Source organism: Corticium candelabrum, chromosome 10, assembly GCF_963422355.1.
Source record: "Corticium candelabrum chromosome 10, ooCorCand1.1, whole genome shotgun sequence".
Lineage (NCBI taxonomy): Eukaryota > Metazoa > Porifera > Homoscleromorpha > Homosclerophorida > Plakinidae > Corticium > Corticium candelabrum.
The window spans coordinates 6581350-6653438 of NC_085094.1; the positions used below are offsets into that span (position 1 = coordinate 6581350).

Here is a 72089-nt window from a genome sequence, read left to right on the forward strand (position 1 = left end):
TATTCCTGAGCTGCAAAATTAAAGGCCTCCTGCAGAATCAACATATAAGATCAAGCCATCTGCACCATTCTGTCAACAAACAATTACAGTAAAAGTCAAAATAAATTGCGTATGGTTATATTATATAACGTGCAAACTATAACAGTTTACAAAATTTAATTTGATCAGCAGTATATATTGATATACAAAACAGATACACATTCCTTAAATTTGTTTCCATGTTTGTAGATATTAAGAACTCCACCCCAATACTCACTGTCTCACAACAAACACCATAAACTCACAATAAACACCACATAACTAATAATCTAGATTAACTAAAAAAGAGTTTCAGTTGATCAGCTGTGTAGATCATATAATACAATATGACCATCTACAAACTAATAATTCTAGTATGTCAAAGTTGAGTTTGCCTAACATTTGCTGCATAAACTAAGTATTGATCTTCGTCTTCATTTCAACCATTTGATCTTTACCAAATATTGATTATGTTCTAGTTATGTTGCTCGTACTTCAAGTAGGTAAAGTATGCACACACAATTAACACACACAATTAACACACACACACACACACACACACACACACACACACACACACACACACACACACACACACACACACACACACACACAGCTAATTACATATACAACTGTCATTCATGTCACCAATTATATAACAACCAATGGCATGATATGTATTTCAAATATAATGTCAGTTCGTAAAAGGCATATATATCCAACATCTGATTTGTCATGATTATTGAAACGTCTATACATTATTTTACGTACGTGTTTATGCCAACTAAGTAATGCTTAAAATATATCAATGCTGTCATTTCAACTAGATAATGTTTATGTGTTAGTAAATTTGTGGTAGTAGTAGTTTGTATTATATAATTGTATTATTAATTGCATATTATATGATTGCACACAGAAAATAGATTTGCAATAAATAGTACACAATTTGATGTATGCAGTGTATGTAACAGCGTAAATATTGCCGTACAATTCAATCGAGGCAACGTGCATAGCTATATGCACCCAAAAAAGACTTTAGAAATAATAAAAAATGTTTAATCGCAATTCATAGTAATTTAGAAATCACTTTACCTGCCGTCCAATCTATTTGAAGTCGATTTGCACAGAGAAAACAACGTTCAGCAGACGATGTTCAAAACTGGGGCTCCCTTTGAATAAACGGTGCAGGTTACTGTTCGAGAGATGCGCAAAAACGCAGCACTTCGTTTATGTCAAAATCACGGTTGTAACATGTCCATTGACAACCAAGAATCAAAGGCCGCGCCGCTAGCCTCGTACTACCAGCGCACTGTTCGCTCCAGCGGCTAAGTCGAAAGGGTGTCCAAAAAAAAAATTCGCCCGCCCCGGTCATTCCCCGATCAGTGACATACGAGAAACGGCAGGGACTGGGAGAGACTGGCTCGAGACCATGCACGTCTAGGTATAGCGCCAACGTAAATTTTGTTGTAAACGCGAGGTGTTTTGACATTTAGTTGCATTATTGGCCACAATCTTCAAGCCATTTCTAGGAGCTCGAACCTGTGCACATTCTCTTATTAGTCCCATAGGAATGGCGCGCAGCAACCTGGAAAGCCTGTTACACGTACAACCGCATTGTGTGTGATTGGCTCAAAACCAATGTCATTTCCAGTCGCTAGTACAAATAAACATCTCAACACAGTACAGTACACATAGGAAGGGTCTTGCCAAGGCTCTCCCCAACAATCATGGTCACTGTGTACCCATTTTGATTTCAGAACCAGTGTCTGACAAATTAGTAGCCCGGGCGCCCGGGACAACCATTTTTTACGGACAACTGAATAATTGGTGTGTAGTTGCCCAGGGACAACCAAGGTAGTGCAGTGGATCTGCTTCATGTAGTGATGCAAAAGGGCACGTCAGTCATTATCATCTACTGTAACCGCTACATCTAAAGCAGTAATAATGAAGAAGCACTAAATGTGCAAACCCTCGGCCAGTAGGCACCTTGAAGGTAATTAGTCGCGCTATGACAAAATCATATGACAGAAACCCATGATGTGGGTAACAAAATTAGATGTGGGAACGTTACAAATGCAGCTAGATTAGGCGTTGTTTCTAAATGCATGTTACAAATGTAGTTGTTTCCAAGTGATGGAACAAGCCAAATGTTACAAGTCGGAGAGCCTCGACGCTAGGCCGGCTGGCAATGTTCGCCTTATGTGATGAAGCATCGGGCGTGATCATTGTTCTGTTTGTTGTATTGGTGGAAAACCTAGGTTATAAATGTAGACCAAACAAGCAGCTCACCACCGATTTTCCAGCTCACAAGAATGTAAAAGTCTCGTTCTTTGTGAAACTTCTCTAGGCGTCTTGTTGTTTGTGCCACTTCTCTAGCTAGACGTCGCCTACTGTGCACAGTACCGTATTTAAACGGCTATCTGTCTAACCGCGATTTTGGTTGTTGTAATGAGGTGACCCCAGAGCCAAAACAAAACATCCAATGTGGGAAAACATGCATGTGCACATGTAGATTAGCTAGGCGTCTGTTCGCTCTGACTTTGGATACCGTAAAACTAAAATTAATAGAGACGCACTAGCGTACTTACAGGTCAGCCGAGCCGCTTCGTCCGACAAACAGATTTGTGTCATGGGCAATGCACGTTCCCCTTAGCTGCCAGACTGCAGAACCACTATGCAGAAACACTGTGGAACAAGCACAATGTTACAAGTCAGGTACAGCAACACACCTCGCTCCTGGTTGTTGTTGGGGAAATATACACGTACAAATGTATGTGCTAAACGCTTAAAGCAAAGGACTAAACATCATGTACAGGACGGACGTCTGATGGCCGAATTCTCGTTAGCAGCTACCAAAGAAAGAGAGGTGGAGCCTCATGATGACATCACGTTCATCTATTGGTCAGTAATGACACCACTTCTCGTCTATTGGTCGGAATAGCTTCATTTACATCTCTGCTAACCAACTATATATTCGGTCGCCGGGTCGTCGAACGACTACTATAGTTGAGGCCCGGAAATTCGGGCCTCATTTCCGGGCCTCGGGTAACGAGTGGCAAGAAGACGACAGATGGCAAATGCCAAACAAGACGTATCAAGCTACTTAATGGTGTCACTCTATAGGTGTGATTGAGTGTGCTACTTGGGTACAAGTATGAGATGACAAAATACGGGTGTGAACTGCTGTTGTGAGTAATACATAGTTGCACGTGCTGAGTATGTTAATTCGACAATCTTAGTAGAAGTAACTGTAGTTCTTGAGGCGTCATTGTGCTCCTTTCTTCTACAACTCTTACATGGCATGTACTTTAGCAAATCATTAGCAGGTCGAAACATCTGTCCAGGTGGTGGCAAATGCCACTCCTCAACACATTCTTGCTTCGCGTATGCACGCGTGTGACCACAATCAGAAGAAGGTCTTTATCACAACTGCTGCTCTGTAAGACTTTCGTTCTAGCTTATAGTAGTCATTCCAGTGTTGTAGACATCTCAGTCGTGCATGCTTCGTGTTTGTTTCTAATGGCGTCACAATTTGAAGTCGGAAAGATAGCTGAAATTGACGCACGATCATTTGCAGTCGACCCTGTGGCGTTGCAGTTATTTCCGTCTGATGCTCCTACACACCATTTACCAGTTTGTGTTCGTGGAGGCGGAAATTGTTTCTTTCGAGCTGCGAGTCTTCTCTTGACAGGTAATGAGGAATCCTGTCATCAATTGTTACGTCTGGAGACTGCAAGGAGCTGACGAGTCACAACAAATACTATTCTGATCTGTGTGTTGAGCAAGCGTAAACCTATGCCCAACAAAAACATTCGTTGTCCTCAACAGCCCTGCTTAGCCAGATTTTACATGACAATTCTTATAAAGTATTTAGTGGCTGTACTCGGCAAGGATTCACTACACTAGAAGCTTTTGCTCAATCATTGAAGATAACTGCTAGAAATTGCGAGAAAATTGGTTCCTATGTCAGTCTGCCAGAAGCGGTGTCCCTGACTTCTGTGATGGGAGTGAACTTAAGCATGATTTACCCTGATACTGCAAGTACCTCAGGATTTCGCCACTTTCTTCAAGATCTATTTTCACACAAGGTTAGGTTGTGCAGCAAACACTGTGCATATCATGTGGTCATGTGCGTCTGCTGCATTGCTTCATCAGCCACTGCTACGTACAAACCACTTTGTTCCTATTTTGCCGTCTCGTAAGCAATCAAGTCCTGGCAAAGAAAAGTCCAGTAGCAGCAGTGAGTCTGATTCGTGTAGCGAGAATGACGCTGCAGTGACTACAGAAGCTAACCATAATAGGCTAGGTACTGTCGATTTGAACACACAAAATCCCTGCAGAAAGTCAGCTCTACACAAAAGAAGACGAAACAACAAAGCACGTTTGCTTTTGTTGCAAAGAAGGATCTGACAGCAACTGCAGCTAGTGAGTATTCGACCAAAACTTCCAGAGTGACTATTTCTACTCCTGCAAGCAAGAAGGCTAGCTAGGATGCAGTCTATGATGCTGAAACACGAAGAAGACAATTTTTCCCAAGTTGGAAAGATCGATTTCCTTGGCTGCAGTTGTGTGCAGAAGAAATAGGAAGTGATGAAAACGTGCGTTTGGATTTCATGAGATGCAAATTGTGTTGTAAGCACTCCTTATATGCAGATAACCAAAGTCCTTTTGTTTTTGGGACCACAAAAGTTTAGAATAGACCCTATTAAAAAGGATAGAGATTCGAAACAGCACTTGGCATGCGTCCACGCTGAACACATGAGCTGTCAGCCATCAGTAGATGCTGAAACTACAGCAAATCGGTCAGGTTTTCTTCGCCTCCATGAGGGGAACAACAACGATACAGATGTTTGTTTCGAACAGCTTAGCTGTTGCCAAAAGATTCAAACCCTTTGTCTACTATGAATACATATGCAAGCTCCAAATTTTGAATGGCGTTGATTTGGGTCAGAAGTATTTGCACGAAAAGGTTGCAGCAAAGTTTGTCAAGTATGTGGCTGATAAGACAAGACTGACAACAGCGCGTGCTCTGGTTGAACATCGGTACGTCTCGGTAATATGTGATGGATCAACAGATTTAACTGTGATAGAGCAAGAGATGGTTATGGTACGATACGTTGAACTTTCTAGTTGTCAACCTGTAACGAAGTTGGCTGCCTTGGTAGACCTGAAGCACGCTAACGCAGATAGAATGTATTCAGCTTTGCAAACAGGCCTGAAGCATGTTGTGAATGATGATCTCCCCAATGCTCTAAATATTGTTTGCGGCAATTTTGATGGTGCTGCTGTCATGATGGGGGCTCGCAATGGTGTCAAGGCTAAGCTCATTTGTGACCATTCCTGTGCTACAATAGTACATTGTATTGCACAAAAACTGGAATTGGCTGTTCTCGAAGCGGTTAAGAAAACGTGTTATCTTGATGAGTTTGAAAGAACCTCAAAGGAAATTACTAAGCTTTACCATTATTCCACTAAACGACGACGCGAACTGCAACAAGTTGCGGATACAATCTTTGAAGATGATCTCAAGTCATTCTCAGACATCAAACAGATCAGATGGATTGTCAGCAGAGAGCGAGCTCTAAAAGCTATTTTGCACAATTTGCCATTATTAGCCTGCCACTTAGAGCACATGGCCGTCGGTGATGGCAATAGCGATGAAGAGAAGTCCAGGGCACGAGGCTTGCTGAATAATGTTTTAAGCTGTTGGTTTGTTTTTTTGGCTTTATATTATGCTAAAGTTTTTGAGTGTTTTGACCAAGGTTTCACGAAAATTTTAGCAAGACAAGTTAACAGTACTCAAAATTCCAGATATCATCACTGGTTGCATTGACGGTCTTTCTGATCTTATTGAACAAGGCGGAGACTATCGAAAATCATTCAATCTAAAATTCAATGCCTACAAAAACAAATTTGGCAAAATTCAGTTACGAGGTAGAAGGGTGACGAGAGAAAGTGCGAAAACAGACGGCATAGACTGGAACGTGGATGCAACAAATCTAGTTGAAAGTTCGATAGCGTATCTGAAAGAGAGATTTGCCTGCTTTGATGAAGAACCATTGAAGCATTTCAAGATATTTAATTTTAAGTCATGGCCATAAAACGAGAGCGAGTTAAAGAGGTTTGGTCATAAGTCTATCAAATCCCTACTGGAAGCGTTCTATCCAGCTCTGGAGAAGGCTAGCTGCAATATTAATGAGGTGCCCAGTCAATGGGGCAAACTCAAACGTTGTCTGCTGCCACTTCGCACTTCTCCTTTACTTCCAGTCTATACTGATCTATTGAAGGCAGAGTACAAGAACACAAATCTAAGCAGTATTTTGCATCTTGTTGACATCATGTTCACCATCAGTCCCAGCACCGCTGAATGTGAGCGTCAATTCTCAGGTATGAAATTGATCAAGTCAAATCGACGTTGTAGATTGCAGCAGGCAACATTGGACAACATAATGAGAGTTCACTGTGACGGTCCTGAACCGGAACAGTTTGCCCCTGATACCGTCATCAGTGCATGGCTTATGCGGACACCCAGGAGCCGCCATATTCATGGGCATCACACTTCTAATTAGCTAAAAGCGCAAATTCAGCGAACTTGACCAGTCTGATGAGTCGAATGATTCAATTTGAATAAGACATATGTTTGTCGTGTTTATGTAGTAATTACTTCACTGTCAAGAGTTGACGTTTTTTCTTAATTAATTAACTGTGTGCTGCTGTTAGTGATTGATACTAAAGTTACTTTACACAATCTGATATAATAATTTGAACTCTACATTACACAACAGTAAATTTTAGAAATGGCTACAGATACTACAAAATGAAAATAATGTTGTAATTTAATTAACAATGCACATCTAATAGTGCCCGGTCACGATTCACCGCGCACGTGCAGACACACCCACGCAAACTTGAAATCGTGCCTTTATGCACACACTTATCCATTTACCAGTTTGAGATAACGTGCTGTTTACGACAAAGCGATTTCTCAATCTTTTCCTTGTTGCACGTGACCCAAAAATGAGTGGAGCACAGAGCCCTCACTGAGGCGATGGCATCCGGACAGACATCTACCATGTATGAAGTTGTACACTAGCTTAGCAGTGCACCAGCGCATACATCTGACTTGCAGTTGTTGAATTTCCGTAGAAGAAACACCGCTACTGGTGCATCGTTTGTCGCTGTGGGTATAGGCTATTCCTCAATTCTAGCCAGCTCTTGTAGCTACCATGTAAAGATAGATGCACGATCTGCGTTGCCGGCGCGGCACAGGAAGCGTCCGGCACCTCTCCATGACTTATTTCACGCTCAGATGCGATCACGTGATGCTCTGTGCTCCACCCATTTCCGGGTCACATGCAACTAGAGACCTCCTTGTCGTTCAACAGCAAGCTATCGTAAGATGGTAAATATTAAATGTGTGGATAAAGAATCTAACACACTTGTCGTTAGCTTTTCCGATATGTCAAGTACGAGAAGCAAAATGCCGGCGGTGGCGGACAAGAACGCGATTCGCATTTTTCTTTAGACTAGGAATAAAGACTTTATGTCATAAAACGTGATGCACCCTAAGATGTTTCCTTGTTCTGCTTCGTTAGGACACAACTTGAAATAGTGGCACGCTTTGCGCGGTGAATCGTGAGCGGCACCTCTAGAATGCTGCTAAAACAGAGTAAATAAAAGGGAGCACTAACAGTGCTGAACCCTAGGCGACGAGAAATTGACTCTTTTCCAGTTTTGGGTACTTTGGTTGTACAATGTGCTTCCAAAACGCACTGCAAAGCAGGAAACTTACATAGGCGTGCGTTCCTAGAAGACCCAACGATTTTAGGCACAGGTGTAAGTACTCCAATCACAACAACTAGGGATCACAGTCAAACAGTTGCTGCACATGTACTTTGTACTTGCAAGCATGCACAAATTAAGTTAGCACCACATGCACAAGCATCTCAAAACTTGTTTATACAGATGAATGAGTTACACTAAACTTGTTTATACAGGTGGCTGAGAAAGGACAGGCAGTCTTATCATCAAACGGTAAATCACTTGGGCGCTTTGTCACAGGCTACTCTTCGTTCACTAGATGTAACCTTGAAGGTACACACATGCACATAAATGTACAAGCACCTACATTCACATGCGCGCACATGCATGTGCACACCCACACCCACCAACCCCCCACACTAACCCCCACACACACCAACCCCCCCACACACCCCCCCCCCCACACACCAACCCCCCCACACACACACCAACCCCCACACACAATGGATAAGAAGCTGACATTATACACGGTCACTACGCAGAAGCTATATATGGCCATGCTAAGCAATCTCCTACGGCCTAGACAGGAACTCGCAGGAGCACCGACTATGACGCCAACTGCAGGCACACACGCACATGCACACACGAACAATCTAGACAGTCTGAGTGGTGCTATGAAGTTTGTGATCAAGTGAAATAATGATCACTTTGTACAATTTTAGATAGGCTTTTTTCAAGTAGTGCATTTAAAAGAAAAGTGGCATAAGAGTTCGTAATACTTCGCAACATGTTGTAACAATTTCTCCAGAGGGACCATAACTGCTTTAAAACGTGTCATGCTTCCAATGCCATCAAGTCCAATCACAGAGCACATGCAGTATTCACATTTGGTCTCACAAGGCTACCGCAATGGACAAACAAGCAATAACAAACTGCCAACATTCATGAGAGGTCTTTCACCAGAACAGTCTAATCCATGTTTGCAATCACAGGATCTTGTTAAACACAAACAACTGAAACCTACACATCTGCAATGGCCAATGTAAAGGCAATCATTTTTTCCAACTGACTAAAATTATATAAAATTAATTAACACAGGGTGATATCCACGTTCCATGCCTTGAATTTCACCATTTGACAATGACTGACAATTTGAGCAAATTTATAAGATTTGTAATCACGTGAAATAATAATCACTTTGTACAATTTTAGATAGATTTTTTCAAGTAGTGCATTTGAAAGCATCGTAATACTTCGCAATAAGTCAACAATTTCTCCAGAGGGACCATAACGTAAAGTAAAAACACATCTTCAGTTACTAATGAGCAAACTCTGGCATGCCAACCTTCTTGTGCTCTTGTAATGATCATTAGCCTGTAAATCACACAACGAGTGCCATATTGCAAAGATTTGGTGCAAGCACTTATAGACCTAGTTCGTAAGACACCTGCTGTGTAAATATGTACCTGGTGCCCATGAGTGCAACTGTAAAATGCAGAAACTGTGTTGTCAATAAAGCAGTAGGTCTATGGTTCATAGCAAAGAGAAAACATTCCAATGCCTAACAAAGTCAAAAACTGCGTTGAAGTTGGACCATGCAGTTATTTCCTTGCAGATCAAACCACAGTAGCAATGCCTACACAGCAGTCGATAGATGGCTCTCGTTTACATAACGCTCAGCCTCTTATCTCTATTTCGACTAGCTAAAAGCATAAACATAGCAGAAGCTCAAATGAGTTTCTAAAAGTTTGGTCCAGACTAGAATAATTATTATAAGGGTGTCAGAGAGAATTGCAAACACAATGGGGATGGACAAAAATAGACAGACAGACAAACAAACAAACAAACAAACAGACAGACATAATAATCATGTAGCAGACAGACAAACATCTCATCATTACAATACTATTGCACATTTGAAAACCACAAAACAAAACTCAAAGCATCCAGTTATTACCACATGTATGCATGTCTTACCCACAATAACATTCAATGTAAATGACTTTGACACTATGGAGCCATTAGTTGCAGTATATTGACATGTATACACTCCACTGTCAGAGGCACTAACTGACTTGATGTAGAGCCGCTGCACACCATTCTCATACATCTGATATACACCAGTAATCTGTACACTTGAAGATGGTACATCATTGGTTGTGTTGTGTTTCCATTACAAGAGAGCATTAAAGTTGGTATCATCAGGACTGACACCACAATCAATAGGATTAGAGTAATCTTGATCAACTGCAACACTTGTTCCTTCAATATTCATATTATTGTCTAGAATAGCAATCCCCAACTCTACAACAACAAAACATTTTACTCTTCATTCAACACCTACCTACACCACAACATCATCTAACCATAGCTGAAAGCCACCTCACATACTTCGATTAGGTTATTTTGTCACCATTCTCTGTAAATTAATGTATCTTCCCCAAACTGGTGGGCTGCAGCTAACATCTCGCCATATTGCTTTCAAATGGTTAGAGCTGTCATGTGGAGCCTTTCCACAATTTTTGTTGTCATTTCCATCGTTTGTTAAACTGTTACCGACATGGACATTCACATTTGCACCTTTATCAGCAAAAAAAGCTCTAACACGTGACACGAGATATTCCTTTTGCAAGTCAACTCGAAGCCAAGGATTCAAGGCAAATTTTGTAGCAGCACAATCAGCGTGAACAAGTGCCTGTCCAGTAACATCTTTTGAATTGCCATCTATAGCCTTTGTAGCAGCAAACGTAGAACTGTACACTGAACTCATGGTCACTGTTGCTCCAAAAGAGGCAGATAGATTGGTTGACATACCTATATCACATAAACATTGCACATACAGCAACAAGTGTGACTGCCGCCATAACTGTAATCATACAAGATGAGACTATGCAGATCTCAGTCGATAGTCCTGTACACATCTCACCACTCATAACCTGCCGAGTTCTGGTGCCATTTTCACACTCAACACTACATGAACTCCAACTACCCCAACTGCAATCCACTGGAAACACAACACAAGACAGTCAATAGAACAATAGAACATTACTCATTCAACAAACTTAGCAGTTAATTAATTCTATTAATTATAATATTAAACTAAAGATTACAGGCATTGTTGCCAGTTTATTAATAATAGCTCTACTTCACAGATAGCTCAACATGCACTCAACACTCAACTAACACATAATCTCAAAGGCTGTGCTAAGCATGCTGCATACAACTATGTAGACTATACAATGACTCAGTGCTCAAAACAACTGTCAGCCATGTGGAGTGACTCTATTAATAGCGTAGTGACACGCATGCGTAACTATTGTATCTTCGTAGTATGTCTTCGTAGTGTGTTGAGTTCTAGTGTGTTGAGTAGAGTAAATACAAACCGTATAACCCCACATGGTGACAGGAGTGGGACTCATACGACTCGAACCACCAGGTCCTTTCAACTTTCGGCAGCCAGACGACTGGCCGAGGTGGAAGAGAAGATTCACACAGTTTCGAATCGCTTCAGGCCTGGCAGACGCGGACGAAGTACGTCAAGTGTCCACGTTACTCTACTGCATGGGAGAGGACGCAGAGGGAGTCCTAACTTCCACCAACATCACGGAAGACAACAAAAAGAAGTACGATGAGGTGATTGCTAAATTCGAAGAATTTTTCCGCATACGTCGCAACGCGATCTACGAGACAGCGCGCTTCAATCGACGAAATCAGTTAGAGGGAGAGTCTATCGAGCAGTATATCACCGCTTTGTACGAACTGGTCGAGACATGCGAATAAGGAGGTTTGCAACAGGAAATGCTGAGGGACAGAATTGTCGTCGGAATACGAGACCAGGCGCTATCAGAACGTCTACAGTGTGATGCTGAGCTTACGTTGGAGAAGGTCAAACGATCTACAAGACAGAGAGAAGCCGTGAAAGAACAGCATAAACATCTGCAAGGTGACGGCAGCAAGGACCATCCAATCGTCATAGAGCAAGTGCGAAACGGCGCTAAAAGCGGCACAGCAGGCGGTAAAAGCGGCACCACAGGTGGCAAATCGCAAGCAAGCAGACACCAGTTTGGCGGCGGACGGTCAAAGTCGGCAACCCCACCCGCGAGACACCAATGTAAGCGCTGCGGAAGATATCATGCTAAAGAAGCCTACTGTCCAGCAAGACAAGCCAGGTGTTCAAAGTGTAACCGAAAGGGTCACTTTGGAGCTCAATGTTTCTCGAAGACAATCGAAAATGTGGACAGTGAGAGTCGAGACTGGGCCTATGTATTTCCAGTGAACGTATTCAAAAGGATCACATGGTCTTCCAAAATTTCAGTAGGAGGCAAAGAGCTAACATTCAAGTTAGATACGGGGGCGGAGGTGACAGTGATCACAGAAGAGGCACATAGAATGTTAGAAATGCCAAAGTTGCAGAAACCGTCCAAAGCCTTGTATGGACCAACATCTACAGCTCTTCGGACATTGGGACAATTCACAAGTACACTATCAGTGAATAACAAGACATCAGAGGAGACTATCTTCGTTGTCCAGGGATTGAAAACCAATTTACTAGGGTTACTGGCTATCACATCGTTACAACTTGTCCACAGGATCCAAGCGACCAGTGTAGGAACCACCATACCAGACCGATTTCCCAAAGTTTTCAGGGACTGGGTAATCTTGGTGATCCATACAAAATCAAGATTAGAGAGGGAGCCAAGCCCTATGCGCTGTACACACCCCAGAATGTTCCAATTTCTCTCAGACAAGTCAAAGAAGAACTTTGACTCCAGACATCGAGCTAAAGACCTGCCCCAATTACAAAAGGACACGGAAGTCTGGATAACGTCAGGTAAAGAGCCAGCTCAAGGGACAATCGTCGGTCCAGGCCACACTCCACGATCCTATGTCATCAAAACAGACAAAGGGGAGGTGAGGAGAAATAGAGGACATTTGAAAGCCATCCCAAAGTTTGGCACTTCACTTGAAATCGAAACTCCCCAGAATACGGAAACTGGTCAAACAACACCAACCAGGCCACAAACGAGAAGCCAGACTGGTTGTCAAATAAAGAGGCCGATGAAACTCGACCTGTAAGGGGAGATGTGGAGTGACTCTATTAATAGCGTAGTGACACGCATGCGTAACTATTGTATCTTCGTAGTATGTCTTCGTAGTGTGTTGAGTTCTACTGTGTTGAGTAGAGTAAATACAAACCGTATAACCCCACAAGCCATCGAATATTTCTGTATACTTTTGACCTTTCTCTTTCCAAAGCTGCTTCTGAGGAAACAATTTGCCTGGACCTTTCACCATACTCGCTCAATTATGATCCCAGAACTCCAGTAAGCCTCAGCCCTGACTATGGCCGAGACTCTTAAGATTGTCACACTTTTTAGTCCTTTGATTAGTGCTAATTGGCATTTTCCACTGTCACTGATGGCTAGATTTGGTAATATTCAACTTGCACACATGCCTGTTGACCATGTTAATTAAAGGTTTTAGAGACTGGTATAGAAGATTAAAAGTTTTAGATACTGAAGACTAGGTTTCTATATTTTACTAGTGGTGATGGTTTGAAGCTCTAGTTTAGTACTTAGGCCCCTTCATTCCCACATATCTGTCATCTACAGCTTATTAATAAACGGTTAGTCCCAGTCCCCATTATTAGATGAGGAGCAGAATGATGACATCAAAAATCATACCAGACCATCTCCCACCAAACAGATAGCTAGAGGGGAGTAGTCTGGCTAGCAAAACTAGTAGTTGTTATTAGTGCGTACTGTATTAGTATGTACTGTAACTCTTGTCAAGTCTCGTGACTTTTACAAAGTCATGTTTCTTATGGCTCATAGTTAAAAGTTTAGAATGATGTAACTATACTACCCAATGATCAATAAATGTCAATAACTGTACTACCCAATCACCCAGATAATCAACAATTGTCACCATCACTTTCAACATACTTCCAAACTGCACACCTTAACACTGCCAAAAATTCGTTGGCATCATCAGCCACTAGCATAAGAGTAAACCTCGGTACTTAATTGTAGCTCACTGCAACAGGGATGGCTGCATGTGGCCCCTAACCTGTTGGGCGTGGTTGCTATTAAAATCTTTAGCTGAGTAATAATGCATGCAGAGGACTTTAGTCTCACACTGTTTTTTGACTGTGCTGTCTGGAGACATGGGTATAGGGTTCTGGCATGTGCCCACTCCCGCGTGAGTGAGTAGTTGAAGACTGCCAGTTGATTAAACTTCAATTAATTAAAGTTTATTAAAGCGACACTGTCAAGATTTTATCCTCGGATACCTAGCGTCTAAACGCCCCCGCAAACTTGAATTTAGGTAGAAATTTTTCAAGTTCTCCAAAACGAGGAATCGTTGGCAAGTGCGATTTTACCTGTAGTTATATTGCGTTATCTGCCACGTTTTGACAATAGATCGACTTTGTCGAGCTTTGAGTGCCTGACAGCCGCTACCGTCGTACTTGACTAGGTCATTGCGCATGGATTTGATACGTCGTATAAGTTTTGTAAATATAGAGCAAGTATAGCGTTTGTTTTCGACTTCGAACGGTTACTTTCTACGGCGAAAACGGGCCCTTTGCAAGCCGCACGTGATGGACAAGATTCCCGGAAGTTGTCACCGATATGACTTCGGTATCTCAGAAGAGAAGCCATGGAGGTGCACGTCAAGGGGCAGGACGTCACCGCAAGTGCACAGCAAGTGTTATGAAGACTATTAAACTGTCGCAAGACATCTATAGTAGGCTCCTAGCTATAGACATCCTAGCGAAAAGTCCCATTGTCTGCGTACCGGAATAACCACTGCTCCTCGTCAGCAGACGTGTCTGATGCACTAATACGCGTTCTATCGTCACGAAACGCCATTACGCTGTACTAGGAGTCCCGATGTAGGTTTGCGCGCGAAGTGTGACACGCCTAGAGCGCACAAGCATGCGCACTTGTGCGCTCAAATCTTGACAGTGTCGCTTTAGATTTTATAATGTTTTTGAGCAGTAAGAAGGCGTAGCTCCAGACTCGATAGCCACGCCCCTTTCAGGAGAGAGGCTTGGCTAACGAAACTCCTGCCCTTGCTGCAGAGAGACAACTATTTCATGAACAAGGGTACCGCTGCTGTATGAGCACTTCGGATTACGACAATTAGGTGTGTCAAAATGCTAGTTGATGTTAGACTAACTGTAACGAGGTCTGCAGCAGCTGCACGTAAACGCTGGTGAGTAGCTAGGAATGGTTTTCTCTCACCTTAGACAGTATGGTCCATATATTAGTTACAAAAGATTACCTGCGCAAACGCCGTGCAAACACAAAAGGAGAAGACATGTCGCTGACAGTCGCAAGGCTTCCTTCATTATGCGTGACGAACGCTAGCCTCGCCCCAGACGCAGTGTGGATTGCAGCCCCGGATGCGATGCCATCACCGCCATCACCACTACTGCAACCCCGGATGCGCTGCCATCACTGCCATCACCACTAGTGCAGCGCATCTGGGGCTGCAATCGGCACTAGTGCACTACGTCTGAGGCGAGGCTAGACGAACGTCCACAGGACGCGGTAGGTTTTTTATACGGGATAAGGATAGCTAGCAAGCTTTTGAAGCCCGTATAACATAATACCAGGTAAATGTCGACCTAGCGTGAGATAGCTAATTGTCTTTTTCTAGCTAGCGACGGTACTGTCTCGTACTTTCAAAGAATTGTATCGTCTTGGCTTCGGCCAAGAGTTGCATGCTTTCCGTATTCTAACGCGCGCGATATGTTAGCTGTACAGTGCGCATGCACCTACTATTGGCTGGTAGGACTGAGTAGCAAAAATTATACGTAGCAGTAGTGGTTCCTATACATAGATAGATAGGTATTTAGCATTGTACAATGACTGTAACACGTAATACGTACAACCAATTGTCGAGACCGACCTACAGATTCTACTCCTAACGAATCAGGTTTTTTCGAGGTCACTAAATCCTTTTTTATTTTCTATTGCATCAAGTTCTTTTGAGGTGTACCTTCCCTAGATTATGTAATTTTTGAAATAATCTTTATTTGCGCATTGTCTTGTCTTAGTTGTTATCAACGATTCACTGTACCTGATTGGCTTTGGTGTAGGCATTTCACGTTGATGGACAAACCCAGACTCTACAACAGACGTACTTGAATCTCCCGTCGCCTTCCGCTTACTAGCCGAGTACGCCATAAGGTATTAGATCAAAAGCGCACGCGCAAAAATCTCCCGTATATCTAAATAAATAAGCGGAAAAAGTATTTCCTTTACAAATCAGTAGTTTACGAGAACAAAACTCTTAAAGAATATTATTCAATTTAGTTAGACTCCGCGCTTTCGTCATTCCCGGATGTTCAATTCTCGGCTACAATTTTGTGCTCGTACTCATAGCCAGCAGACTGCACTGCTTCTTTCTGCAACTCTGAATTTCGTGCTGCAACAGAACTTATCCGGTGACGATAGGTAAGGATGAAGGGTCAGACTCGGAGAGATCTCTAGGTGTGCATGAGAATTCAAGGGATCCCTAGACATCAGTCATCCGAAATGGAAGGGGAAGGTGATTCAGGCACATCTGTCGTGACCCACGATCAATCCACAGTGTAGCACAGAACAATAACATACACGTCTATCACTTTCGCATACACAACGAAATCCATTTGAGTGTCCAACAAATCCCTAGTACGACTTGTGGTTGTCCCTGGGCTACCAAGTGCAACTGGTTGGTTGTCCGCTTCCAATTATTGATGTCCATACACTTTGTCCTATTTTGGGCTGCGGCACAAGTTAGTGGCAAACACGTGTGAGCTTTAAAGTCTTTATATAACTTACGAATTTTGAAACGTTTACCATACATGTATCCATTATATAATTAATCTCATACCAAACACAATAAATGATTCCGGTAAAACAATTACCAAACACTAGTACTAATGCCCTCAAAGTACCTTACTCGCTCGTCGGTACAAAAAACAAAATCGGTCGCAACGTCTACCAAGTTTGTGTCCTCCAGTAACTCTTTGTGCACATGTACGAGTGAATCATCTAGCATAACATCTAGCCTCTTCTCCGTCATAGTGGCTCGTAGGTAGGTTAGTAGCCTCCTAAGAGTTGAGAAGGCTCTCTCTGAAGTTTCAGATGTTACGGGTATTTGTAAGGTAAAGGCGAAACAGCTTGTGAATTTCGGTTACCAACTTCCCCATGAGAATAACACGCCCTCGAAATGCCCGTATCCGCGTGGTGGGCGTTGCATACCTGGCAGCCAATGTGTGCGCGCGTGGCCTAGCTGGTGATTGGATTGGCAAACATATTGCAGAAGTATATGGTTCCATTAAGGAGATCCAATTATTGCAGGATCTCAGACCCCCATTCAAATATTGGGAGGCCTGTCGCCCTAGCCTCGTCCTCAGACTCACGTGAGCTTGGCAATGTCCGGTTCCCGTATGACATTTTCAGCATCACGGGAGGCTAAGAGTGTCATACGGGAACCGGACGCTGCCAGGCTCACGTGAGTCTGGGAACGCGGCTATGTCTCCCCTCGAAACCCCTATCTCCGCCGCCACTGCATTTATACTCCGCTTTCAACAAGTTGGCATACACGAGCAGTAGAAGTGAAGTTCTAAGATGTACCAGATAGCGTCTAAATTTGCCCCATTGGCTGTGTATCCCTTCTACACTACAGCCAGCCTTCCTTAGAGCTGACCGGAAAGCTTTAACTAGAGCACTGATAGCATGGTGACCAAATGTCTTCAGCTCACCCTCATTGTATGGCCACGTTTTCAAGTGAATACCAAGAAATGGGTCAGTGGTGCTTCTCTAAAGCAGGCACACTGTTCTCTAGTATATGTTAGTGGACCTTCAACTAGTTCTGTGGCATCACTGTCCCAGTCTATGCTACTCGTGTTTGTGCTGTGGCCTCTTGTCATTCGTTGGCCCCGGAGTTGTATTTTATCAAATTGGTTTCCGTGTGCATCAAATTTCTCATTGAACGATTTTTGGTATTCTCCACCCTGTTCAATTAGATCAGAAAGTTTATCAATGCAATCGTCGGTGACAGTTGGAATTTCCAGTATCGTTAATTTCTCTCGCTTTGATACATTTTGTGATGACGCTGAGAAGGTCCAGGAGCCAAAAACAAAAGGAAAACTCGCTACTTTATCCAGGAGGCTTCTTGCTCTGGACTTCTCTTCATTGCTGCTGCCGGAACCAACAGCCATGTACTCCAGGTGCGTAACCAAAGATGAAAAATTATGCAGAATTGTCTTAAGAGCTCGCCTATGGCGTGCGATCTCTGCCAAACTCCCACAACGCAAACAGACGTCGGTAGCATGCATAACGCAAACAGACGTCGATAGCACTACGTAAACAGACGTCGGTTAGCGTTACTATGTTGTGTTTACTAGAATGTAATGTTGCATGGATATTAAATTTTGTGTTCAGGAGGTAAGAAATAAGCAAGTGTTGCAAATACACACACTATACAGTGTACCTAGTAGAAGGTACACTGCATGTGCTCAGGAAAACGTATATATTGCTTACAACAGCCTAGCTGATACAAAAAGAGGTGCGCTGCCTATAGCTCGCTCGTGACTTACACCACCTGAGTATACTACGTACCCCTAGAGAGAAGAGTTGCTTGTACATGCAAGTTATTGGTGGTAAAGAAGATTAATTAACTCTGCAAGATACAGCGTAAGATTACGAAGTCGTAGGGTAGGGCAAATCATTTGCTAGTCAAAGATCTCTTATTTGAGATAAGGCAATATCCTTCATTGTCAAATAGATATCGATGCCAAATGAATCACTGTCTGCTAGAGGGTCAATACGTACATCCTGCTGCTCTTGACCATCAACAGGTGATGCTATGTTTGCCATGTCGACATGGTTGTGGTCATCCAATCAATCAGAGAGTGCGGGCCTTCTCAATCTATTAGAGATGCGAAGAATCTAAAATGGCCGCCCATACAAAGTATCCAAACCCGTCCTATCCAGATGTCATTTATAGCTCAGTAAGAAATCTCAGAACCAGCCACCTAACGCTAGATTGTAAACGGTCCGGATGGTAGCCAGACTACTAAAGCTGACACTTAGGTAGACTCAGAAGTTACGTCGTATATGAAACGAGTCACATTTCACTTTTGTCAGCCAGGCTATGTAGCGCCTCACTCACATACCCATCCCTACATACCCATCATTTTTCTCAAATTGTTTCTAGACTTGTTCTCTAAAGTGACTACGCGTCACTATCAATACGCATTGACAGCTCAAAAAAATTAACTTCTGCAGCTTCTACTTGCAACCTCTGTTTGCTTTGTGCACGGAACTTAATTAATTCTGTTAGCGTTGCGAAACCGACGTCTGTTTGCGCTGTGTTACTGAGGTCTGTTTGCGTTGTGCATGCAACCGACGTCTGTTTGCGTTGCGCTACTGACGTCTGTTTGCGTTGTGGTACCTCGGTCTGTTTGCGTTGTGGTAGCTTTGGCAGAGATCGCACGCCCTACTCGCTCCTTGCTAACAATCCATCGGATTTGCTTGATGTCAGAGAATGATTTGAGATCTTCAAAGAGTGTATTTGCAACTCGTTGCAGCTCTCGTCGCCGTTTAGGAGAATAGTGATAAAGCTTAATATCATCTTTCGCAGTTGCCTCAAACTCATGGAGATACGGCAATTCTCTAGCAGCGTCAAGAACAGCTATAGCTCAAGTTTGTGTGCAACACAGTGCACTGTTGTTGCACAGGGATGGTCTCTGGTCAGCTTTGCCTTAAAACACCATTGCGAGCCCCCATCATGACTGCGGCACTATAGAAATCACCACAAACAATAGCTAGAGCACAGGAAAATTCATCACTAACTGTATTGATAACATGTTGTAGGCCTATCTGGAAAGCTGAATACACTCCGTCGGCATTTGCGTGTTCAAGGTCTACCAATGCAGTCAACTTCGTTACAGGCTGACAGCTGGGAAAGTAAAGGTAGCGCACCATGACGACCTCTTGCTCTACGACCGTCAAATCAGTCGATCCATCACTTGTTACTGACACGTAGCGACTTTGAGTTAGTGCATCAGCCTTATCTCATCAGCAGCATACTTGATAAAGTTGGCGGCAGCTTTTTCATGCAAGTAATTTTTGACCAAATCAACACCGTTAAGAAGTTGTAGCTTTCATATATATTCGTAATCTCGAAAAGGTTTACATCCTTTTGGCAACAGCATATGCTGTGCGGAACAATGACTTATAGCGTTGTCGTTCTTCTTCATGAAGACGAAAAAGACTTGACCCAATTGCTGTAGTTTCAGCCTCTACTGGTACTGCTTGAAGGCTCATCTTCTCAGCGTGGACACAAGTTACATGTTTTGAAACGCTGTGCTTCATAATGGGGTTATTCTAAAGTTTGTTGAACCAACGAAAAAGTGACGTTGTGTTGTCTGCATACAATGAATGCTTAAAGCACAATGTACATCTCATAAAATCAGGGCTTACGTTGCCATCACTTCCTACTGCTTCTATACACAGCTCGAGCCATGGAAATCGGTCCTTCCAGCTTGGGACAAATTGTCTTCGTCGCTTTCAGCGTCATAGGCTGCATCACTTGTTTTCCTATTTACAGGGAGGCCTTGCTTTTAGCAGGACAGTTGCTAGTTCTAGGCTCAGCCAGAAATTTTGTTTTGCTAACAAGAGCAAACAGACTTTGTTGTTTTCCTTCAAGCTTGTTTGGCACTGCATCTTTATCCATGACCTTCATTGCCTTTGGTGGTGGTGGTGTTGGTTGGTCTGACTTGTCTTGACTTCTTGTTGCAAAAAGCACTAGACATTTACTATCAGTACTACTAAAATCAGACTCACTACTGTCGTTGCTACATAGGCATTTTGACTGATTGCTAGCTGGCATTACAGAAACAAAGCGATTCGTGCGTATAAATGGTTGATGTAGCAGTGCGGCAGAGGCACACGACCACATGATGTGTACAGTTTTTGTGGCAACTCCTAGCCTTGGTGAAAACACGTCCTGTAGAAATTAAGTGGAGATATCCTTCTACTCATACCAAGAGCGTGCTGATATAGACAAAGTACCATTGTATCATAATGTCTGAGTGGTTTTCCCCGGGCAACCGATTTGTCGGACATTGATTACTTAGAATCAGACATGATGATTTGACCCACATCTCACAACTGCAACAATTTTGGGATGTAGTATCTAGAAAGCTGCCCAGATTCATATCATCAATCCATGTACGCACGTTGTCTCATGTTCTAGATGTAAGGTTGCTGTTCAACAGCCTACAATCCAAAAACACTAGAAAACAGTCCACAAAATAGTGGTAAGTCAGCGTTCTAGCTACTACTAACAGTCTTGGCTACCACGCATGATTCTTAACTTCAAAAACCTAACTTACAAAGCAATGCCTACTAATTAGCACAAACGTCTGCACAAAATGCAGCATGACTAAACTACGATTAGCCAAAAAGTTCTAGAGCTAACCATTGCCTACAAAAACTGAAGAGTTACTTGAAGTTGGCATACGTGTCAAAGTTGTCAAGGTAGACCAGCAAGGCGTCATACATAAATCGATACTGTGTCTATAGAGGCAAACGTTTGTAAATTCGTGATATATGAAATGGTAGACTCAAACATGCTGGTTGTCTCACCAAAGTCTGAACAATATTTGGATGTTGGATTCGCATCGATCTAACTTTCAGAAACACATCCACCACGCCCTCTACCTTCAAGAGCTCGACAAGCGACAGAATGCCACAGAACGTTCCACTGCGATCAACACCATTGCTATATAAAAGTCATGTTAGTTACTACATACTATTAGTCGTACTGTATTTGGTACTCACTTGCAGTGAACGATTATAGTTTTGTTGCCATTCCCTTGCTGCCATTTTTGCAATTGATCCTGCATGTCAAACAGTTGCTCTAATGTTTTGGGATTACTGTTCTCCGGCCATGCTGTGTAGTGGAACTGGGTTATGACCTTTGACTGTGAACCCTGCCCGTACACAACACACATAATGTCAATCGATCAGTGCCAATGCACTTTTAAGTATAGCTGTTGACCTTGCTCAGGTTAAATTTGCGTATCACATACTCTCCCAGATTTGTCTCTTTCGACAACTGAACAGTGTACTGACCATACTGAGCATTGCCTGATGCTGGCCAATATTGGTGACACATCTCCTTTAATAATACACAAACACATTGCACCATACTTTCAGACAATCATTGTAGTCAGTTGTAGCAACCTCTCCATTTTCTTGCAAAGACGCCAGCATGACAATTGACACACAATTTTGTTCCCACACCATTTTCCAAAAGTCTTCTGTAGTCTTAGCTAGTGGCCCTTGTGTAGTAATATATGCATCACGACAATGATAGCCCTAAACAGCCACAAGTTAATGTATCAACTGCAATCAATGTTAACGTAATGTACAAATAGCATAGTCATACATTCAAGTAGCTGGCATTTATGTAGTCAGCTCCAGCCTCAATGTTCACATACTCACTTTCTCGGGATTCTGTTTCCTCCAGACGAAGAATGACTCGCTGCACATCCACTGTAAACCACAGCAACATTAGTTTCTACACAACAACAATGAAAAATCATGATCATACAAGGCAGTATGTCCTGGTATCTGTTCTTCACTGTTACAGCAGGCTGTGAACCTGCCTTACAAAGTTGCTTGTCCATTTGTGGACCTGTTGTTTGTAACACCTAATGTCAATACAATATCACAGCAAACAATCACCGTCTCTATATAACAGACTTTGCTTACTTCAAAGTGACGTTCAAAACCTGTCTTGCCTGACATTGCATCTTTCTTCGACAGCTTGGCAATAGCGGTACGAAGATTTTGAACAGGAATCTGGGTATTGCCACAAGTCAATGCTTCAAGCACAGCATCGTGGATAAAACCATATTGAGCCTGTTGATAATGACAAGACATTGTAACTCATCAACAACATATTGTGAGAACTGTGGCTTTAGGACAAACTGTTTGGATGGGAAGTGCTGTACTGATGTCAAATGTTATCAGATTGCAGAATACCCAACTAAGCCCTATTGTCAGCCCCATCAGTTTTTAATATTCACCAAACAAAAACTATAAAATGTGCATATCTACAGTACAATAAACATACCAGTACAACTCCCTGCATTACTATTACATCCTCCACAGAAATAACCAAAAACTCTGACATCAACCGCCAAGTTCAAAACTTCCTTAATGCATGCATACAAACCTCAGTCTGGACCATATCTTGACGTTTTGTTCTCAGAGATGCAACACAGCTGTAGATATCAATGGGCTCACCCTCTTCAATTCTCTCAAGCATGGTGTCAATAACAATAAATGTTCCAGTTCGACCAACACCAGCGCTAGAAATCCATTTTTCATTAAGAGCATAAGTTTCTCCATAAACTCACACCTAGCTCTGTACCTGCAGTGAACAACCATTGACCCTCGATTCTTTGGATATTCACGATTAATTCTTCTGATGAAACTCAGTAGCGGTGTGGCAAATTTGGGAACACCATGATCAGGCCATGCAGTGTAATGGTATTGTGTTACCATTCTATTCTCATCACCCTGATGGAGCACAACCTACAGTACATGCACCATACTCCCACATTTTAAGAATCTTACCAAGGTAAGACTGAATTTACGAATTTCGTAATCAGCAAAGGAATCTTTCTCCAAGAAAGTGACAATGAGACCATTGTAGTCCACTGCATCAACAACATTCTTCGGCCAGTACTGATGACATTTGATCTAAAAGTACACCCAAATAATTTTACAATTGTGAGCACCATACTAAACAACTCACTAACCTTGTTCTTTTCGATCAAATGAGTAAGCATTACAATCGTAGGAACATTTTCTGCCCAAATCATTCGCCAATTATCAGCAACAGTATGTTCCTGTGGTCCTTGTGATGCAATGTACTTCTTGGGAGTACGGTAGCCCTACATTCACACAACAGTTAACTGTGTAACTGTTCTCTGGTATGCATCACATAAACTAACATCAACAAAAGCAGCAGCAATGTAACTGCCATTACAGTTTGTCATGCCAGACAAAACTGGCAGCACAACTCGAGAATGATCATCTAGACACATTGAAATGTAGAAAACTTGAAAGCATTGGCCGTCACAAGTTACACACAAGTCAGAATATTCTTGTAACGATTCAGTGAAAGGTTTGCCAAAGCTACCTCAGCTGAAAAATTATGTTGTAATTCTCCAAGTTCCTAATATTGATCATAGATCACATACATTATTGACACCAAACAAAGTGATACTACAATACTAACTACACCTTAAATTCACTGAATATCCCAGCATTGTGATCTTGATGCATAGCTGCCACATAATCTGGAAATTTCTCAAGATTGATAGAATGAAGGCCGGTTCGTGATTGGTGACTCTTTACGTTTGGCGTTATAGATGGAGAAGCTACAGAGTAAATTACACAACTTTAGACCGATCAGTGTACGTCAAACAACCACATCAGTCACCTGCAGATGTCCAAACATTCGGTTTCTTTTCTGCTTCAGTGGCTGAACGTACAATCAGCTCTACAACCTGTTCATCAACACCTGAACTGTTTGTCGCTGTGCATCGATACTTGCCACTGTCTGATGCCATAACATTAGCAATCTGCAAAGACTTATCTCCCAGAATAACAAAGTGCTCATCTTTCTCAGATATTTCCTTTCCATTGCGGAACCACTTGATGATTGGATTTGGTTCTCCAGCAGCATCATAAGGAAGAACAGCAGTTGTGCCTTCATATGATGTCACTGATAGACTTTCACCAGAAATCACAGGAGCAAGAGGAATTTCGTCATATTCACTCTCCACTTGCTTGACTGATGAAAAAGCAACTTGTTCATTTATGTAAACACTGTCAGTCATTTTTCCTGAACGACGTCTTCTAAATAACACAGTTACAGTTAAACTATATGATTTATCACATGCCTAAAAGTAAACAACCTTAGAACAACAACAACAAGAATAACCAATAGAAGAAAAATGATGCAACCAGCTGCAGAACCTGCAACTGGAGCCACTGAACTTCCTTCTGCCTTTGTCAAAACTTCTTCATGTCAAAATGATCAATATTATTGTATATGGAACTATCGGTAAACCAAATAATCATCATCATCTTACTTAGTGGTTCCCCAATTGCTGTTTCTTTCATCTAGAAATCATAATATATAAGGTTTCTCAAAAGGTATGTAGTATTCCAATATCATCATACCCCACTTCCATTATCCAACTTTGCAACCACACGAATATATATAAAGTAAGTCGAATCAGACTTAAGTGGAACATTTTTGTACTCATTGTTTTCACCAGATGTTGAATCATTTCCAACGGTAAACTGCTTCCCTTGTATGTTCTGTTTGTAAATCATGTAATCGTATCGAGCTGTTACATACCATGTGTTGTCTGTGCCCTCTTGCTCATAAGGTCCAACAGTACGTGGTACATCAGATACTGAAGGAGCATTAGATCCAGTGGTACCCTCATAAACAATAATATCAACATATCTAAAATATTGTCACGTTTAATTAAAACATTCACAAAACAATAAAAAGTCAAAACATACTCTATTGGACCATTTTCATCATTCACAGTAGGAGGTACAAATACTACAGTTGATGTTGATGATGCAACATCACTAGGTAAAGGTTTGTCTGGTGTCTGAGGAGAAGCTTCCAGTGTGCGCACTATAATCATGTTACTAGGGGAACTTTCTGGATTGGTCTTTGCGTTGTTCGTTAATGTCACATATAATTTGTAGTCAGTATATGGTTTGAGGCCCTTTAAGATGTATGGATTTTCATGAGTCGCAATGTCGAGACTCTTGCTGTACGAAGCTTCACCAATACTGTTGTAAACCTGCACAGTAAAGTTTAAACAATCATTTGCAGCCATGAGCATGTATGCACACGCATTCGTGCATCTACTCATCCACACACAACTTTGCTTACAGTGTAGTACTGAAAAACTCCATTAAACCTAATAGGCCTCTCCCATTGTAGAACAATTGAGCTTGATGTCACACTTGAATTTCTCAAATTCTGAGGTGGAGTTGGTGCTAAATCAAGAAAATCCAGTAATAATGAAACCAATAAAAAACCAATAAATGTAATAATAAAATCTAATAAATACAGCAAATCACACAATCACAAAACATATCCTTAAATTAGAAAAACTTTACAGCCTTCAGTAGTAGTCACAGGCACCACATTAACAGCTGCCAAACTTCCAGGTTCATAGCCATGCCTGTTGCTTGCTGTTGCTCTAAAGCTGTAATTTGTAAATGGACTGAGACCACCAACTACAAACGGTTGAGAATCAGTAGCACTGAATTCTCTTTGTTCCCATAGCATGTTGCTGGTGCCATCATCCAACTGATATTCTATACGATATTCAGTTACACCTGAGTTTCCATTTTCAGGACAGTTGACTTTGACATTCACTTCAGAGTCATTATAGCTTTTGACTGACAACACAACACATCTCTGTGGAGGACCTAAAACACATACTCCACGTACAGTTAACCAAACATACAAAATTTGAACAACTAAGCGCGAAAAGAACGTTACCTTCAATTTTCAACTGTACTGATGTATTAGTGGACCTAGTACCAGCCTCAATAGTGTTATTAGCAACACATGTGTATGTCCCTTCATCCTCAAATTGAAGTGATGTTAATTCCAGAGTAGATCCTGTGGCACTCTTGCCTCCTCTCCATTCATAATCCGGAGAGGGATTACCATCAGTAGAACATCTTAATGTGATATTTTGTCCTTTCACACCCACTGGATTAGATGGTTTAATTTCAACAAATTCAGGTGCATCTAAGAACACATCAATCTTAACAATGCACCATGAAATGTTACCAAAGCAACTCACATTTGACATCAACTGATGTAGCTGAAGACGTATTACTAGCACCATACTTGTTGAAAGCCCTGCACTTGACTAATCCTCCATCTGAACGGTTCACAGAAGCAAATTTCAATTTCCCAGTAAATCTGCCCATGCCATCATTAGTCGTTAAATTTGTCACTCGAGAGTCTAATACAATAGCTGAATCAACTTCATTCTCTTGTCTGTACCATCCAAATGTAATGTTTCTACTCAGACCAGAATACTGTGAAGCTGTGCAACTCAACTCTTGCACTGAAGACTCATCAAAAGAAACTTCTGGTGACCGCCCAGCTGTTGGTGCACCTGCAATCATATCATAAACTTGGCAAAAACAATAGCAAACATTAATGTTGCACCCTTAAATGTCCAACTAACTACCAAAATCAACGAAAGAGAGCACTACAGTGCTGAACCCTAGGCGCCGAAAATTGACCTTTTTCCAGTTCCCGGTACTTTGGTTGTACTGTAGAATTAGCAATGTGCTTCCAAACGGACTGTAAAGCAGGAAACTGACCTATGCGTGTGTTCCTAGAACATCCAAAGACTGATTTTAGCCTCAGCAACGAAACACAAGTACGTACTCCAATCGCAACAACGCCTAGGGCTAACAACAACAAACAGTTGATGCACAGGTACTGGCAATCACCTACTTGTAAACATGCAGCAGGTATTGCACGGTGGCTGGACATTATTCCTGGTCATCACAACCTGCAGCACTTACAGAAAACAGTGCTTCTGGGATCTACTCGAATCCTTCGTAAAGTCATGTCTTCTTTCTAGACAGCCATGATGGTCTAAGTACTTCTGAAGCAGGGTTTGCTTCCGGTACTTGTAATAGACTTTACAAACCCGACTGATCTGATTGAGCACGACATAATAATAAAGTCACCTCCGTGGCTTATTGGTTAGCAACAATGGTGACCACTCCATGGTTTGGGTGTTCAAACCCTAGTGACGACAGTAAACCATGAAACTTGTCTGTCTTTATTTCTCATGTTTCTCTAGCTTTATCCATGAGAATATGACTCATTTCAGTTGTTGGGGAGTTTCTGTGGTCTGGCAAACGGTCCGTTGACAATGACGTTCAGTGCATTCCTGGTGGTCATTGATATCCACTGTGCACGCTGTATGGAATTTGCGGTCACCGTAATGCCTGCAATCTATATCGAATTGGCTAGTGATTGATCGCTGTGTGGACTACACAGAAACATGTACCCTGCTGAGCTCACCTGCCGAGTTGGTGGGCGCCCAGAAGGGGTAAAGACCTCACTTGCCCCTTATGGAGGGGCATAACTACACATAATAGCCTAGTGGTTAGAGTTCTGGTTCTCTGACCATGATGAACAGGATTCAATCCAGGGTGGAGACAGCAATATAATGAAACAAGTGTGTTGGTTCTTTCTTACTGTCGATGTCTGTGAAAGTAGACTTGCTTTGTCATTGGGAGTTTCTGTGATCTGGCGTGGGGACCGTTGGCAATGAGGATCAGTGCTTTCCTGGTAGTCACTGATATCTACTGGGCGTGCTGTTCAGAGCTGGCAAAATCCTCGTAGCGCACGTAATTAATAATCGATAAGCCAGTTACTACTGCCATTTGGATTACACAGAAACATGTACCTCTCTGGGATTTGCCTGCCGAGTTGGTGGGCACCCAGTTGAAAGTAAAGATCCCACTTATCCTACCTAAAGGGTGATGACAACATAATAATATATTTTCTGTCGCACAAGCTGTGTATTTCCCTCTAGGAACATACAGATTACACAGACTACAGCTAGGTAGATAGTAAAATCAATTGCCAAATCCAAGTAGTAAAAGTTTATGTAGCCTCAGGGATGTAGCCGCAGTTTGGAAGTAGTCCGGTTGACGCACTGACATCCTAGTGAAAAGGCGGCCAGTATATAAAACGATGCATTGGGTCTGTGCAGAGTACGATGCAGCACACGATTAATTCTTAGACTCCCAGAAGGGTCTCATAGGAACAAGAAGTTCATAGGATGATGAGGCATTAGAGGGAGGTGAGAGAATCTCGTTCCATTTACTATCTGCTATTCTAAAACCAGAATGAACAGGTCTACAAGCTGTATGCTTTCGGATGTGCAGGCACTTGATATGAGGCTGTCTCACAGTTGGTGAAAGTACAAATATTGAAAAGCGTTTCGGTTGAAACCAGACCAATAAGAATGGCGGATACGTCCCTGAACTTCAAACCCAAAAATAATTGTAGCAATATACAATAAATGCTGTTTCCGTTTCAAGTTTACAATTATGACCTTATTTAACAATGTTCTCCCAAGAAATCTTAAAAGGCAGAGCGGGATACTCAGTAAAGTAGGCATTACCCAATGCCACGCCCCCTTCACGCAATGCTAGGCACTTCATCAGCTGCCGCTTTTTTCTTTTACCAATGCAGGTGTTCTTATCTTCGACAGCTATGCTTGTGGAGAAAGAGTCAATAGTTCTCTGCGACGCCGATATGACACGTGAACTTCGCTGACATGTATACCTACTTGCACGTGAACACCAGCTGCGAAAGTGTGGTTAAGGACTGCATGTACAAGCGTTAGTGTTCCACACAATAATATCCTGTTTACACTGGCACGTTCGAATGGGCCGTACCGTGCCAGCTCAATGCTACCCAGTCCAACGTGCCAGTGTAAACGCGACTGGCCAAGTTGGGAGCAGCCGGAGTGGGCTGACTCAGCCCGTTCGATTTGAGTTAGCTGGCTCAGTGCAGCCCGGTCCCATTGCGTAGTGTAAACACGAGTAGGTTAGATGGCTCGGTCAAATATCGATAAGAAATGCGCACCAGATGTATTATTCGCAAATATTGCGTGGCCTGACGATGAAAGTCTCTATCTGATTTCGTTGTTGGGAGACAAATGCATCCAGAGTTAGCTCATCATATTACAAGCAGTAGCTCTGCTCGTTTTCTAGCGATTCCAAAACATGACTCATTTGCCCGATAGCTGCAGTCTCTTGCGCCAGTTCACCCGCCACACTCTATCTTTCGTTTTTTTAAATAAGAGCATACACAAAGCAACTCCTTTAGTGTCCACGTTTTATACGTACAGTATTAAGACACGTGACAGTCATGTAAAGATAAAACACGCCTATCTGGCCCCATTCGCAACCTCGCAGTGTAAACGCGTGCAGGCTCGGTCAATAATTCATATCCTGTTGGAATACTCGAACAGGTTGTCTGGTCCTCATTTGTCTTGTCAGTGTAAACGAGGTGTTAGATGCAACCCGCTGTCTTAGTTAATTAATTATTAAGCTTACTTCGAGATCCTGAAGTCTTGGCATCTGGATGATCTACTTAACCCAAAAGCTTAATTGCTTAGAATAAGGCACACCGGCCCGCTATGCTGAAAGATCCTGGTGAGAACACTGCTTAATCCATCAAACTTCTACAGCAGGTAGCAAATCTATTGACCCCTTTGTCACTTTATCACCATGTCAACAATCTCACATAAGCAATACTCAATATTTGTTAAATGCTGAAATAACTCGGCATTCAGTGCATACAAGATACAAAAAAACATTTAAAATGTATTTACGTACAAACAGCCTCACAAACCACAAAACAGTGAACAACCGAGTGTGGATGGTTCAAAACTGTACTATATATATAAATGCCCAGCTCCAACAGAAAGCAGCAACTGTCACATGTATGTATTGACTAATTTAGCTGCAGTCCATTCACTGAATCTGTAATGTGTTGGTTAGGCCTTGTTGACTCTGCTCACAGATGAAAATGTCTCGTAATATTCACAGATACTAAGAGTTAATTTTAATAAGAGATTTCTAACAAGCCATATTTTCTCCGCTAAATAGTCGGTAATACAACAACGACGGCATTGAGGAGGGAGAGCGTAAGGGAGTTTCTGATATAGATATTGACGTGTTTTTTGCAGGTTAGACAGTAGTAAACTCTGTACATAGTAGTAGCGTCTGTTTCTATTATGCCGCGAAAAAACCACACAGCTACTTCTAGCGCAAGTCGGTCGCTTCAAGAGTACTTGGCTCTGTCGGGTGAAACGCTGGAGCTATAATTAAACAGCCTTAACCTGGTATCAACTGGCACGAAAAATGAAAAATCCGTTCGATTATAGAACCACTGGAAAGAGACACGAACGGATGTGGATGAGGGTACACAATCACCGTCCGAGACCGAGTTGCTATTACCATATGGTGGTTGCCACGAGACAAATACCAGGGTTGGAAGTAAGAGGAAGAGCATGCAGAAGATAACACAGTCAGCAACGACACATCTATCCTCCACGGAGCAGCAGCAGTTTCTCTCCAAACTGGGGACACAATTCGCATGCATGAACGTCGCAGGTAGACATAGATGGCACACAGGTACAGGTCCAACACGTTCTGGCAGAGAAAATCTCGAGAAACCTACAACAGACTTTTTCAAAGTTGGAATGCACAAGGCCAGCACGAGGAGAAGCAAGTATGCCGGAGCTCTTGGAAGATGAAGAGGACGTCGAGTGGCCAGCTCCGCGGCACACACAGACAGGAATGCCTATTGATCAGTCTCGCTCATCACATGGCATGTATTCTGTTTCGGCAAAATGGGTTCGGAAGATCCTTAGAAGCGAGTTTGTTGACTTCGATGCGCTTTTGGCCAAATACCCGAGTTCAATTGTATGCACAGACAGTGCGATAACTGACCAGTCGCACATCGCATTAGAGGATGGCCCTGCAAATCTGAGCATAAAGCTGGATTTACAATATGGGAACGCTTGAGCGTCGCGTCGCGTGCGTCCAGTCACGTTGTCTTGCGTGGGAGTGGCACGTATCGCGTCACACGCGTCGTACCATTCACAATACGATTTCAGCGCGCCGTAGACGTCGCTGCCTGAATTATTGAACTGAACACTCGAGCTTCGATTTTCTACTAGCAGAACTCTGCCGGAACCCCCAGCTTGCTCAAAATCAAATTTCTAGGCGTTCTCCCATGCACGCAGGTCTTTGTACGTCTTGCAGTTGATCATCCACAAGCAAGGACAGATCCCTACACAATCTGTAGACCGCTCAACGTCGAGTACAGCGCCCAAATCAATAACCATTGCCCACGGAAGCCACACGTGCATTTATAGTTGGCTGTGATTGGTCGAAATCAAGGTGCTACTTCCGACGCGACGTGTACAGCTTCCGACTCGACGCTCAAATAGAACTTGGTTCTATTTGGACGCGTCGCGTCGCGAGCGTCGTGTCTGTCTGGCGAACGTCGCGTCGCGTAGACCATTTACAATTTGAATTTGTACTACGCGACGTGACGCGATGCGACGCACGCGACGCGACGCTCAAGCGTTTGCATATTGTAAATCCAGCTTAACGCAGAAACATCCATGTCGCTTGGTGACCTATCTTACTTCGTGGCTGATGGCATGGTCTATGTTTGCGAACATGTTAACAGTGGGTAACCCGAGTCGAGCGTGCACGTTATTTGGTTACCAGTTACAAATTGCTCAAGCAGCTAGTCGATTTACTAGTGGTATGGCTACAATACGACAAGGTATTCCGTAAAGCCGCGGCAATTCCAATCAATCGGGGAGACTACCAGCAAGAGAGCTCGTGTCATCGTCCTCACAAACGCTAACTCGTGCAACGTGTGCAGAGACTACAACAACGGAAGGTGCGACTGCGGTGAAGGAGTATGCAAGTTTGCCCACACCTGTATCTGTTGTGGAGGACAACACGCTTCCCTTGCTTGTGAGCCGAAGAGGCAGTAAATGCAGCAAGAGCGCTGCAGTAGTTAAGGACAGTAACTTTAGACTTAATGTGTAAGAGAGTTTCGTTCTCTGTTGCAATGCCACTCCCATACACGGTGGGTCGATTGGGTATTAGAGAACTTAAAGCAAGGGTTCAGAATAGGTTGTAAGGATGACACGCTTCATTACTCAGCACGTAACCTACAGTTGGCAGTTCAGCATCCACACGTTGGTCTCCGCGACACTGGCAGCAGAGTGTGACAAAAGATTTTTTCTCTGGGCCACACAACCAGTGAATGGACATTGGCCTCCCACTCTTCTGCTTCCAGTCAGGAGCATTCCTGTCAAAAGACAGACTTTCTTCTCAACTACGATTACTGCATAACATGAGTGTAGACTCGAGCTCATACCTCCCACAGTTCTGCATTGGAGCAGCTTCCAGTGCAGCGGCTGCTGGACTACCGAAACATTTGATGAAAAGGATGGGGCCGTTGGACCTCGGACTGCTTCAAGACGTATGTGAGATCGGATATACCAATGTTGCGGTCTGTGGTGCATTGCTTAGGCGAGCAAAAATAATAGAAATAAATCAGCAATTGTTTGTGTCGCATTTGGTTCATGTCTCTATCTTGCTTGGTGCCTCGACGAGCTGACGCTTGCTTGGGAGGGTGTTTGGGGGATCCTTACCGGGGCCGCTAAGCACGCGGTAGTCCGTCAGGATATGGGCGTACCTTTGATAACTGGTGGTATTTCTTGGAACGAAGCTCTTGTTAGGCATAGTGGCAGCTGCCAGCCGGCAGCGAGTCCTTCGTGCCCAGCGTTGGGTATTGCTAAGCATAGATCAGCCTCGGTAACCAGAAGCTGTCTCCCCAAGTAAGCCCACCGGTGTCTATCAATGCATCAAGAAGGAGAATTAATTAGGTATTCAATTACCAAACCTAACACAAGTAAACTACATAACACCTTTCCTTTCATAAAACACCCCGTACATAACATAACACTGCCCTCACATGGTGGTTGGTTGCTGTCACAGTTGTCAGTTGGCGACCCCACACAGTCCATTCCATTGTGTTGCTTAAGACGTGCTCGTGTACGACTATGATTTCCAAAACTACATGATGATGTACAATCTGACCATGAGCTCCATTCACAGTTTACTAGAGACAGCAAAACAATTTCTATACAACACTAAACACGACTATGCTACTGTATCTATACCATTGACTTTCAGTGTAAATGACTTTGACACTATAGAGCCATTAGTTGCAGTATATTGGCACGTAAACAGACCATTGGAAGAGACACTAGCTGCCTGGATGTAGAGCCGCTGCACACCATTCTCATACATCTGATATACACCAGCATTCTGTACACTTGAAGATGGTACATCATTGGTTGTGTTGTGTTTCCATTGCAAGAGAGCATTAATAGAGTTGGTTACATCAGGACTGACACCACAATCAATAGGATTAGAGTAATCTTGATTCTCATCAACTGCCACACTGGTCCCTTCAATATGCTTGGTATCGTCTAGAATAGCAATCTCCAACTCTACAAAAAAGCACATTTTACTCTTCATTCGACACCTACCTACACCAAAAATCGTCTAACCATAACTGAAAACCACCTCACACACATGAAGAATATTGTTTCTTTGTAAATTGATGTATTTTCCCCAAACTGGTGGATTGCAACTAAAATTTCTCCAACTCAGAGATTTGGCATCTGGAACCGTTCCACACTTGTGATTGGCATTCCCATTGTCTGTTAAGTTACTACCAACACGAACAGTAACATTTGTACTTCTACTAGTAGGCAGGATAACTGCAACACTTGACACAAAGTACTCCTTCTTCAACTTAATACGAAGCCACTGATTAGTTGCCATCATTGTGGCAGCACATAACCAACCATTACTTGCTAAATTCCCATCTATCGCCAATTTGGGCAAATGCGTAGTAGTGCTATACTGTGTGCTCAGAGTCACTGTTGCTCCTACACTGACAGCTAAATCAGAAGCCATACCTACACACATCACGTAAACATTAGATACAAAACAATTCTACAATAACAGCAATCATACAAGATGTGACTATGCAACTCTCAGTTGACGGTCCTATACAATTGTGACCACTCACACTAGCCACTCGACTGATCTGCCGAGTTCTGATACCATTTCCACACTGACCATTACAGGAACTCCAACTGCCCCAAACACAATCTACAGAAATTGAAACACAAAATTGCCATTAAAATATTGCTCATTCAAACTTCACTCACTAAATCAAGAAACAGCACCTGTTATCATTACTTCTACATATATGTTATAAAGGGTAACTGCAATGCAACAATCAAAAGTAGTTTATTGCATTTCCGTTAGTTCTTAAAGGGGCAGTTTTACGGAAAAACAACCTAGGCTTTAAAAATAGGTCTTTAATAGAGAATCCAAATGACGTTAGTTACACGTCCCAATTTGCCTCCGTTGTTGAACTGAAAATGATTGCTTTTCAAGGACCTTGAAACCCCGGTTTCAAAGTCAACAACAAGAGTGTCTTTACATGACGCAATGGGAAACGTTTATTGGTAAGTGGTAATTGTGTATCCACGCCGACTCGGGTTTCTAGACAAATGAAGCAGCGTGAATACTGAAACTGTAGTCATAATTCATGCAAGGATCTCTTCTAGACGGCAAGATCTAAACTCTTGTGCATTCTATCTACTCGCTACACAAACATACAATGAAAGAGAATGTCCGCATTTTATTTATGCAATCTAACGTGCGTCTTTTAGCCCGCAGTCGTGTTCTTCTGCTTACAATACATCCTTTGTGTACGCTAGTAGTTGACTGCGTTGGGTGCATGGGTGGGCATTTCTCGAACAAAGAGCGATAGCATAGCAGCTGATCTAATTTGTGGCACTCTTATGCCCCCAAAATAAAATTTATATTTTTGATAAACACAAAGTTGCTTCCGGTTGTTTATATCCGGTATAGTAGATGTACATGCTGTGAAGTATTAATGGGGACAAAAGTGGCTACAGCAAATGCAGGCAATACCAATGTCTTACAAGAAGTAAACTTCTGGTTGCTTGTTGGCTGCAGTAATGTGTTCCCATTTGTTTCACTCATGCTGTCCATTTCTTTCACATCTTGGCATTATTGGAGAAGCGACTCAAAGCCACACTTCCTATTTCAGGAACCCAGAGGTATTTTATCTCATAAGACATTTGCATTGGCTGCATGGACTGCAGCCACTCCGTTCCTACAAATACGTCACAGAGTGTATGCCTACTATGTACTGCATATAAACAACCGGAAGCAACTTTGCTCCTCGATATCTTCACGAACGTAACTTCAAAAATAATTAGTTATTTTTGGAGGCTTAAAAACGTTAACAACTAACAAAAATGCAGTAAAATATATTTTTTATTTTTTGCATTGCAGTTACATGTACGACCTTTTACTGTAAACTTTACAAATGACATAACATTCACTCAATAACATTTTTGCCTAAGTAATTCAATGCCAAAATATAATAAAGATGCTTTGCATAATATACATAAACCATGCAAGTTGCCTAAGTACGAAATGTTTTGCAAAATAGCCTATTATACTTTGGTGTGCATGCACAGAGGAGGCATACCGTAGTCTGTCCATGTGCCTGTCTGTTACCAATGCATCTACCTGCACGTTAACGGAGCAGTACCACAGAAAAACAACCCAGGCTTTCAACTTAGGTCTTGATGAGAGAATCCGAAAGATGTTAGTTACATGTCCCAATTTGCCTCCTTTGTTGAACTAAAATCATTGCTTTACAAAGAGTGTCTTTCGCATGACGCAATGGGAAACGTTTACTGGTAAGTGGCAATTATGTATCCACTCCCACTCGGGTTTCTAGGCAGAAGAAGCAGCGTTGACTAGAAGGCTACTAAAACTGTAGCCATGAATCATACGCAGATCTCTTCTAGACGGCAAGATCTAAACTCTTGTGCATTCTACCTACTCGCTACGCAAACATACCAATGAAGAGAATGTTCACAAGTTATTTACGCAAGCTAACTTACCTCTTTAGTTTGTAGTTGCATGTTCTTCTGCTTGCAATACCTCCTACCTATGCTAGTAGTTCATTGCGTTGGGTGCGTGGACGAGAGTTTCCCAAACAAAGAGCGGTAGCATAGCTGATCTCATTTGTGCCACTCTGCTGATTGATGCCTGGTAAGAGATGGAGCTCTCACCCTTTATGTATGAGCCTAACTCTAGCGACGTAGTCAAAAGCACAAACCGATGTCTGGTACACCTTCCACACTTACCACTAAACGCTTATATTTTCATTAGTTTGGGCAGAAGACACACCTTTTGTTGACTTTGAAATCAATGATGTCATTTATTACAGAAAAGCAATCATTTTTAGTTCAAAAACGGAGGCAAATACAGACGTAAAACTAAGGCCATTCAAATTCTCTCGTTAAAAGCTGTATTATTAAAGCCTAGGTTGTTTTACCGTGGAACTGCCCCTATAAATGGAGCTAATAAACGTTAATAAGATGACTGCATTAAGAAGGAAGAGTGTACAGGAGTTGTGACGTACATACATAGTGACAAGATTTTGACGGGTTAGACTAGTTGACTAGTAGTAACTGCACCACTGGCTATCAAGGTAGACAATACGAAAGGACAGCTACCATCTTGTAAGCTGATGGTTGATGGGTGTAAGCATGTTGCTAGTGTTCTTCATTTTGTCACATGTCAGTCCTTAGTCTTCAAGGAATTTGCTGAGAGTATTGGAGTGAAGTTTGAGAAAGGCGATATGGAGTTTGCTGGAACTGTGACACTGACTGTAGGAGTTGGGAATGATTCTGTGGTCCATAAGTTTGTACTAGTCAAAAATTTTGTGTACTCTGTTTTTCTGGAAAGTGATTTTCTGCTGCAGATGGACACTGTTTTGGGTTACGGTAAGCTAGGGTACTGTTGCATTTGGCAAGGATGCTTCTGTTTGCCTACCTATTCAAAGTGTGCTAACTGGCTGGCCTTGTCAGGAGAATAGAGAAAGAAATCTGCCAGAACAAACATGTGACTTGACATCGGTCACAGTTACTGAAAGATCAGTTAATGCTGAGGAGGGGTCTATCCACGAATCTGATTTGAAGTCTGACCCTGGGAAAACAAGTGACGATCTGACTGTGTCTGATGGACTTCAGGATCCACAGAGGCAATAGCTGCCACATGACAACAGCTGCCACATCTGATCGAATGAGTAACGTGATGTATTTTGTCAGGCCCTATGGACATTGGTCAGTCAAACATGGCTTGTCATCGACTTGACACTGGAGATAGTTTGCCTATCAATATGCCACCGTACAGGACATCACCTGGTACATCAAAAGAATTTCAGTGTCAGGTTGACACAATCCAGGGGTTAAATGAAGAGCTGACTTTGCTATAGAGCGCCGACTATGCCATAGATCAGGCGTAGTTTGCTACCTTCTGTTCAATTATGTTCTTATCCTCACCGTATTGAGGTGGTTTGGTTTAATGAGTTGTAAACGCATGTCTTGGACAGGGAAATCATACTTCCTTGCTGCTTCCTGGCAGCTGTCTTTGGAGATGCAGCTGTTTACCAACATGGCAAAGTCAAATGGCATTAGGGCCTTCTGGAATGGATGATGGCTGTGCAGGCGCTGACTGAAGCACCACCAGTAAAAGTCGATTTCTATTGCGTAGAAAGAGCTGTATACTACTGTTATTGCAGCAGCTACAGTACCGGCAATAAGTAAGCTGACAGAATACGAATACGATATGATAGGATAGGAAAAAACATAGGATACCATACCATATGATATCAGACACTATGATAAAAGATACCATGTACCATACGATAAAATGAAAGACGATACGATACAATTAAGATTAGATACCATACCATACGATATATGATACGCAATACGATAAACGATACGCTAAGATACCATACGCAATACGATAAGATACCATACGCCATACGATACGATACACTACGATACGATACGCTACGATACCATACGCATACGATAAAAATGTTAGCTTACTTTTGCCGGTACTGTACTTGGGGGTTCAAAATGGAGCGGAAATTGCTTGGTTTACCACTGTGACAACCATGTAATAGTTGATATTTGGCAAAAAAGAAAACCAAAGACAAACACCTCATTCAGATTGTACGTTTGGTAGACTTAATAGCAGCTAAAGGAAACTTTACTGCCCCAGTCTCGCATATCCATGGTGTTGGTGGAGACGCTCAATACATTGTCTGATGCATTGTCTCGTCAACAGGTGGAGAGGTTCAAGATTCTTACCACGGTGGCAGATCGGAAACTGACTCCACTACCAACCAATTGGGAATCACTCTGGACCACTACATTTGGTGATGTTAACATGCAGTAGTAGCCCCGTCAATGTGGGGAGCCTAGACTACCGCTATGAAACAGTTTGATAACTTTTGCAAACGGCTGGGCATAACTCCAATGCTGGCCCGCTTCAGAGACAACACTGTCGAGATTCGCAGCACTCAGCACAAGGGCAGTCAGAGCGGAGACTATCAGAGTGTATTTGTTTGCAGGGCATCACTTTCACATCCAGGCAGGTTATCCCGACCCACTCCAAATGACACCTCGTTGGCAATTGGTTCTTCATGGTATATAAATATTGCAAAAGGCTTCTGACAAGAAAATACTTCGGTGCCCAATCATGTTGACAGTCCTCAGGAGTTTGAAGACGTCACTTTGCGCATGGCCTCAGCTGTGACGAAGAGATAAGCTAATGTATTGGGCAGCATTCGCAACAGCTAGCTTTCTTCAGTTTCATGTATGTCTCAGAATTTACAGCAGCAAACGACATGTCGTTCGATAAGCGAACACTGTGAAAAATCAGTTAAGGTAGACATGCTGGTCCACATACGGATGTTCAAGTCAGAAGCATTTCATCATGGCTGCAGTCTAGTACTGGCCTTCACGGGCGGGGGTTCCTGTGGGCCTCGTGCATGCTCTTAAGCAATATTTGGCAGTCTTGTGGATGGACGTTGGCCTCTCACTCTTCTGCTTCCAGTCAGAAGCATTCTTGTCGAGAGACAGACTTTCATCTCAACTGTGATCATTACTGGATAATGTGGGTAACGATTCGAGACAGTGACAGTAAATGATCAAAGAATTGCTGCGACCAACATGTCACGATGTGGTACCGGTACACAAGACTGGTATAAGTGTATTTCAGCTGTTGTCTTTGTGTTGACGACAACAGCAAAGCAAAGTTTGACTGGAAACTTTGCAGTAGACAAAAACAACCAAATCAGTCGTAATGTCAGCTAACAAAACTTTCTAAAAGTCATGTGACTGAGCAAGGAGCAAACTGAAGAAGGCTCAGCAAGTGCTTACAGTTCGTGTGATGTGTGTGCATATGCACATACATATCTACTGTGTATATAACGCTTCCAATGCAATCAAATTAGTCTAATCACAGAGTAGTATTCAATTTGGTCAATAGACATGGCTTTCACCAGAACAGTTTATGATAATTTTGGTCATATGTTGCAATCACAGTCTTGTCGAACCTGACCAACTGAAACCTACACATCTGCAATGGCCAATGTAAAGGCAATCATTCTTCCCGACTCACTAAAAATAATAGGAAACATAACACAGCTATATCCATGTCCCATGTGTCTTGAATTTCAAAAATTTGACAATGACAGATAATTTAAGTGGCATTAAAACTTTGTGGTCACATGACATAATAATCACTTTGTACGATTTTAGATAGACCCTTTCAAGTTACGAATCTGAAAGCAAAATGGCATCTAAGTTTGCGATACTTGGCAATAACTCAATAGTTACTCCAGAGGGACCATAACTGTGGAAGTGAAAGTAAAAATATCTTCAGTTACAAGTGAGTAAACCTCTGGGAAGGAAATCATGCTAACCCTCTCGTGCTATAGTGCAAAGATTTGGTGCAAGCACTTTAGACCTAGTCAGTACTGCCATGAGACACCTGTTGTGTAAACATGTACCTGGTGCTCATAAGTGCAACTGTAAAAAGCGGAAACTGTGTTGTCCAAAAAGCAGTAGGTCTATGGTTCATAGCAAAGACATAATATTCCAACACCTAACAAAGTCAAAATCTGCATTGAAGTTGATTTAAGAGTAGCAGTTTACAGCTGTGCAAAATTCAAATGTTGTAAACCATAACATAGGTAGTAACTTCCACTCGTTTGTAAAGAACACCATACAGTATTTCCCTGCAGATCAAACCACAGTAGCAATGCCTACCCAGCAGTCGATAGATGGCTCTCATTTATGTAATGCTCTTATCTGTATTTCGACTAGCTCAAAGCATAAACATGGCAGGAGCTCAAATGAATTTCTAGCAGTTTGGTCGTCCCGATAAGAATAAATGTGTCAGAAAGAATTGCAAACACAATCGAATAGACAAACAAATAAACAGACAGACAGACAAACAAACAGACAGACAAACAAACAGACAGACATAATAATATGGTAGACAAACAAACATTTCATCATTACAATACTATTGCACAGTTGAAAACAACAAACAAAACTCAAAGCATTCTGCTAACTATAATATCACATGTATGTATGTCTTACCCACATTCAGTGTAAACGACTTTGACACTATAGGGCCATCAGTCGTGGTATATTGACATGTATACACTCCACTATCAGAGGCATTAGCTGACTTGATGTAGAGCCGCTGCACATCATTCTCATACACCTGATATACGCCAGTAGTCTGTACACTTGACGATGGTACATCATTGGTTGTGTTGTGTTTCCATTGCAAGAGAGCATTAAAGTTGGTCACATCAGGACTGACACCACAATCAATAGGATTAGAGTAATCTTGATTCTCATCAACTGTCACACTTGTTCCTTCAATATGCATATTACTGTCTAGAATAGCAATCTCCAACTCTACAACAACAAAACATTTACTCTTCATTTAACACCTACCTACACCACAACATCATCTAACCATAGTTGAAAGTCATCTCACATACTTGAAGAAAATGATTTGTTACTTTTCTCTGTAAATTAATGTATCTTCCCCAAACTGGTGAGTTGCAAGAAACATTTCTCCAAATCAGAGAGCTGGCATCTGGAGCCTTTCCACACTTGTGGTTGTCATTCCCGTTGTTTGCTAACTTGTTACCAACATAAACATAGACACTTTTATGTTTACCAGGATAAAGAACAGCTTGAACACTTGAAACAAAGTATTCCTTCTTCAAGTCAACACGAAGCCAAGGATTAGTAGATAGAGCTGTAGCAGCACATAACGCAAAAGCATTGTTTGAAGTGCCATCTATTGCTAATTCAGCAACTAAGCCAGGTGATGGAGCATTATTGGCGATGTAGACTGAATTCATAGTCACTGTTGCTAGGAAACTAGCAGCTAAATTGGTTGCCATACCTACATCACATATACATTGTACATACAGTAACAAGTGTGACTTCGACCATAACAGTAAATCATACAAGATGTGACTATGCAGATCTCAGTCAATGGTCCTGTACACGTCTGACCATCAATTGTAGCTGCTTGACTAATCTGCCGAGTTCTGGTGCCATTTCCGCATTCAACACTACATGGACTCCAACTATCCCAACTGCAATCCACTGGATCCGACACACAGCACAAGACAGTCAATAGAACATTACTCATTCATCAAAGTTTGCAGTTAAAATTATGATTGAACTAATGATTACAGGCATTGTCGCCAGTTTAGTGATAGTTCAAACTTTCTCAGATAGCATAAGATGCACTCAACACTCAACTAACAAAAGCTGTGTTACGCATTGTTATATACGGGTATATGGATTAGAGGAGATACTAAACTTAGAGAGGGGAATTGAGTCATATGAGCTTTGCGGTGGTTGTAGATAGTCGGTTGTGTTAACTAATACGTGGTTGTGTTACGATACAACACGCATGCTGCATACAACTATGTAGGCTACTCAATGACACAATGTTAAAATAACTGTCAGACATCAAACATTTCTGTACACTTTCCACCATTCTCCTTTCAAAGCTGCTTCTAAGGAAACAATTTGTCTGGACCTTTTACCATACTCGCTCAATTATTATCCCAGAACTCAAGTAAGCCCCCAGCCCTGACCATGGCCAGATTGTCACACTTCTTAGTCCTTTAATTAGTGCTAATTGACATTTTCCACAGTCACTGTTGGCTAGATTTGGTAACATTCAACTTTCAGGCATGCCTGTTGACTATGTGTTAATTAAAGGATTTAGATACCAGCATGGAAGACTAGGTTTCTACATTTTACTAAATAATCCTTCTATATTCTACTATATTTTACTAGTGATGGTTTAAAGCTCTAGTGTTGTAGTTAGATCCCTCCATTCCTACATATCTGTCATCAACAGCCTATTAGTAAGCTATTAGTCCCATCATTAGATGGGGAACAGAACGACATTACGACACAAACCAGACCATCTCCCCACCAGACAGACAGCCAGTGGGAGCAGGTCTGGCTACGCGAGGACTAGTGCCTAGATAATACAAGCAATTCTCACTGTCCCAGCTAACAACCACTCCCTTCAGTTCAGTTCCTCTGGAAGAATGCAGTGAGTAGGAGATACCGTTGATTTAGCGTTGGCCAAATATCATTATGCATTGCAGCCAAGTTTTCATTGTTTATTTCTGAAGATGACAGATAATTGCAAACACCAAATAGACTGTTGTGGTAAAAACTGTCATCAACGTTATTAGCTGCTTAAATTGGTTGTCTGCAGTTGTGGTGTGCAAGCAAACGGAAGTACTGCTCCATGACTGGCTCCACAGAAGGCGTGGTACATTCCAAACACTTGCCCAAGAGTGTACTTTTAGAGTGCATGGTATTTGGCCAGGCGTAGCTAGCGGGACTAGAAGCCACACGAGCACAGACTAGCAAGCATTTTTGAGTGTACTGTACCCTAGTTTGCGAGCGAGCGAGCTTTCTCTAATGCATCAAAGTGGTATTCGAGTGTTTGTCAGCCCGTGAGCCACCAACCCTACCCGGGGAAATCGTTTAGGAATTGATAAATTCGAATCGTTCTTTGCTAGTTTTGAAGAAAGTAAACATACAATAGTTTACGTCATGTGACGTCATCACTAGAGATGTTTCTATGGAAACTATGCTCACTTATTTGACTGCTTTTGACCACCCCTACACACAGGAGACAGTTGTTACAAATTGATAATTTTGAATAATTGTTTGTTTTCCTCGATAGGTGTAAGCAATTGACACTTCACGTTATGTTACATCACTCTGTGATTATTGCTATGGCAACAAAATTGAATTAGGCGTAAGCAGCGTCTTAGTCTATATAGCTGGAGTTAATTGTTGTAATAACTGTTTTTGTGACAGTTAGTGCTGTCCTTAGCTAATAATAATAATAATTAGCTAATGTAATGAAAGTTAACAACTGCTAACATCGCCATGGAAACATTGCTCACTTACTGTTTTAAACAGTGTGGTTTACTGTGCATTGCACACAACTTCTAATTATCCACCCCACGAGCGAATTGAAGAAAAAGTAGTTTACGCGTCTAGAACAACGTATTTTAAACGTTGTTTTGAAATTTCACTCTGCAGCTGTCTATAGTACGTGCTCGCTCGCACAGGTGCGAATGAAATAAGCACCCATTATTATTATTTATTTGCGATGTCACACGACCATTACAAAGATCCGTTTCTAGTGGCTCATAGCTGAAATCATAGAAACGGTAACTGTACTATTGTTGTGATCTCCACTAAAGCTCACCCGGATAATCAATAGGGTAGCGGCACCTAATTCGGAACACTTCCGGTTACGCCCGGAATTAGAGCCCTGTTTCTCATAAAACAAAAGCGTATTTGCCAAACATTGTATATCATATTATAGGCCAATGCATAACCTTACTCGTAAGATTAGTGGGAGTGCACGCAGTCGCTGCTGCTCGTCGTGATCACGAGACGTTTGAAATATTGCATGATAGTTGATATCACCATACGGGATCCTAATTCGGAACAGTCGCTTCTTGCTAACCGCGTTTGCAAGAATCTTGATTTGTGCGTTCCGAGTACCGAAGAGATAAAGCTACATGCACGGCTACTGAGGATAGGACTTGTGCTTGTCAAGCAGGGTAGACCACGTTCCAATGTTGCCTAGGTGTTGTCGCGTATTCTTGAAATCATGAAGATTTAGCTTCAGTTCTTTGTTGTTTTTGTAGATTTTAAACTATATCATCGCCAAGGACGTAGTAACTTCAACCGATTTTTGTGAGGTTTCTGTGTCATTTACGATGTGAAAGACTGCTAACTATCATCAGAGACAAATAGGAACTGTGGATATGCCCGAGCAACGTAATTTACTGCATAGGAAGTATTCATTTTTTCATCAGATGGACTTGAGTCTAGAATTTTGCAACATCGTCATTATTTTATTGTCATTAATATCAACCATTTACAATGTGGTGCCAACGTTACTCCTACATAGAGAAACGGTTTCTACATAAAGGAAATTATTTGTACCGAAGAATTTATGAAAGATGTATTTAAGAACATGCTGGGCAGATCCACAACTCAGCCGTATCAGGCATGTCTGTAAACATGGCGCACCAGTAGTGGTACCACCTTCTGCAGCCTGCTTTATCACAGCCTATCCAGCACTGCTGATCATCTGTGGTATCGTTTTCATAGTCCTTACCACATCTCTGGCACAGATTTTCTTGACTACTACTAAGGGGCAAAGCTAAGTCAACTTCGGCATTCCTTCGTTTCTTCTTTCTTTCTTTCTTTTGACGTTCTCTTTCTCTGAGGCGATGTACGGCTTCTTCGCTAGTCACTGATTCTCCGTAATAGTTGAGCTGAAGTCTTCCACTCTTAGAGGCAGGCTCAAGTGAGCTTGGCTTGAAAATGCTCTTTGAAGATGGATGTTATTTTTTCTGTGATTGGTGTTGCTGTTGTCAGGCGATCATAGCTGCATTTCGTGTAAGGCATTGATGGGTTAAGTGCACCATGTGCAATAACTTCTCTGTTTAGAGGATGAATACCTGTTGCTCGAAAGCCACTAACCAAATGCTCAGGTAAAACACTATTTTCACATAATTTCTTTAGTAGAGAAGGAAAGGATTTTTTGTGACTACTGCCTGACATGTTTCAGTTTTGTAGATTTTTAGGATTTGACTGCAGGCTCTCTTGACAGTTCGAAAGACACTCACATCTAAGGGCTGTAGAATGTGTGTTGTGTGTGGTGGTAAGCAAAATATAATTGTGTTGTTTTCTCTGGCACATGTTACTACTTTCAGTGAGATGTGTGAGCCATGAGCATCTAGAATAAGCATCACAGGCAGAGACTTGCGCACTGATTCTGTAGCTGCCAGAAAGACAGAGCAAAACCATTCTGTGAATTGTGCTTCTTCCATCCATCCAGAGTCACTGCTGGTATATCTTGTTCCAATGGGGCCATGTTCCATCCATGCTGGATCAGCTGTCTCAGCTTTATACACAACATAGGGAGGAAGCTTTTCCCCACTGCTGATCCACAGGCTAGCACTGTAATATCCTCTCTGTCGGATGCGCTGCCTACTTCAACAACGTGCTTGTCTTCTCTTCTGACAATGACTTTTTGTGGAAGTTACAGAAGTGGAAAGACCTGTTTCATCACAGTTCCATAGGCGAGCTGCAAGGTCACTGTATTTTAGGTCTAGCAAACCTTCATCCCTCAGAACTTCCTCCAGTTTTGTGAAGAAACCATCGATAACTTCAGGTGTGCAACACTTGGCTCGTCGGATTGTTAGATGCTGGGGTTTTCTTTCAGTTAGTTCTGGCCAGCGTTTGAAGAAAGCACTCCACCACTTCTTTGATGGCTCGCCTGATGGAAAAGAGCTTTGACAACCAACATCTGCTAGATATTGCTTGAGCACACGCCCAACCAGGTCACGTGCAGCTGGGTAGCCAAATGTTTCTAGAGCTATGCATGCACGAACCACTGCCTTCTCTTCTAGCTCTGAAAGCGTGGTAGGCCTGCCAGTTTGCTGGTGTTTAACAACACCACGGACGTGGCTGTAGAGAGTTGTTGTAGCACAGCCATAGGTCTTTGCTGCTTGACGCACTGATAAACGCTTTGACCTAACAGCATCAACTGCTTCTTGGAAAGCAGCAGATTGAGACGAAGCAAACGTCGACATGTATTTAGAAACACAGTTGGCAAAAGTTCAAATCATTAGATCAAATGACTTCGTTCGCTCCACCCATGCACGTGCAGAATCAGACAAAAGGGAACGTGTATACAACTCCGTTACTCTACATGCGTAGCAGTGTGCTTTTCAAAGGTTCATCGCAATGAAAATAGCTGTTTATGCCTGTATAGCTACATGTAATTGAGTCGGGGGTCGGTAGACTAGTACACATTCGTTGAATGAGATGTCCACTTCAGGACGGAGATGACTTGTGCTAAGGAAGTCTGTGAGTGCATACCAATAAAATCCAGACAGTAAGAATTTTGTATGTGCCTCAAAACTACCGCTTACTTGATTAATTTCAATTAGGCATTGAGAGAAATCACTCTCTGTACGCCATATTGCCATCCACACCAAATGAAACGTGCAAGCACCATGCTAGTAGATATATGTAACAGTCTGTACCATGTTTTTGCACTAATAAACGATTTCTAGAGAGAAACAGGCCGTTTTAGTTTACCTTTGGCAAGATGAGGGGAAAATGGTAGCCAGAGCCTAAACATTCACCAAAATTATTCTACATCGTCAGTACAGACTAGATAAACACATGACAAAATCGCAACGCGATGTGATGGTTGTATCTGGGAGAAAATAAATGTTCCGAATTAGGATCCCTGGTAGAGCTAATGGTTTCTCACGAACCGCCCACATTCGGCGCAGTCGCGGTGTTGAAACGTGGTCGACCGAAACGAGTGTCACTCCATCGAAGTGTCAAGAGTTACTCTACAAGATTATCTAGGGTACAAGCCAATCAAGCACTTCGGTAAATAGAAACACGATCGTGAAGTAAGGCGTGGCCAAAACTGTTCCGAATTAGGTGCCGCTACCCTATATCAATTGTCACATCACCTTCAACACACTCTGTTCTCCAAACTTCCAAACTTCGCACCTTAATTAATTAACACTTGCGATGGCACCACCGACGCTTTACAGTAACATAAGCAAACCTCGGTACGTTTGTAGCTCCCTGCAGAGAGACAACTATTCCATGAACATCATGCGCACGCAAAGGGGTGCCGCTGCGACATGAGCACTTCGGAGTACGATAATCGGGTGTATCAAAGTGCTAGTTGACGCTAAACTAAAACTGTGACGAGCTCTGCCGCAGCCCACGTAAACGTGGGTGAGTAGGAAAGGTTTTCTCTCACCTCACACAGTAGGATATAGTTATAGCAGCTTACCTGCGCACACGTCGTGCAAACACAAAAGCAGAAGACAAGTCGCGGACCACAGCAAGATTTCCTTCATTATTCCGTGACGGACGGCCACAATACGGTAGTCTGCTATACGGGATAGCTAAGCATGCGTTTGAAGCCCGGATAATGGTATAGCGTCTGCTCATAACCGCTAATAAGCCAAAATTGTAAAGCGCGTTAAAGTTTGATAATGCACGTTAAATAAATCAATTGATACCAGCAACATTGCTATAATAATTGCGGTTACAAAAATTTCAAAATCAAAATGTGGCAGACCAACAGACCCGGTGGAACGGCTACGGCGCTACGGCCATGGCCGTAGCACATTTTGAAGGTTCATTTCTATTTTTGGTTGCAAGAACAATTATATTTCTTTGCCCTTCGAGCTCTCGCCTTGGCATGTTAGGCGGTCTGTAGGAAAGGCACGTGTACCTCACGCGGACGATTTCATGTCTGTTGCCTTCCCATTGTGCCCTGACGTGGGTGAAAGGCCTAATCAGCCCAAGAAGATCTTATTTCCTGCGGTTGAGTTTGGAAAGGAAAATAGTTGGCAGATCCTTCAACGAGAAATGGTTTGATCGCTGGACTTGATTCATTGGGACGCAGAGACCAAACGAGTGTTCTGTCACGTATGTATTACAGCAGCTAAGCAACTGAAACTCCAGCCGACGGGGACAGAACCTTCGTTTATTTCCAAAGGATGTCAAAATTGGAAAGATGCCTGTGTGGTGTTTGCGAGGCACGAAAAATCTTCGTTTTACAAACGTGCAGTTGAAGCAGTTATCACTCTTCCAGCTACAAGAGATGTTGCAGATAGTCTGTCATCTCAAGCAGCACAGACTAAGAAAGAACATCGCTCATGTCTTTTGTAGGTGATGGCTTCGCTGAGATTTCTCGCTAGGCAAGGACTTGCAATTAGAGGTGACGGTTCTGGTAAAAGAGATGGAAATTTTAGTCAGTTAATGGTTCTGTTGGAAAGCTCTGATGATACACTTGCTATGCTCTGATGATACACTGATGATATACAGGCAAAGAAAACAGAGAAATATACTTGTCATGAAGTTGACAATGAACTACTTCAGATTATGGCCAATCGAATTGTATGAGACATCGTAAATAGCATCAAATCGTCAGGTTCATATTTCTCTATTATGTTGATGAAACAACTGATGCCAGTACAATCGAACAAGTCGTCTTTGTTTGCGTTGGGTAGGCGATGACCTGGAACCCCACGAGAAATTTCTAGGTATCCATCAAACTGACTCAATTGATGCAAATACTTTAGTTGCGATAGTGAAGAACTGCCGAGGTCAGTGCTACGACGGTGCTGCTAACATTGCCCGCGTTCGCAATGGAGTCGCAACACAGTTATTAGCAGTCGAGCGAAGGGCATTATACACGCACTGTTATGGACACTTCCCTCAATCTAGCATGTCAAGATACCATTCGCGAAATAAAAGTCATTAGAAATGCCCTCGATATGACTTTTGAGTTATCAAAACTGATGATGTATTCATCGAGAAGAAATGCTACCTACAAGAAAATGAAAAATGAGTTATCACCTGGTCAGCCTGGATTTCGTACCTTGTGTCCAACAAGATGGACGGTGAGAGCAGACTCTTTGGCATGTGTCGAGGCTAACTATTCTGTGCTACAGAATAGCCTGGAGCCAAAGTAAAAGTAGTGGCAACCGAGATAACAAAGTTTGATTTCCTTTTTGGTGTAATGCTTAGAAGTAGGAGACTTAGGTTAGTTGACAACATAAGCTGTACATTGCAAAAGAAGAAACTGTCAGCTGCAGAGAGCCAGGTTGCAGCAAATGTAACAATCAAAGTGATATCTGCATTAAGGACTGATGAAGAGTTTGATATATTCTGGCAAAACGTAGTGAAGAAGTCTGAAACTGTGGATGTAAGCGAGCCTAGGATGCCACGGAAGAGGAAAGCTCCAAACCGGTATGAGGCTGGTATTGGCGAAGGCAGCCATCCCGAATCTCCGAAGGATCTATACCAGATTACCTATTATGCAGCAATAGACAGAATTCTGTTTTCTATTAGATATCGCTTCGATCAACCCGGTTATAAGATCTATGCACACCTTCAGAATTTGCTAACCAAGGCCGCATCCGCAGACGACTACAGTCAAGACATGGAAGTCGTTGTGAGATTGTACGAGGGAGACATCGAACCTGCACGCCTCAAGAGCCAGCTGGAAATTCTTACTGCTGAGTTTCAATCTCAGCAATTTTCTGAAGAGGGAACAGTCAATAAGCTTCCATTGACTTTTAGTAAAGTGAAGGACTATCTAATTAGTCTGGGACATGGAAGAGAACTCTTGAGTGAGGTTGTGACAATATTACGCCTGATTCTAGTTATGCCAGCGACTAACGCCACAAGTAAACGGTCATTTTCCGCTTTCGAAGATTGAAAACGTACTTGCGTGCGACTGTGAACCAGAGCCGACTAGATCATCTAATGATACTAACTGTTCACAAAGAACTGACAGACATGTTAGATCTATCTGCATGCGCAAAGGAATTTCTTTGTGGAAACGAACACAGACTTTCTGTGTTTGGTAGATTTCTTTAGTGCAATTAACATTATTTTTGTTCACACATATGACCAGCTATCTCTGACCACGCCTACTAACGTGCGCTAGGCCGTAGCACTTTGGATTTGCTTCTGCCGGGTCTGGACCAAGTCAGCGCCTGTTCTAATTAATTAATGAGGTTAGAACCATTACCAGGAGACTATCATGGTATTGCTGTGGTGTACACCACATGTGTTAGTAGGTACACAGTGACACTACGCTGCGTACCGTGGCTAGAAAAAGGCAAGCACTGCAGCAATCTCGCGCTTGCAAACTGTCGTCTGTCCGTGTTTTAGTGTCGTACTTGTAGAGATGCACGCGTACTGTACGGTACCAGGTAAACACTAGAGTGCTGGCACGCCCAGAAGCCACCTACTCTAGAGTAGACAGACTCATGACACCGACACAACAATGTAGTAAGGTTGTATATATACTGGACATGAACAGTTGAACACATATCTAGCTATAGACAGCTAGAAAAACAAACCAGCTGCAAAGATTTCTTTCCACGGAAGCATGACGGAAATAGTAGTCAAGTTTGTTATCTAAAACAAAAAGGTTGTGTAGGCAAGACTCGACGGGAGACTAGCTAGTAGTAAGATACCAGTGTCAAATATACGGTACGGGAACTTTCGAAAGATAATACAGTCGCGTGTCACTTATCCGACACGCCGAGCTTGTCATGTGAGTGATCCACGTGCATATGTCAGTTGTTTCTTGAAACAAGTTTGAGAGTGAGTTCAAGCGTTTCTTCTCGTTGTATTCTACATTCATCTACATCTAAATGCATCCTAAATCTACATTCAGTATACCTAAGGTGGAAAATTGCAGTGCAATATGAACAATAGTTGAATTTGTAACAGCTTCAGTTATCCAACATTTTGACTTATCCTCACAAGGAGGTCGGATGAGTGACACGCGACAATAGTGGCATTGGTACAGTATTGATATTTATGAAATCATAGTTTCCTATATTTCAGGTAAATTAAATAATAAATAACGCATCAATATCCAATCAACAAGTCGGACACAGTAAACTGAACATTTGAGACAAATCCAACTCAATCATGCCCACAGGCAAATGAGCGAAGTCTATAAAGTCAGTAGCAGCAAACGTATCAAGTATTACTAGACAACAATGCCCAGCTTAGAAATTGTAAATGTTTAATTTCGCCATGCTAAACACACATGCATGGCAAGTACTAAGAAATGCATTTTAAACATATAGAAAAGCCACAAATCATTATCAGAAAGTTCTCTCCTTTATTACATTGAGATCAAAGTGCCGATTCACCATCCATACTATCATACAACAGTTCCTCATTCTTCGTGTCTTGCTGAACTGCAACAGCTCTAACCTCTAGATATCCACATGATTCAGCACTGCTGCCTGCACCTGTAAGAGCAAATCTGATGTGCTTATCCACAGTAACTCTCTGGTTAATTAATACTAGACTTGAGTGTGTCCTAGGTTATTCAGTGATATATGCAAGACAAGACTCCTACATGCAAAATTCAATAAATCTTACTCTGGACCTCAAAAAGTGAAACACACAACCCTACAATTACAATAAGTTCTCGTAAAACATAAGTTATGTGCAACTGCTGATAACCTATCGTTAAAGCCATCAGAGCCGCTTATTTGGCACCTGTCACGGCCACTAATTAGATCTATGGTAGTGTTCGGTCAACCAAATACTATATTAGTAATGAAGTGTAGATCTCTGACTGCAAATAATTATTAAAGGTGCTCGCCCATGATTCACAGCACAAGCATAGACACACCCACACAAACATGATTTCAAGGTGTGTCATAACAAATTAAAGCAAGCGAACATCTTACGCTGCACCACATTCTATGACATACACTCTTTACTCCAAGTATAAAGAGAAATGTGAATTGTGTTCTTGTGCACCACAGCAGTTTCGCTCCTCGTACTTGATATTTCAAGAAAGCTAATGACAAGAGTGTTAGATTCTTATCCACGCATTTATCATTTACCATCTTGAGCTAGCTTGAACGACAAATTGCTCTCTTGATCGTTTTCTAGTTCTACATAACCTGACAATGGGTGGAGCACAGAGCATTTACTGTGATGGCATCTGAACTCCAGAGTAAAAGAAGACATGGAGAGTGCCGGGACGTCTGGCATGTGAGTGTGGAAACACTTATTGGCAACCGTTTAAGGAGGGAAGTACTTCTCAAAGCTTGACTTAAGCCAGGCATATAATCAAGTACCACTGGATAACGGTCAGTGCACTTTTTGACCATTGCACTATTAAATTTAGTTTGGTTAAAATTGAAAAGTACATCGCGCATTTCAATTTTTGGATCAATTTTAAGTAATTATTAAAAATTACAAAATTACAAATTGAGTTACTACATATAAGAAAATCAAAATACAAAATTGAAAATGACTGCTGCAATTTCCGGCCAAGTATATTCTACGTAGGCCTCAGTGACAGCACCTGCACTTGATATAAAGCAATTTGATTAATGGCGCCTACAGTCTCATTCAAGGTGTACACTATTTAAGAAAGGGAAAAAGATCAACGTCATGAAGTCAATGTCACATCAATTGTGACTATTTTCCACCCTCTTGTGTGCGAATATCTTGGCCTGTGATCACCACACAGTTTGGAAGTATTGAAGACCATCGCACAACGTCTAGCTTTCAAAAGAATTTGACAGTCAGCCAGGCAGTCAGTAACATACATGAACAACTGTCGGTGGAACTCTGGCTATATAACGCCAAAATGATATTGCATAGACTGGCTTTAGATTGTACAGACATGTTTTTCGGATAATGTGTGTTAGATGCCCACGTAGATGGGTTTCTCTCTCTCTCTCTCTCTCTCTCTCTCTCTCTCTCTCTCTCTCTCTCTCTCTCTCTATATATATATATATATATATATATATATATATATATATATATATATATATAGGTTACAATGTCAATTAACATGCTGATGAGATAGCAGTTAGCAGTAACGATCTAGGATTCTATAGAGAAGCGAATCTTTCTTCAATTGATCAGGCGTCTTTTAATTTGTCGAATGTACACTTGCGCTAGTAGAGGGATTTGGTTTCTAGCACACTTGCAGAAATGGTAACGGTGCACCTGTACTCGAGCCAAAGTGATCAGAATTGTACTTGCTTGTATACACAATGGACCTTCCATAATCGCTAAGCCAATTAGCTTGTTTTAGCACCAATTACTCAACACAATAAGAACACAAAGTATAGCAAACCACTCAGATAATGATTTCCTGGATACAGGTATTGCTGCCAAAGAAATGGGCGATCTGAGCCTAGATGTAACAAGAACAAGGAGCTCGACTAATTCAACAGAAACTCTCTCCATGTTCATCATGTGCTAATTAGTGTTTCTTGGGAATAATCCCTTTTTAAAACCAGATAGCTATGTGTACACCTGTGCCACAACCCTAATTGCTTTGTATACACCTAGAATCCACGGATTACGCCACATACATCAACTGAACAAGATTTCGCTTCCATATATAGAGAATCCTATAGATAGTTACTGCATAGCTGCTATTTCATTAGTATCTGTTATTTAAGCTGTTTGTCTGTCAATTGTCACATAGAGAGTGTACATCTTGGTGGAAATGGTGCCAATAAAATTGCTGTATCACGTCTAAGTGCTGTCACTGAAGACTAGATAGAATATACTTGGCTGGATCATGCAGCAGTCATTTCAATTTTGTATTTTTGATTTTCTTATATGTACTAATTCAATTTTCAATTTTGTAAGTTTTAATATTTAGTTAAAAATTGGTCCAAAAATTGAAATGCACAATGTACTTTCAATTTTAACTAAATTAAAAAATTGGAAAATGGAATGGCCAGAAAGTGCACTGACCACTAACGCTTCCAGGAAAAATACCACCATTAACACCTCAAGAGAACTGCAATACTGTATCACATCAGCTCCAAGTACTGTAAATCAACATTTTCGTAAGCGGAAAACTTTCGTAAGTGTCCAAATTCATCATTTCATAAGCAGCCAACTTTGTAGGCGTTGATGAACGTAGCCGCTATTCTGTGCAGAACATTAACACAAAATCAACAGGATCAAAACCACAGCACCACGGGTAAGTATCTGCTAAGTGTACGTCCTAGCAGTTTCTCACCAGGTGTCCACTTGCGGACATGTCAAAACCACAGCACCACACGTAAATATCTGCTATTGCCTAGGCTCACCAACTAGGTGTCAGTCTGTCTGGCACGTGTGATACGTGATGATTATTAGCACTAAATTAGTAAGCATTTAACTTTAGTAAATCTGAGATCCCTTACAAAATTTACGAAAGTTAGATGCTTACGAAATTTTGTTGATTTACAGTATATTTCAGAGAGTACTGGAATGAGTGCTGAAGGGAATACCACAACAAACAACTACCTTCATAATATTCTAGTAGCGGCACAGTCAAAACAAGAGAATATGCAGGGTCTGGATAACGTGCAGAGCAGGCTGAAAACGACAGGTTTCCGATTAAAGAGGGTGAAGTGCACCTTTATGACCAAGTCAGTCACCTACTTGGGATAGATCGTTTGATGAACAAGGACTGCATTCAGATCCCATCAAGGTCAAATCGCTGAAGGAAGCGCCGGAACCAAAGATGTGACAGAACTCCAAGTCAATTTCTGGGCTTAGTCAACTACTATAACCGACCAACATCTTAGCATCCTTATATATCAGTTAGCTTGCAACGAGGGCAAAATAGAAATGTACTAAAGCAAAGCAAGATCTTTGAAGAAGCAAAGCAACAGTTGATACCTACAAGAGTATTGGCTCACTATGATCCGGTCAAGCATCTGGTGTTGGCTTATGATGCCTCACCATATGGTTTGGGAAGCATATTGTCATACAAGATGGAGGATGGGAGAAAACGCTCAATTGCATTGGCCTCATGCTCACTGAATGACACAGAGAAGAAATGCCAAAAGGTTGACAAAGAAAGGTTAGCCCTGGTGTTTGGTACCCAAAAGTTCCACAAGTATATTTTCGGGAGGAACATCACATTGCTCACAGATCACAAACGACGGTTGGGTTTACTCAAGCCAGAAAAAGGTATTTCAGCCACGACAACAAAGATGCAGCGTTACACATTAAAATTGGCAGCATACCAGTATGATCTGCAATACCGAGAAAGGTCCAAACACAGCAAAGCGGATGCACTGAGCCCACCAGAACACCGGCAGGAATACCCGGAGAAATCATTTTAACCATACAACGATTGGATGCTTGGCCAGTTACAGCCAAACAGATTGCAGACATAACATCTTGAGATCCCTGTTTCTCAGGTACGACACTGGATACTTCTACAGGTTGCCCATGCCAGTCGCCAATAACACAGGAGGACTCCCAGTCTGCAGAACTGTCGGCTCTGTGGCAGAAACAAGGGGAAGTAAGGCTACAGCAAGGATGCATGTTGTGGGGACATCGCGTGGAGATACTCCGCAACAATAGAACAAGGCTACCATGGAGACACTACATGAAGGGCATCTAGGAGTCTGTCGAACCAAAGCCCTGGCAAGGAGTTTCCTGTGCATGGTGGCCTGGAGTAGACACAGCCATAGAACGAATTACCAAGGCATTCTCAACATGTCAAAAAACAAAGAAGTCACCAATGAGATGTCCATTACAACCATGGGGATGGCCCCAAATGCCTTGGACACGGCTCCATATTGATGCCGAGTCGTTCATGGGAAAGATGTCTTTAGTAATTATCGATGCCATGTCCAAATGGATGTACACATAGTCAGCGCAGCCGCCAGCCAAGCCACTATCGATAAAGTTAGAGCCTCAATAGTCTTACTTGGAATTTCAGAGTGGATAATGGCAGTTGTTTTACTAGTACTTTAAATATGCGTGATGTTCTTTGCTACAAACTAGGTCCTCTCCCTTGGTCTCTAGCGTCAGTGGTTGGAAGCTTGGCAAAAACTGCAAAGTCAAAACTGCTCGATCTGTTAGAGAAAGACATTCCTCCTGCCGAAAATGTGCCTGGCAATGCTACGTGGATGATTGATGCCATGGCATTGCTGCAAAGTTTAGGTACAATCCCAGCTACATTTGCAGATCTTGCCATGAAGGCGTTTGATGTAGCTACAGCAGATTTCTTGTCTGGTTTTGTCCGGATCGATTTTGTGGTCGACAGATACCCTACTTATAGCATCAAACGTTGCGAACGAAGCCGGAGAGTAAAACAGGGAATCGTAAAAATTAACATAGCTAATCGATTGCAGAAGTGTCCATCACAGTGGAAGAAGTACTTATCGCTTGACAATAACAAGACAAATCTCTCAGATTTTCTCTTGCAAGAATGGATCAGACCAGAATATGCTGAACGTCTTCATCATCGCCTATTCTACGTGACTCACGATGCCAAATGCACCCTTCTAACAAGCAGTGATGGAGTTGCAGTTACTGCCCAATGTGTAGCAGATCTGGAATGTTGTCATGAAGAAGCTGCCACTCGTTTGCTACTTCATGCAGCACATGCGGCTACGATGGGTTTCGCGAGTGTAGTGATACGATCACCAGATACGGACGTTATCATTCTGGCTTGCTCTTTGTGTCCTGCCATCTCCGCTCGCATATTGTTTTCGAACAGGGACTAAAACGCGCTCACGGTTTATTGACATTCAATCTGTGAGAAATTCCGTTAGTGAAAACGTTTGCGACGCACTTCTAGGATTACACTCTCTAACTGGCTGTGATACTACATCTGCTTTCAAAAGGCGAGGGAAAAAGACTGGTTTACAATTGCTGCAATCGAATTCGCAACTACGTGATGGTATCCAACGACTTAGTGGTACATTTAATGTTTCTGATGATTTGTTTACTGTATGCGAAACGTTTGTTTGTCAGTTGTATGGATCAAAGACGAATTCCATTAATGACTGCAGGTACGACCTGTTCTCTGTAAAGGGTGCACAAGGCGACAATCTTCCCCAACCCGGACGCCCTACAGTTGCACGTGCAGAGAGCTAACTATCAAGCCGAAGTTTGGGTAAGAGCTCTTCAAGCCAAACTGGTTGTACCCTCTCGTTGTGGGTATGGGTGGGAAATTGTGAATGATCAATAAACAATGAAATGGATGACACGAAAACCAGCACCTGATGACCTACTGGTTTTAGTCAATTGGCGTTGTCATACCGGATGTAGTTCACGTCGACGTTCTTGCGTACGTGAAGGGATGCCTTGTACAGATGCTTGTGGTTGTGAAGACTGTGACAACCAAACCGCTTCATGTAGACGTGAAACAGACAGCGAAGAGAGTGATGATGAAGCAGAGTTCTAGAGCAGCTGACTTACCTTTAGCTAGTCGTTAATTTGCTTCAAGTTTGCTGCACACATAGTAATATTATAGACTAGAAAGACACATTTAGATTATTTTTCTTTATCTTGACAAAGTTAAAATACTATATAGTTAGACTACTAACTTGATTAGATAAGATGGATTAGATAAGATTACCGTTTTGAGTAATAAACCTGGGTTGCTATGGCAACGCAGGTTATCTTTGGTTCTAGTACTTTGGACACTTTTTCAGACTAACTAATGTTACATTTGCACTCTTCTATGTCGTCTGTCGAGATATCAATAATAAAATTTAGATCGAACCGTTGTGGCGACGGACTTTTGAAAAACTGACCTTGGGCTGTAGGACTATTATTAGATTTGCCGAGCCAGTCCTAGAATGAAAAACCGGCAGAAGATCGCCAACTTGGTCAATTCGTGCGGCTATGGCAACGGCGTGCGCACAGAGATTTCTCTGTCGAAACCCTTCGCACTAGCATTTTAGCTTACCCTTACCTTTTATTTGAACAAACTGAAGATGCGATCCTGTTAAGCTAATGACTACTTTAGCTTCAACGTTTTCAGGCTCATCAACAATGCTGTTAGTTGTGTTTAGTATTTTTTCAGCGTTCTTCCGCGATCCGGAATAAGTCAATGATGTTAACCCAGTGTCCTCAAAAGAAGATAGCTATGTACAGAACAAGTAGCAGATAAAGCATTTGTAATTACACTTGTAAATTTGCAGCACACATGGGTTCTACACTACCCTTTATTTTAGATCTCTTTACATCAGGCCGGCCCTACTGTGGTCTCCACGATAGACTTCTCAGACAGCTCTTGAGGCTTTGTGTCTGCCACTTCTGCAGTGTTATGTTTGAACATAGCACACTGAGATGTTCTCAGTTGAAGGCGGGAGAATCGCATGATGTACTTGGCTCGCTCTAACTCTCCCATCTGTGTGTACCATTTAGTTGTGGCTGTCAACTTCCACATTGCTGTAGATAGTGTATAAGGATCTGTTCCAACGAGTGCCCTACCTACGTCTTTTTGCTGTTTGTCTACCAATTCTCATAGTTGTCTAACAAAAGTTGACAATCTGACATATTTCGGTTGCACGATTGTTTTAGCACATTGTGAGAACTTTCAACGTCGTTAATGTAAAAGAAATCATCACTTAAACCAACTTTTTGCCTAACGCTAAGTATCGCCTTTTCTTGCATGTCTAGAGACTGATATATATATATATATACTTGACAAACCACAAATAGAAGGATACCGATTCAGTACTCCGTGCTGAAATTGCTCATATTTTCCAAGTGTTTTGCATGTTCACCAAGCGACAACGAAATTCTTCTTTATCTTACTGTCGATCAATCCTCGCTGATTGTCTTTGTTACAGCCAAATATATTTTTTATGAACTCCCATCTGTAATTCCCTGTCATTACTATAGACTAGTCAACTTACGTTGAATGTCGTCTTCAAAGTACTTTTTGCAGAGAACATGAGTAGGGTTAGGAAACGCTTGCAAGAAGCCACGAAATAATGCTCGGTCTCTATTTGACCCGGCAGCTATAGAATATTTTTCACGGCTAGGCAAATTCTCGTCATGCAAGACGACATCTAGCGATAAAAAGATTCATCCTTCGTTTTGTGAGGCAGGGGAGGTCCAATTAGTACAGGATGATTGTTTCGACGTCTTATTCTCAACTGTAAGTGTTTGTATCCAGTAGTCGTCTAGAAGCCAGAATTCACCGCAGTTGTGAGTGGTATCAATTCCAAGAATAGTAAATTCTACAGGATTCTTACAGCATTTAACTATGTCTCTCATTTGCCTGTCATTGGCCAAGAAACACATTGGATACGAAGCGCCTTGTACATATCTTTTAGAAAAGGCTTGTCGGACGTTTCTTCTTCTTTGCATTGCTTGATTACAGCAAAGAGCTCGTCCTTTTCTGCAGCGTTATGCACCTTCTTTTGCCTACCGCGATTCCACAATTGTTCGATATTCCTTGGCAACGAAGAAGTAGTCTTTGCACGTAGTATTTAATTAAAGGCCTCCTGTATTTTCCCAAATTTTGTCATAGTCTTTATACGGATGTCTTGACAATTCTGTTTTTGTGACTTCTTTGCGAATGGCCTCTACAGTACTCGGACGCGTTCGTAAGTGTGGATGTGCATCTTTTCTTCGGTTGCCATGTGGAGCACAACCCACGGAGTGTTCGCTAGTATCAAAAAGGTACTGAAACTAGATGACCTTCTCTTTTTGGATTTTGCTGGTTTCTATCTCTGCAGTACGCCGTTTGAAGTCTTGGTATTTGGAGTGCACGTATGATACTAAAGAAGCTTACCTGCCCAAACGTTGTGCAAAGTCAAAAGCAGAAGACATATCGCGGAGAGTAGCAGAACTTGCTTCATTAGTCCTGTGGAACGCCCACAACACTCGCAAGTTCCCTTTACAGGATATTTCTGCAGGATAGCTACTAAATCCCAGATAATCAATTAACGTAGCACGCTATAGGTTTGTGGTAAATCATTGATATCAATACGTTGTGTATTCATATTAACACTTTCTTATAATTACGTGTGGTCAAGTCAGCGTTTTTTATTACTCTTAACTAACTGAGCTTGGGTTAGTTATAGCTAAAACCATTAGAATTTACCTAAACTATAGTTAGCTAGTGTAGAGAAAGAATAGACAATAACAGTAAGCTGCTTGCCTTCTTCTAGTAGCTGTGGTTCAGGTGTCATAGGGAATTTGACATCCCCTGTTTGTTGCACCTCCGAGCCGTATTCACTAGGGAATTTGGTATCCCCGAGCCATATTCTCTGAGGGTCTGAGGCACCTCTCTTGGCATCCCTTGGGGAATTTGGTATCCTCTATCCATCATGTAGGTAAATGATCAGTCGGCCGACGAACTACCGGTGAACTTCCAAGAAGTAATTGTGCGATGATGCTAGACGATCATGTGCCACTATGCTGCAGAGTTCACGAACTTTCGGTGATGTCATTGTTTTTAGTACGAAACACCGACTAGCCCATGCCATGCACAAGTTCTCGTACATGATAGATTCAGTGCCGTCTAGCTGTGTCTACGTCTGGATTGTCTCTCATCATTTTCAATTAGTTCTACCATTCTAAGAAGTGTTGCAGAAACCGAGAGAAGCATATTACACTGTCTGAACTGTAGCAAGTCTAGCTAGGTGGAAGAAGTGACGTCTGCCGGCTGTGCGTAGGCTGTATGTTGATCTTTGCGTCATCATCTAGGTTAGATGGTGTCTGGTATTAGAATGATATCACCATGAGGTCGTGGACTCTGTTGCACTGGCACATGACCATATATCGCCGCCTCGCTATGACTCATTGGAAGTTCACGGTAGCTCGTCAGTCGACTGATCGCATGATGCATTACGACCCAACGCATATTTATATATATACATATATATATATATATATATATATATATATGTATATATATATATGTATATATATATATATATATATATATATATATATATATATATATATATATATATATATATATATATATATAGCCATGCATAGCCCTGGACGGCTAATCAATTGTAGCTCTGAACACACGATGTTATGTTCAACAGCAGAGAGGAGGCGTTGACTGTGGTGTGTTTGCTATTGAATTTGCTGTACATTTAGCTCTAGGAGATGATGTAGCAAGCCTGAAATTCGACCAACCACGAATGAGAGAGCATCTGTACAAATGCTTGCATTAGAAGAAAATGACAGGTTTTCTGCAATGCGCCCAAACAACTGCTAGACGCACTCCTAGACTTCGCCGTACCGACATAGAAATTTGCCGCAACTGTTTGATGCCAGAAGAATGCGATGATACCGTGCGGTGTCAAAATTGTGAGGACTGGTTTCACGTTGGTTGTCTTACACATGATCTACCACAACAAAGTGACAAATGACGCTGTGACAACTGTTTGTAAGAACGCTGTGACTACAGTAGACGATATAGAGTCAATTGCTTTAAGGAAGTTAACTAAAATAGATGTTTTCGGTCGCAAATTTAATTAGACAACAAACACGCAATTTGTAACATGTCAATTTGTTAGAAATTTAGCACAAAAACGCAGACTGTAAAATAGAGTTTAGAATGTCACCTTTTTAGATGTGCGAAATTCTCATAATAAGTACGGCGCAGGAATGTCAAATTCTCTAAAAAAATACGGCTCGAGAGATGCCAAATTCCCTAGGAAATACTGCTTGGGGGATGCCAAATTCCCTAGGAGATATGGCTCGGAGATGCCAAATTTCCTAGGAAATATGGCTCGGGGATGTCAAATTCCCTAGGAAATACGGCTTGCGATGTCAAATTCTCTAGAAAATACCGCTCGGACATGCCAAATTCAGAAAATGCGACTCGGGGGATGCCAGATTTCCTGGGATTCCAAATTCCCCAGGATATACGGTTCGGGGATGCAAAATGTCCCGAAGGGATAGCAAATTCCCTAGTGAATATGGCTCGGGGATACCAAATTTCCGAGGATGCCAAATTCCCTATGACACCGGTACCCTTTGAAGTCGCCATAGAATTGACGAGTATCTGTATATAATTTTTTGAATCTGAGTTCTCATTTGTTATGCCCTTATGCAATATATGTATGTGTATGGACTACATGTAGAACTGTATACATTAATTTCTATAGTCACGTAGATAGTCATGCAGATCCTTATTAATTAACCATGTTTGTAAAATGCGTTGCAATTGCCGGGATCATCTAAAGTTTCCTTTCTTTACTGCATGATTTAGAAAAGTCACTTCCTGATCAATGACTGCATATGCATGTCTAAACAAACAAACCATGCTCTTGGTATAAACGTTAGTCTTCAAAACTGGTAGCTTAATTACCACACTGTCGTCAAAGTTATGCGTGATTCTTAATTTTTAGTAGTGACGTAATGGCTGTGATTGTGCCATCTGCACGTCTGAGAGTGCATGGGGTGATGTGTGAACTGTTGCTGCCTGCTGTCAGTTCAACCAGTAAACTTGACAGTTGATACTCAGAATCTTTTTCTTGTAAAACTTGTTTGTTTACACTCTATTCAGCTTTAATTATCTTCTCACAAGCAGATAATCCCAAACAATACGAAGTTAATTATTCTTCTCACTTCTAGCTAACCCTTCATACAGACTAGCTACAACATACAACACATGCAAGAACTAAGAAATGCATTTTAAATGTCCGAAAAAGCCACAAATCGTTATAAAAAAGTTTTCTCTTTTATTACATTGAGATCAAAGTACCGATTCACCATCCATACTCTCATACAATGGTTCCTCATTCTTCCTGTCTTGATCAACTGCAACAGCTCTAACCTCTACATATCCACGTGATTCATCACTGCTGCCTGCACCTGTAAGAGCAAATCTGATGTGCTTATCCACGATAACTACTAGACAAAGACTTGAGTGTCTTAGGCATTCAGTGATATACTGTGTACAAGACAAGACTCGATCCTGCATGCACAAGTCAATAAATATTAAATATAATCCTTTTTAAACTACATGTATCTCAAAAGTGAAACACGACGCTTCAAATTACATTGTAACAATGGGTTTTTTGAAAAACATGGTTATGCGCAACTGTTAATAAACTATTATTAAAACTGTCATGCATGCAGAACCAATACTCACTCCTTGCATTCTGGCACTTGCCATGCATCCTACTACGGACTGTACAGTAGTCAAAATCTTGCAGTCATGGCCACTAATTAGATCTATAGTAGTATTCTGTCAACAAACACTACTACATTAGCGATGACTTGTATACAAAACAATGCCATAAATGAACTAAGCCTTGATAAATAGTAAATTATATAGTTTGCAATTTCATATCATGTCAATATTCTCACCTGTAGTAGTGTATAAGCTATTAACTGTCATTATCTCAGTGCTTGTCTCCAAACATTTACTTCTTCCAGATGTTACTTTAGGATTGGTAATGACGCTATCACATCTGACAGGCTCCAATGTCATCTCTTTTCTAGCACATCTGTAATTCTTCCTGCATCACACATAAAAGCTTAAAAGTTAAATATTACAAATATTTGTAACTTAGATATTTCACTTCAGAAAAACAAAAAGTGTGATGATTAGCACAAGAATGATGACACTTAGTGTAACAGCAACTGTGATGATCAACACAGAACTTGATCCTCCCTTTGATGGTAACTCTTCTGCCTTTGTCAAAACTCCTTCATGTCAAAAATGATCAACATTACTGTAATGGAACTATGGGTACCCAAATAATAATCATCATCTTACTTAGTGGTTCACCAATTGCTGTTTCTTTCATCTAGAAATCATAATATATAAGGTCTCTCAAAGCTATGTAGTCATCCACATATCATCATACCCCACTTCCATTATCCAACATTGCAACCACACGAATATATATAAAGTAAGTCGAATCAGACTTAAGTGGAACATTTTTGTACTCATTGTTTTCACCAGACGTTGAATCAGTTCCAACGATAAACTGCTTCCCTTGTATGTTCTGTTTGTAACTCATGTAACTGTATCGAGCTGTTACATACCATGTGTTGTCTGTGCCCTGTTGCTCATACGGTCCTACAATACGTGGTACACTAGATACCGAAGGAGCATTAGATCCAGTGGTACCCTCATAAACAATAATATCAACATACCTAAAACATGTTCACATTAAAACATTCCCAAAACAGTGAAAGGTAACAACATACTCTATTGGACCATTTTCATCATTCACAGTAGGAGGTACAAATACTACAGCTGACGTTGATGATGCAAAATCACTAGCTAAAGGTTTGTCTGGTGTCTGAGGAGAAGCTGCCAGTGTGCGTACTGTAATCATGTTACTAGGGGAACTTTCTGGATTGGACCTTGCGTTATTCGTTACTGTCAGATATACTTTGTACTCGGTGTACGGTTTGAGGCCCTTCAAGACGTATAGGTTTTCATGACTCTCGATGTCGGAACTCTTGCTGTATGAAGCATTACCAATACTGTTGTAAACCTGCACAGTAAAGTTTAGACAATAATTTGCAGTCATGACCTTGTATGCACATGCATTCGTGCATCTACTCATCCACGTACAACTTTTCTTACAGTGTAGTACTGAAAAGCACCATTATAGCTAATAGGCCTCTCCCATTGTAGAATAATTAAGTTTGATGTCACACTTGAATTTCTCAAATTCTGAGGTGGAGTTGGTGCTAAATCAAGAAAATCCAGTAATAATAAAAGAACACTAAATGTTGAAAGTAAAAATTACTTATAGCAGCTGCCATAACAGTAATGGATGCTGCTGGTCCAACACCAACTGTGAAAGCTCGAACTGTGACATTATAATTTGTTGACGGTATTAGACCACCAATCTCTTGCATACGCTCTTTCACAAATTTAACACGTGTTTTGTCTCCAGTCCCATCTGACAGCATGTATTCAACAATGTAATATCTGATAACTCCATTTGGTGTTTCAGGTTCACTCCACATTACAGTGACTGTATGTGGTGAAATAAAAGAATATTTTAGGGAACGTGGTGCAGTTGTAGCAGCTACAAAACAACAACAGATACAGATAGTCAGAGTGCAGTCAGTTAACAGCGCAGCAATATACAACAGACAGACAGACACGCATACAACATCATCATGATTACATTTAGCAATGTCAGTATTTAAGAAGTCAAAACCAAATGCACATCAGCTGTATCTTGGATTAATACCCCATTCACACGAGCACGGCTCCAAACTCAGCCCAGCCGAGCCGAGCCTGGGCTAATGAAGCGAGCCAGCCCTTGTTTACACGGCTTTCTCACAAAGTAAGCCAGCCCAATGTAGTAGGCGTGTCTTTTTTGCGCACGCTAGATACAGACGTCGTCATGGAACAAGCTGTCCGCGCTTACTTTTCGCTGGCACTAGAACAGTCTGCGGAAATATAGAGGAGAAGTACTGAGCATACACGTCGACGTCGTCTTTGTTTTGACAAGCACTGCACAACGAAACCAAACCAAACCCTGCTGGCATGGCAACTTGAGGTGGGTCAAATCAGCACCGTTCGGTTCGGTTCGGCCGGCATTCACACTACGAAGTGAACCCGAGCCAAACCATGCCATACCGTGCTGGCACAGTTACAAATGCTCCTGTGAATGGGGTATTAGTTGCTCCAGTTTAGCAGGCCCATTTACAACTACAGTAATCACCAGAGCATCACTTGTTTGATAAAACAATACAATATTAGACAATAACAAACTACAAAGTTGGCAACTGTTTGGTGAGCTGCTTGTAGACTGTGCAACCAAGTCACCTACATCAATCAAGTCTTTTCATTTATAAAATACGAAAGCCAAACCTGTAATCTGCCATCAGCTTTCCCTGCTCTCAGGTCAGGGTTTCAGTCTTTTTAAAGCAAAAATTACAGCTCTAACATTCTAGAATAAGCTGGAGTATATAAATACGAATTGATTAACAAAAGTAGTTAAGCTCAACAAGAAGCCAAAAGTCTTCAAATAGATGAATCAGATTTTCTCCTTGATTAATTATTGCATGACAACACCATAGAGTGAGACAAAGAGCATTTACAGGTTGTCTGCTAATATAAATCTTCTACAAACCATACCTGCATAGTAATTACATGCCCACCCTGGCTACAATTTTGCAATGCTACTTTTCAATGAATGTTTCACACATGAAAGCATCCATTGCCTTCAAACTGCTTTACATAATACGTGCCTGTCACAATAGCTGGACCATATATGCTGCCAGATAGCTATATAATGTGGTGCTACAATTAAGTACAACTAACAGGCATTAAGGGACAATCAACCAAACGTATTTACTGATCTCTATTACAATAAAGGCCAATCAGACAGCTGTGCTAAACTCCTAGCAATAAATAAAACAAAGAACATACTTGTCATTACTGTAACATACTTCTACGTGCAAAAAACTAACTTGAATAAGACACGTCTTCAAAGTAAATGCATACCAAGCCAAATCACGATACAAACTTACCATCTTCTGATGTGTTGGCAACAATGGCAGTACTTCTTTGTCCTTCCAACACCTTACCATCATGAGACCGAACGTTCACTGCTGCCACCTCAACACTATATTGTGTAAATGGAGTGAGCATTGTCAAATTGGCCCATGTGGCTGTTGCATTCAGTATCTTGTACCCATCCACATCTCTCACTTGACGAACACCAATTGGTTTGTAGTAAACAAAGTAATAGCGAGGAACACCATTAGGTGGACTGGGAGGTGACCAAGACACAACAAACCAGTGAGCAGAAGCATTTCCTGATAAACTCACTAAATTGGGAGAACCGGGATCTAGTAAATACAGCAAATCACACAATCACAAAATAAATCCTTAAATTAGAAAAAAATTTACAGCCTTCAGCAGTAGTCACAGATACCACATTAACGGCTGCCAAACTTCCAGGTTCATAGCCATGCCTGTTGCTTGCTGTTGCTCTAAAGCTGTAATTTGTAAATGGACTGAGACCAACAACAACAAACGGTTGAGAATCAGTAGCACTGAATTCTCTTTCTTCCCACAGCATGTTGCTGGTGCCATCATCCAATTGATATTCTATATGATATACAGTTACACTTGAGTTTCCATTTTCGGGACAGTTGACTTTGACATTCACTTCAGAGTCATTATAGCTTTTGACTGACAACACAACACATCTCTGTGGAGGACCTAAAACACACCACATATAGTTAACTAAACATACAAAATGTCAACAAACACGTGCGAAAAGAACATTACCTTCAATTATCAACTGTACTGATGCACTACTGGACTTTGCACCAGCTTCAATAGTGTTACTAGCAACACATCTGTATGTCCCTTCATCCTTAAATTCAAGTGATGTTAGTTCAAGAGTAGATCCTTTTGCACTCTTGCCTCCTCTCCATTCATAATCTGGAGAGGGATTACCACCAGCAGAACAGTTTAAAGTGATACTCTGTCCTTTCACTCCTACTGGATTGGATGGTCTAATTTTAACAATTTCAGGAGCATCTAACAACACATCACTCGTAACAATGCACCATGAAATGGTACCAAACCAACTCACATTTGACATCAACTGATATAGCTGAAGACATATCACTAGCACCATACTTGTTAAAAGCACTGCACTTGATTAATCCTCTATCAGAACGCTTGACAGACGTAAATTTCAATTTCCCAGTAAATTTGCCCAAACCTTCATAATTCGTTGAAGTTGTTACTCGAGAGTCTAATGCAATAGCTGAATCAATCCCATTCTCTTTTCTGTACCATCCAAATGTAATGTCTCCACTCAGACCAGAATACTGTGAAGCTGTGCAACTCAACTCTTGCACGGACGACTCATCAAAAGAAACTCCTACTGACTGCCCAGCTGTTGGTGCACCTGCAATCATATATAGAGTTGGCAACAACAATAGCAGACATTAATGTTGCACCTTTAGATGTCCAAGTAACTACCAAAATCAAGGAAATGGAGCATTACAGTGGTGAACCCTAGGCGTCAAGAAATTGACCCCTTTCCAGTTCCGGGTACTTTGGTTCCATATGTTTGATTCAATGTGCTTCCAAACGCACTGCAAAGCAGGAAACGTATCTATGCGTGTGTTTGTAGAACACACAACGATTGATTTTAGTCTCAACAACGAGGCACAAGTACGTACTCCAATCGCAACAACGCCTACGCTTAACAACACCAAACAGTTGCTGCACATGTACTGGCAAGCGCCTAGTTGCAAGCATGCACAAATTAACACCACGTGCATGTCACTAGACCAAGCATCCCAACACTTGTTTATACAGGTGGTTGAGAATGGACAGGCTGTCTTATAATCAAACGGTAAGTCACATTGGAGCGGTGCTTTGTCGCAGGTTCACTTACTCTCCCGTTCAATTACTCTCTGTTCCCTATGATCTTGTAGGTAAACTCAAGTCATGATCAGAAATCAAAATTGGAACGTCCTGTGTGACTCCGCCTACACTAGTGAACAAGCTCCAACAACCATATGTCGAGATTACACGAGCGATAACAGTGAACACACGTTATACATTCCAAAGTTGTCTAGATGGTCGTTTCCGTCAAATTGGTATTCCGGCGAGTCGGTATTTCTGTCGAGTTGGTCGGTCGCCACTTCCGGTAAGACAACTACTATAACCCTTGCTACGCCTAGGGTTAATAATAATGATGCTGATGATAATAATAATAATAATAATATAATATTCTGAGTCAAGCGTATCACGTGTCTTCACACTGATCTGACTCGTAACTACAACCTGCTGGTTCAGAATCCAGACTCTGTACCCGACTGGTTGTCGCAAGGAATAACTACTCTGATTCCTAAGAATGACAAGACTGACCAGGCCAAAAATTACAGGCCCATCACGTGTCTGTCTGTCTTCTATAAGACCCTCACCTCAGTCATCAGGCAGAGGATTGCAGGGCATTTGGATCAGAGAAACCTCATGGCTCCGGAGCAGAAGGGTTGTCGACAGGGATCTTTTGGTGCAAACGATTAGATGTTGATCAACAAGCTGCTAACTGAAGACTGTAGGACCAGGCACAAGAGCTTGAGCATGGCTTGGGTGGACTACCAGAAAGCCTATGACAGCGTGCCACACAGTTGGTTGCTCCAATGCCTTCAGCTGCATAAGATCAGTCCAGTCTTGTGTGGGTTCCTGTCACATGTGATGAAGAGTTGGAGGACATCGATGGTGCTTTCTTGCGGGAAAAGTACGATCAAGACAAGGCTTATGCAGATCAGGAGGGGTATTTTCCAAGGTGACTCACTTCTCCACTTCTCTTCTGTATGGCTCTCAATCCTCTGAGCAAGGAGCTGAACAGAACCGGTTACGGCTACCGGATGACCTCTGGGCTTGGTGAGACTGCCAAACGTCAGCTTATCAGTCATCTACTTTACATGGATGATCTGAAGCTGTATGGCAGAAACTCTGATCAGTTGGATGGGTTGTTGCACACGGTTCGTACCTTCTCTGATGACATCCAGATGAAGTTTGGTCTGGACAAATGTGCTGTTGCACACTTTGTCAACGGCAGGCTATCTGGACACAACTCTGGAGTGACGGTAGGAAAAACGGACACCATCAAGTGTCTGGAACCGGGTCAAGTCTACAAGTACTTGGGTGTAGATGAGAGTAACGGTATTCAGCACAGCATGATGCGGGAGAGACTCCGTCGCGAGTACTTGTGCAGAGTGAAGGTGGTTCTCCGGACTGAGTTGTATGGTCGGAACAAGATTCTAGCCATCAATGGGTTTGCACTACCGGTTCTCTCTTACGGTTTTGGCGTCATTCATTGGGGGTGCACGGACCTGCAGCAGCTCGATCGACGGACCAGAAAGCTTCTCTCTATGCACGGTGTCCACCATCCTGCTGCAGACGTTGACCGACTGTACGCTCCTTGCAGTGATGGGGGTAGGGGGTTACAACAGATTGAGTCGACATATCAATCTTGTATTGTGAGGCTGAACTGTTACCTTGCTGACAGTTCTGATCCTTTCATGCAGATGATACGGGAGCGTGACTCTGGAAAATCTACACACTCGATCAAGCACATGGCTTGTCGGTTTAATGCACAGCTGCGAAGGAGTCTTGCTTCGGACAGCAAGTCGCAGAGCTTACACAGGAATGCATCCATCTCGGTTGAAGGTGGCTTCGAGCAAGCACCTGAAACAGATGCGAGACATTACCGTACGTGTTGCAGTTCTCTTCGTGTGCGGTCCTGGAGCGGGAAGCCTATGCACGGGCAGTATCGTCGTCTCACTGAGCAACCGCCTGTGGACATGAAAGAGAACTACGGATGGCTAAAGGCAGCAAATCTTCCTGCTGCAACTGAGGGACTGGTTGTTGCTGCTCAAGACCAAGCTCTTCGGACTCGCTACTATGAGCGCAAGATTCTATATCGTGATGTCAGTCCTACTTGCCGCATGTGCAGTGTAGGCCTGGAAACAGTCGACCACATTGTGGCAGGCTGTAGTGCTTTGGCACCGACGGACTACACTGATCGACAAAATCAGGTGGCATCCATCATTCACTGGGACGTTTGTCGCCATTTTGGGGTTCCAGTGGAGAGCAGATGGTACCGGCATCATCCTGATAGGCTTGTGGAGACGGATGACATTACTATGATGTGGGATACCACCATCCCCACTGCCAGGAAGATCAAAGCCAATCGTCCAGACATCTGTCTCAGAAATAAGAAGACAAACACTTGTCTTCTTATTGATATCAGCTGTCCTGCTGATGGCAACATTGTCAAGAAACATGCTGATAAGTTGGCGAGTACAGCGACTTGCGACTGGAGATAAGCCGCATGTGGCATTGTCGAACACTGGTGGTTCCAGTGGTCTTGGGAGCTTTGGGCACAGTGCACGCAGGTATTGCACGGTGGCTGGACATTATTCCAGGTCATCACAACCTGCAGCACTTACAGAAAACAGTGCTTCTGGGATCTACTCGGATCCTTCGTAAAGTCATGTCTTCTTTCTAGACAGCCGTGATGGTCTAAGTACTTCTGAAGCAGGGTTTGCTTCCAGTACTTGTAATAGACTTTACAAACCAGACTGATCTGGTTGAGCACGACATATGGCCCTTATATTGATGGAAGATAGACTTCTAGCTGTATCTATCGTCTCAGCTAGCTGCGGAGCGCGTTCCTTGTCGGGAAACCAGGACAGGGCTAGAAAATTCGGCTTCTGTAATCACTGGAGCTGTTCGGAAGACCAGGAAAAGTTCTGGGCGTAGGGCGACTGGTCGAACCATCGCTCGGGCGGCGTCTGATTTGAATTTGGCTTCAAATCCCGCTTACGAGACTACTTTGATGCCCACCGTTCCTAGCAAATCTGGTATTTCTGCTAACAGGAACGGCAATGCAACAAGACAACGGAAATGGACGCGACAAATGAATAGGAATGTGATGTTTTGTTATTACCATGTGCTGTTGTCATTTAAGTTCTCTGCTTTCACAAAACCCATGCATCAGCTGTGGTGTGAGCAAAATCCTTCTCTGACTGACGTCTCTGAGCAGCGTTTGGCTGAACAAAAGCGATATCTCCTAACTTCTGGAAGTCTGACTGAATCAGAGTTGGAGGAGATTAAACGCAAGGCCGCACAGGATGCAAAGCCCGTCTCAGGTTTGTTATCTGTTACGACTGATGTTTGTCCTGGTGTGCAAATGTCGGCGTTGGATGTGGTTTC

General features: G+C 42.1%; 4 protein-coding genes across 4 annotated transcripts; 1 reads left to right on the plus strand and 3 right to left on the minus strand.

Moving 5' to 3' along the window:
• Positions 1-21006: 21006 nt before the first annotated feature.
• On the minus strand, positions 21007-41581 carry LOC134185624 (receptor-type tyrosine-protein phosphatase delta-like). The gene is made up of 30 exons (XM_062653461.1): positions 41469-41581; positions 41081-41407; positions 34536-34673; positions 34064-34477; positions 33671-34003; positions 33463-33609; positions 26711-27031; positions 26401-26655; positions 26013-26327; positions 25783-25889; positions 25398-25690; positions 25047-25338; positions 24956-24986; positions 24779-24884; positions 24301-24719; positions 24102-24238; positions 23949-24033; positions 23810-23892; positions 23615-23749; positions 23430-23555; positions 23224-23372; positions 23026-23161; positions 22560-22709; positions 22399-22498; positions 22234-22340; positions 22029-22163; positions 21844-21963; positions 21624-21775; positions 21429-21564; positions 21007-21359 (listed from the first exon to the last, which is right to left on the minus strand). The coding sequence occupies exons 1-30, from the start codon at positions 41482-41484 to the stop codon at positions 21285-21287; spliced, it is 5340 nt and encodes a 1779-aa protein (XP_062509445.1). The 5' UTR covers positions 41485-41581; the 3' UTR covers positions 21007-21284.
• On the minus strand, positions 41528-48011 carry LOC134185353 (uncharacterized). Its single transcript, XM_062653134.1, has 4 exons — positions 47901-48011; positions 41972-42112; positions 41609-41906; positions 41528-41546 (listed from the first exon to the last, which is right to left on the minus strand). Exons 1-4 carry the CDS (start codon positions 47965-47967, stop codon positions 41528-41530), a joined length of 525 nt encoding a protein of 174 aa, XP_062509118.1. The 5' UTR covers positions 47968-48011.
• A 1384-nt stretch (positions 48012-49395) lies between these two features.
• On the plus strand, positions 49396-50342 carry LOC134185354 (uncharacterized). Its single transcript, XM_062653135.1, has 2 exons — positions 49396-49589; positions 49649-50342. Exons 1-2 carry the CDS (start codon positions 49396-49398, stop codon positions 50340-50342), a joined length of 888 nt encoding a protein of 295 aa, XP_062509119.1.
• Positions 50343-62880: 12538 nt separating this feature from the next.
• LOC134185979 (receptor-type tyrosine-protein phosphatase F-like) lies at positions 62881-68287 on the minus strand. Its single transcript, XM_062653876.1, has 12 exons — positions 67942-68287; positions 67632-67886; positions 67248-67562; positions 66866-67186; positions 65125-65409; positions 64959-65065; positions 64574-64866; positions 64228-64519; positions 64137-64167; positions 63940-64066; positions 63725-63876; positions 62881-63226 (listed from the first exon to the last, which is right to left on the minus strand). The coding sequence occupies exons 1-12, from the start codon at positions 68270-68272 to the stop codon at positions 63108-63110; spliced, it is 2628 nt and encodes an 875-aa protein (XP_062509860.1). The 5' UTR covers positions 68273-68287; the 3' UTR covers positions 62881-63107.
• Between the last annotated feature and the right edge of the window lie 3802 nt (positions 68288-72089).

Coding starts and splice junctions, on each gene's coding strand:
- LOC134185624 (XM_062653461.1), bottom strand. Junction 27,032..33,462: donor TGACAGCAACCAACCACCAT/GTGAGGGCAGTG, acceptor ATATGATTGCAG/GTGCACCAACAGCTGGGCGG. Junction 22,164..22,233: donor TAAATGCCAGCTACTTGAAT/GTATGACTATGC, acceptor GTGGCTGTTTAG/GGCTATCATTGTCGTGATGC.
- LOC134185354 (XM_062653135.1), top strand. CDS start 49,396: ATGACTTTTGAGTTATCAAAACTGATGATGTATTCATCGAGAAGAAAT. Junction 49,590..49,648: donor CAGAATAGCCTGGAGCCAAA/GTAAAAGTAGTG, acceptor TGTAATGCTTAG/AAGTAGGAGACTTAGGTTAG.
- LOC134185979 (XM_062653876.1), bottom strand. CDS start 68,272: ATGATTGCAGGTGCACCAACAGCTGGGCAGTCAGTAGGAGTTTCTTTT. Junction 67,187..67,247: donor TGTGACTACTGCTGAAGGCT/GTAAATTTTTTT, acceptor TGTATTTACTAG/ATCCCGGTTCTCCCAATTTA. Junction 63,877..63,939: donor ACACTTTTTGTTTTTCTGAA/GTGAAATATCTA, acceptor TGTGTGATGCAG/GAAGAATTACAGATGTGCTA.
- LOC134185353 (XM_062653134.1), bottom strand. CDS start 47,967: ATGAAGGAAATCTTGCTGTGGTCCGCGACTTGTCTTCTGCTTTTGTGT. Junction 42,113..47,900: donor TTTGCACGACGTGTGCGCAG/GTAAGCTGCTAT, acceptor TGTCGGATCCAG/TGGATTGCAGTTGGGATAGT. Junction 41,907..41,971: donor GATCTGCATAGTCACATCTT/GTATGATTTACT, acceptor TATGTGATGTAG/GTATGGCAACCAATTTAGCT.